Source organism: Hyla sarda, chromosome 5, assembly GCF_029499605.1.
Source record: "Hyla sarda isolate aHylSar1 chromosome 5, aHylSar1.hap1, whole genome shotgun sequence".
Lineage (NCBI taxonomy): Eukaryota > Metazoa > Chordata > Amphibia > Anura > Hylidae > Hyla > Hyla sarda.
Genome location: NC_079193.1, coordinates 211,018,236 through 211,090,324, shown reverse-complemented (window position 1 = coordinate 211,090,324; position 72,089 = coordinate 211,018,236). Strand labels below are relative to the sequence as shown.

General features: G+C 44.4%; 1 long non-coding RNA gene across 1 annotated transcript; it reads right to left on the bottom strand.

Annotated features, from left to right (window-relative positions):
* Positions 1 to 48,812: 48,812 nt before the first annotated feature.
* LOC130272638 (uncharacterized) lies at positions 48,813 to 52,392 on the bottom strand. Its single transcript, XR_008843657.1, has 3 exons — positions 52,307 to 52,392; positions 50,329 to 50,504; positions 48,813 to 49,075 (listed from the first exon to the last, which is right to left on the bottom strand). It is a non-coding gene; the product is annotated as an uncharacterized LOC130272638 (long non-coding RNA).
* Positions 52,393 to 72,089: the final 19,697 nt, after the last annotated feature.

Sequence of the window (72,089 nt, the reverse complement as noted above, 5' to 3'; positions counted from 1 at the left end):
TTTCCCATTGATTTGCATGGGACTTTAAACAAAAACCCTGACCCTCACAAATGGGGGTAGTTAAGGGTTAAATTAACTATCCTATATTTTAAGTGGACATGTAAGTAACATGTGACCAAGTATTATCGTAATATATCCAGCCATTTGGAAGTTATGCAGTAACATATATTTCCCATAGACTTGTATGGGACTTTAAAAAAAAACCCCGCCCCTGGCAAATGGGGGTGAGTAAGGGTTAAATCACCTATCCTATGTTTGTTGTTGACATATAAGTAACATGTGTGCCAAGTTTCATGTTCATATCTTTAGCCGTTTGGACGTGATGCTGGAACATACACACATACATACATACACACAATGAGTTTTATATATATACTAGCTGAGTGCCCGGCGTTGCCCGGTTTTTCCTTCCTAATCCTTGTTGGGGAGGAAAATAAACAAAGGAGGAAGCTTTTGACTTCATTTCCCGTCCTCATATATTGTTGCCATATCCCGTCCTCCTATCCCGTCATCATATCCCGACCTCCTATCCCGACCTCCTATCCCGTCCTCCTATCCCGTCCTCTTATCCTGTCCTCCTATCCCGTCCTCCTTTCCCGTCCTCATATCTCGACCTCCTTTCCCGTCCTCCTATCTCGATCTCCTTTCCTGTCCTCCTTGCTCAACCTCCTTTCCCGTCCTCCTTTCCCGTCCTCCTTTCCCATCCTCCTATCCCGTCCTCTTATCCCTTCCTCCTATCCCGTCCTCCTTTCCCGTCCTCCCATCCCATCCTCCTTTCCCGTCCTCCTTTCCCGTCCTCATATATCGACCTCCTTTCCCATCCTCCTTTCCCATCCTCATATCTCGTCCTCCTATCCTGTCCATCTATCCCGTCCTCCTATCCCATCCTCCTATCCTGACCTCCTATCCCGACCTCCTATCCCGACCTCCTATCCCGACCTCCTATCCTGTCCTCCTATCCCGTCCTCCTATCTGTCCTCCTATCCCGTCCTCCTATCACGACCTCCTATCCCGTCCTCCTATCTCGTCCTCCTATCACCACCTCCTATCCCGTCCTCCTATCTTGACCTCCTATCCCGACCTCCTATCCCGACCTCCTTTTCCGTCCTCCTATCCCATCCTCCTATCTCGACCTCCTATCCCGACCTCCTATCTTGTCCTCCTATCCCGTCCTCATATCCCGTCCTCCTATCCCGACCTCCTATCCCGTCCTCCTATCCCGACCTCCTATCCCATCCTCCTATCTCGACCTCCTATCCCGTCCTCCTATCACGACCTCCTATCCCGTCCTCCTATCTCGTCCTCCTATCACCCCCTCCTATCCCGTCCTCCTATCTCGACCTCCTATCCCGACCTCCTATCCCGACCTCCTATTCCGTCCTCCTATCCCGACCTCCTATCCCATCCTCCTATCTCGACCTCCTATCCCGACCTCCTATCTTGTCCTCCTATCCCGTCCTCATATCCCGTCCTCCTATCCCGACCTCCTATCCCGTCCTCCTATCCCGACCTCCTATCCCTTCCTCATATCCCGTCCTCCTATCTTGACCTCCTATCCCGACCTGCTATCCCTTCCAATCCTGTCCTCATATATCGACCTCCTATCTCGACCTCCTATCTCAACCTCTTATCTTGACCTCCTATCCCAACCTCCTATCCTGACCTCCTATCCCAACCCGTAATATGTGTGCCAGGTATTGAAATATCTCCAGCCGTATGGAAGTTATGTTGGAACATACATTTCCCATTGATTTGCATGGGACTTTAAACAAAAACCCTGACCCTCACAAATGGGGGTAGTTAAGGGTTAAATTAACTATCCTATATTTTAAGTGGACATGTAAGTAACATGTGACCAAGTATTATCGAAATATCTCCAGCCGTTTGGAAGTTATGCAGTAACATATATTTCCCATAGACTTGTATGGGACTTTAAACAAAAACCCAGCCCCTGGCAAATGGGGGTGAGTAAGGGTTAAATCACCTATCCTATGTTTGTTGTTGACATATAAGTAACATGTGTGCCAAGATTCATGTTCATATCTTTAGCCGTTTGGACGTGATGCTGGAACATACACACACACATACATACACACAATGAGTTTTATATATATACTAGCTGAGTACCCAGCGTTGTTCCTTCCTAATCCTTGCTGGGGAGGAAAATAAACAAAGGAGGAAGCTTTTGACTTCATTTCCCGTCCTCATATATTGTTGCCATATCCCGTCCTCCTATCCCGTCATCATATCCCGACCTCCTATCCCGACCTCCTATCCCGTCCTCCTATCCTGTCCTCCTATCCCGTCCTCCTTTCCCGTCCTCATATCTCGACCTCCTTTCCCGTCCTCCTTTCCCGTCCTCCTATCTCAACCTCCTTTCCCGTCCTCCTTCCCCGTCCTCCTTTCCCGTCCTCCTTTCCCATCCTCCTATCCCGTCCTCTTATCCCTTCCTCCTATCCCGTCCTCCTTTCCCGTCCTCCTTTCCCGTCCTCCCATCCCATCCTCCTTTCCCGTCCTCCTTTCCCGTCCTCATATATCGACCTCCTTTCCCGTCCTCCTTTCCCATCCTCATATCCCGTCCTCCTATCCCGTCCTCCTATCCAGTCCATCTATCCCGTCCTCCTATCCCATCCTCCTATCCTGACCTCCTATCCCGGCCTCCTATCCCGACCTCCTATCCTGTCCTCCTATCCCGTCCTCCTATCCGTCCTCCTATCCCGTCCTCCTATCATGACCTCCTATCCCGTCCTCCTATCTCGTCCTCCTATCACCACCTCCTATCCCGTCCTCCTATCTCGACCTCCTATCCCGACCTCCTATCCCGACCTCCTATCCCATCCTCCTATCCCGTCCTCCTATCATGACCGCCTATCCCGTCCTCCTATATCGACCTCCTATCCCGTCCACCTATCCTGACCTCCTATCCTGACCTCCTATCCAGACCTCCTTTCACGACCTTCTATCCCGACCTCTTATCCCGTCCTCATATCCCGACCTCCTATCCCGTCCTCCTACACCTACACCTGGAACCTACACACATACATACATACATACACACACACGTTGAGTTATATATATATATATATATATATATATATATATATATTAATTACATATATATTACATATGTTCAATTGCTTAATACACATAGCTAGTCAGCAAATCACATGGCAGCTGCTCAATGCATTAAGGCATGTAGATGTGGTCAAGTCAACTTACTGAAGTTTAAGCCGAGCATCAGAATGTGGAAGAAAGAGTTTTTAAAGGGGTACTCCGGCACTAAGACATCTTATCCCCTATCCACAGGATAGGGGATAAGATGCCTGATCGAGGGAGTCCTGCCACTGGGGACCCCCGTGATCTTGCATGCAGCACCCCGTTACAATCAGTCCCCTCAATGTCACACCCCCTCCCATAGGCTTGCATTGAGGGGGCAGAGCATGATGTCACATGTGGGCGGGGCCGTGATGTCACAATGCTCTGGCCCTGTGATCGCCCGTAATCAGACCCGGAGCGAACATCCCCAGCGGCGGGACCCCTGCGATCTTATCCCCTATCCTTTGGTACCCCTTTAAGTGACTTTGAATGTTTGGACATGTTGTCGGTGCCAGAAGGGCTGGTCTGAGCATTTTAAAGATTGTTGATCTACTGAGTTTTTCATGCCTAATCATCTCAAGGGTTTACAGAGAATGATCTGAAAAAGAGAAACTATCCAATGAGTGGAAGTGTGGACAAAAATGCCTTGTTGAGGCCAAAGGTCAGAGGAGAAGGGAAAGACTGGTTTGTGATGACAAAAACAATAACTCCAATATACACTCTTTACAACCAAGGTATCAAGAATACCATCTCTGAATGCACAGCCCGCTGCACCTTGAAGTAGATGGGCTACAGCAGCAGAAGAACACACCCAGTAATTCTCCTCTCAGCTAAAAATAGAAAACACAGGCTCATCAGAATTGCACAATTGAAGACTGGAAGAATGCAACATTCAGATGACAGGGTCAGAATTTAGCATAAACAACATAAAAGCATGGATCTTTCCTGCCTTGTATCAACAGTTCAGGCGGATGGTGTGATGGTGTTGGGATATTTTCTTGGCACACTTTGGGCTCCTTAGTACCAATTGAGCATAATTTAACCACATCAGCCTACCTAAGTATTGTTGCTGACCATGTCCATCCCTTTATGACCAAATCTCTGAAGCATGTTCTCAGCACTCAGCACTTTGTAGAATGCCTGTCGCAACCACCAATGTACCATGTGTCCTGGTTCTTACCAGCGACATTCTCTGTGCCATGTGTCTACTGTATTTCCTGGTCTTCCTGCTCTGGTGTGTCTCTTGCTGCAGTTTCTACTCTTCCCACTAGGGGCCGTGCACCAGCACTGGCTGAATTTTATAGAGCTAGCATGCACTCCCTAATGGATCCTTCTCCAATCCCAGCCAGGCACTGCATATATAACTTTGCCACATCTACTGTTACAGGCCTCAGCAAGGTTGCATTTTGGATTGTGGCAATCCTGTGAATGTCCTAGAATATTTCAGCCAGATCCCTGACTTGAGCCTAATCGAACATCACTGGAGAGACCTTAAAATGGCTTTCATGAAATCTTATGTTAATGTAATATTTTAGTTTTTCTTTTTGAATAAATTAACAAAGATTTATAGCATTCGTTCTGCTGAATAATGGGTGAAACCTTTTTTTTTTTTTTTAAGTGCAGGCTGCAACATAACAGAATGTGTATCTGAACGTATTGTATATATTGGGTGGATATAACATAAGAAAGCACATGTATTTCAGCTTATGATAAGATAATCAGTGCTAAGTCAATATAATTAGATTTTGTTACAAACCCTTCTACAGCATACATGTTTATATTTTTATTGTCTGGATATAAATTGTATTGTATTGAATGATATCCAATAGTACTAAGCTAACAACTTAGTCACAATGGTGTCTTGAACAAACAGATTCCTCTCTTTCATATGGCAAAACCAAACAGAAACTCCTGCAGATTTATATCTTGGTCAAGGATAATGGGCAGTTGGCTACACAGGTGCATAGTTTCAGCAAGTAACAATAGTAACTGAAAGACTAAATTGATCTAGCATAACATGCTCAATACAATAGATCATGGAAGTATTTTTGTAGAACCAGTGTCTTAATATACCAAGTGTATTTCCACGCCTTGGATTGTGTGTCTTGTTACATCGCAGGTGCAGCCATAGACTTCTGACCATGAACACAGTATATAAAGGCATAGCTAAACATTGTACCAAGCTAACTAATGTATCAGCATGAAAAAGATTACATAAGCCCATAGTAAATGATTTATATAATGTGATTAATGTAATTAAAAAAAATGTATGACATATATATGGATGAAGGTACCAATGGAAAATTTGTAGTTTATTGACTAAGCAAAGAAAAAATATTAATACATCAGTTGTACAATTGAAATATCCGTAGTGTGACGGGTATTTAATTTGATCTTAAAACCATACCTATGCTTTCCAGATGATTTGTATTGACAGCCATTCTTGATGGAACTTATCACTGATCTTCAATCTATAAATCATATTTATTTTAATGATCATTATTAACTCAATAGTCTGAAAATTAATGTTGTTTCAAACATGAATATTTTGTAGAATTATAAGTAAATTACTCTAAGCAGTAGCTCTGAAATGTAGACTTGGCTGTGCCACACTGCGACTAACCACCAATCTAATAAACCCTTCTGAGCAGATTAAATAAGAGGTAAAGGGGGACCACTTCCCTCTCTTCCCACAGCAACAGGGGAAATGCAACGGATCAGTGTCGGGGGGAGGGGGGGGTGTCGAGGGGCACCTCACATAAATAACATGGCAATTTTGTCATCATCGCCTTCTATAACCACCAACAACAACACATATTTGGAAATAGAGGGGCAGATTCACCAAAACTATATCAATAACAAAAAATGTCTTTATTTTCCATATCAACGAGTAACATCACAGTTTCATTTTACCTAAGCAGCTGAAGAAATAAAAGACAAGGTCAGATTAGTTGCTTTGACCAACAAAGATAGTTTTTGTTTTTGAGTATTTAAAGGGGTACTACGCCCCTAGAAATCTTATCCCCTATCCAAAGGATAGGGGATAAGATGTCAGATCGCCGCAGTCCCGCTGCTGGGGAGCCCCGCTATCATTACAGCACAGAGCGAGTTTGCTCTGTGTGTAATGACGGGCGATATAGGGGACGGAGCAGCGTGACGTCACGGCTCCGCCCCTCGTGACGTCATGGCCCGTCCCTTTCAATACAAGTCTATGGGCGGGGGCGTGGCGGTAGTCACGCCCCCTGCCATAGACTTGCATTAAGAGGACAGGCTGTGATGTCACGAGGGGCGGAGCCATGACGTCATGCTGCTCCGTCCCCTGTATCACCCGTCATTACGCACAGAGCAAACTCGCTCTGTGCTGTAATGATAGCGCAATGCTGCAGCGGGGATCCCGGGGATCCCCAGCAGCGGGACCGCGGCGATCTGACATCTTATCCCCTATCCTTTGGATAGGGGATAAAATGTCTAGGGGCAGAGTACCCCTTTAAAGGGTTAAAGCTATAGGTATTTATCACCTATCCAAAAGATAGGGAATAAATGTTTTACCACTAGGTATATGACTGCTGAGACCCCAGCGATCTCAAACATGGAGATCCCTAAATGCCTCTTGTAAATGGTAGCGAGCTTGCCTGGTCACAACCTCATTTACTGCTATGGGACTTACAGAGATAGCTGACCCTCAAATACAACAAAAAGAAGATTTCAAAACAAGTAAAGGCAAGATGGAGAAGGGGTAATTTCGAAGTGAAAATATCAAGCACAGAGGCAAGGATGATCTTCGATTTTGAAAGCATTGAGCCGAAAGGATTAAATGCAGGATGTGAACTTTTTGGGGTTTTCTGAAACTTTTTTTAATAAAATATTTTTTAATGGTTTCCAACGTTCTTTCATTACCTTCATCATTTGGAGGGATTCCAAGGGGCATGACTGGTTAGCGCCCATGCATGCTTAGGTCTGGCAGCCCCTATGAACATAACTCCCTTCACTATTTTATACACAAGGGCCGTATAACCCATACAGACCACATCTATTCTATACACAAAGGAGATACCATTGCCCTCATTACAAACAATCCATGTCTAGATATATTACCCAATAACACACCATGTTCCAATCCCTATTTCTAGGATCTTACTGTATCATCTTTTAGATTTACTTAGAACTTTATTTCATATCACCCTATTTACTACTAAAAATTTTAGTTGACCTGCATTTTTTATTCTTATCAACATCAGATCTTTGTTTCTTTTTTAACCCATTATTTTTTTAAATCTATTATGTTTTTACATACATCATATATATATATATATATATATATATATATATATATATATATATGTATATATTCATCATTTTTACAACCACATCTTATTGAGATTATGGGGAGATTTATCAAAACCTGTCTAGAGGAAAAGTTGCTGAGTTGCAGATAGCAACCAATCAGATTGCTTCTTTTATTTTGCAGAGACCTTTCATAAAATTCCTCCATCACCCCTACACACAAAATAAACAAAATTTTATATAAGAAACACTTCAAGGTAGGGGAAATAAGTTTCCATGACCAATGATACCAGTATACAAGAAGTAAATATATACCACCACACAATAACTGGATAATACTGCCATACTGTACTAAATTAAACCACTATACACAGACCAGTATACTATACAGGATCTATATAAGTGATTTTATACAGTGCCCATATAGCGGTAGATACCACCTGTACAGAGATCTGTATAAAATATAAGTGATTATATACAGGACCATATGGCGGTAGATATCAGCTGTACACAGAATGTGTATACCATATAAATGATTACAGTTACATCAATTGACTCACAATTACGTCTTTTCTGATCGGCGGTGTCCTTTTTCCTTTTCTTCTCTGTCCTGATCAGACAGCCATGTTGATCTCTTCACATCTGCAACAAACATGTTAGACTCTGCATTTTTCCAGTGCCCTCCCCTCCTCTACACAATCTTCCCATCTATAGGCCCACAACCTGTAATAATGCCCTCATTGGTGTCCTGCACAGTAAAAGGGCAGGTAGGTCGCCAGGTAAATAAGTAACTAGGTAGGTAGATCAGGAAGCCAGATATGTAAGTAGGTGACTAGCCAGGTAGGTAGGTTGCTAGCTAGGTAGTTAGGAAGCCATGTATGAAGGCCAGGTATGTACATAGTTAGGTAGCCAGGTATCAATATATGTAGGTATGTAGTTAGGCAGCCAGGTATAAAGTTAGGTAGCCAGGTAGTTAGTCAAGTAGGTAGCCAGCACCCCCCTCCACCTAGTGGTGGATCCAGAGTCTGTCCTCGGGAGGGGCCCTATCAGAGTGTTAGCGGACAGAAAATAAGGTGTTGCTTACGGAAGTTACAGGTTGGTAATGTCCCTAGGAGGTAGTGGCCCCTAGTAGATCATGCCCCCAGGTAGTTAATGTCCCCAAGGTAGGTAGTCAAGCCCCCTGTAGGTAAATCCCCCAGATAGTTGCCCCCTGTATGAAAACCCCCCTATGTAGTAGGCAGCCCTCCTATTAGTTTGGTAGTTTGTCTCCATATTTGCTAGGCAGTAACATAGTAGATAGTCCCTCACATTAGGTGAAGGCAGCAGAGTTCCCCTACAGTACGGGTAGGCAGCAGAGTTCCCCCACAGTAGATGTAGGCAGCAGAGTTTCCCCACAGTAGGTGTAGGCAGCAGAGTTTCCCCACAGTAGGTGTAGGCAGCAGGGTCCCCCCACAATAGGTGTAGGCAGCAGGGTCCCCCCACAGTAAGTGTAGGCAGCAGAGTTCCCCCACAGTAGGTTTAGGCAGCAGAGTTCCCACAAAGTAGGTGTAGGCAGCAGGGTCCCCCCACAGTAAGTGTAGGCAGCAGAGTTTTCCCCTCCCCTTTCCAGGTTGAAAAAAATTATGCTTACCTGATGTCCCACGGAGTGATCTTCTCCTCCGGAGTGCAGCAGGGCCCGCGTCTTCCTTCCTCCACAGTGCAGGTGCCGATGAATGATGTCATTGGCGTCTGCACTGCGTGGGGGCAGAGGTCACGCCTCCTCTCTGTGTAGGCCACAGATGCGGCTCACACAGAGGGAACACCTTCTGCTTTATGTGCGTGTACTGCACATACAGCTGAAGGCAGCACTGCCTGCCTGGGGATCCGGCACAAGTGTCCTGGATTCCTAGTAGCGGTGGCAGTAGTAGCCCCTTAACCCTGCCGGGCCCTCGGACCACGTCCGATCAGATCGGCCAGTCACTCCACCGCTGATCGCCATTATCTATTATTCCTCACATTTTGCAGGTACTGTCATATAGTGATAATCCTGAAATAATGGATATGGATTGAAATTTTCATCTATAATAGAATTACATATACTCATTCACTCAAACAACCAGACCCACTCTCAATTTCACAACCACCTTTTCTTCCCTCTTCCCATTCCCTTGATCCTGTTTTTTCCACCTTTTCCATGATCAGACCAATTTATGATGTGGGTATAAAAAGGACACCATCCCCACTATATTCCAGCTACTGAAGAGAGAAGGAGACCCCCTGAAATGCATATAGCCAGATTAGACTGCAATCCCCATCATCTACCTCAATCCACAACTCAAACTGACACAGTGTGACCCTATGCTGAGGATTTACACAGCCACTATATACTAATTACAGAGTGCGCCCTCCGAGACATGAGGAGGACAGCAGCAGCAATACCATCCACCACCTGCTCGGGAGCTCGCTACGGGGAACCTCTACAGCGGTACCCTGCAGCTTTTAGCTCCCAAGAAGAACTACTGATTGGTGAGTGGGACACAGTCCCCCAGGATGTTATCTGCATAGAAGAAACTTTAATTTTCATTCATAGGAAGTGCACGGCGCCCAGGAGCAACCATCTGCATAGCAGACATCGCTATTTTCACTTACAGGGAGCGCATAGCGCTCAGGAGATATTATCTGCATAGCAGACACTGTGACTTTTATCTACAGGGAGTGCACAGCGGTCAGGAGGAACAACCTGCATAGCAGAATCCGTGACTTTCATTTACAGGGAGTGCATAGTGCTCAGGAGGAATCATCTGCATAGCAGAAACTGTGACTTTTATTTTCAGGAAATGCACAGCACTCGAGTAAATGTAAAGACTGCTTTTTCAGGGAGCGCATACCACTCCATTCATATTTGAACAGTGTGATTACTCATCATTTTTGTATATGGTTTTATGCTCAATAGATCAATGCCACAACTTTTTTTTGGCATTGATTGCATAAATAACAGCATATGGGGATATTTGCATGTCTTTCACTAGTTTTATTGTGTTTTTACTGTAATTTAAGAGCAGGAAGGCGGTCGCTAGGGCCCAGCGAACCTCCCCACTATATTCTACCTAAATAAATTTTTTTAATTTAATTTAATTTGGTCTAATCACTCCTTCCTCCCCATTTCTACCTCCTTTCCCCCCTTGTTTTCTCTTATTTCTACCCCTTTCCCTACCTTCTCTTCTTCCCTACACCTTGATCTCACCTCATATCCCATAGATATCCCACAATAGCACACATGAGGACTGCCCTCCCTCCATTTTTCTACTAGTTTTCAATTATTGTTGGCACTTGGGGTATAAGTGCCCGGCAGTTAACCTCGGGGGAGCCTACTCCAAGGGTGAGTCGTTGAGCTGCACCATTGCCTATATTATATTTCAAAACAACCTGTTATTATGACAGTCCTATCCAAACAAGGACATTAATATTGTAGCCTAATAGAGGTACATCCACTAAACAGCCCCCTCACCAGGTTCTGTAAGGTCACATGGTGTATCACATGACTACAGTCTGTGACAACCTTGGAGTAAGGCACATGATCTTGTGATTTGCCAAAGAAAATAAAAGAAAGTTGTCAAAGTTAACTTTCAGCTATAAGTCAATATAGAAATATCTTGCATGAGAAATAACCAAAGTCAACCATGCCCATGCTCTGTGTCAGTGGTCACCCTCACTATTGGGACCCATCATTTTAAAAGTAAAACAGAATCCAAATAGAATTTTGCGGCCAGGTTCCTGTTTCTTTTTTCAAATATTTGTTCCTCTTATCCTGAATTGTTCACCCAATGGAAGACTAACCAATCACCACAAGGCAGAAGACAATTTTACTCATCCTTAGGGGAAAATTCCAACCATTCCCTAGTTCAGTATGACTGGATCACACCCTGGATCAATGACCAATCTCCATAAATCTAGAGGCAACAACTTGTAATACAATTTTCTTTTATGGAAGGCTGTGAAGACACTTGGAAACCCTTTCAACAAATTAACCCTACAAAAATGAATGAAAGAAAATTTAAAATACTCACTACTCTAATAGGAAGGATACACCAGTGCAAGAACCATGTGTGCTTCATTGCCAGCAATTGCTAGACCATGTTTATGTATACACTATATACCTTTCATATATATATATATATCTATATATATATATATATCTATATATATATATCTATATATGTATGTATATATATATATATATATATATATATATATGTATACCGTAACCCCCCCCCCCGACCTACGATGGCCCCGAGATACAATAATTTCAACATGCGATGGCCTCTCAGAGTTAAAGGCAGCATCAACATACGATGCTTTTGTATGTCAGGGCCATTGCATAAACGGCTATCCGGCAGCGCTGACTGCTTCAGCTGCACCGGATAGCCGTTTACGGTGCCCCGTGTGGTCCGCTGACGATCACTTACCTGTCCTCGGGGCTCCGGAGCGTCATCTTCGGGATCCCCTGCATCGTCGGCGCACTCCATCTTACCCACAGAGCTTAGCATGGTATAAGTATAACAAAAGGCCCAGGCACGACAAGTATGACAGGTGTCAAATAGATGAAATTCATATGTTTCTTTAGTATCAATAAAAGGCTAAAAGGCTCTTAAATTGTTAAAACTTCATCAAAGTTTCTTATTATTGAAATGCAAGCTTGTGGGTCTTTTGGGAGTTTAATGGAAATGTAAAAAGTACATGTTTATGAACAGGAAATATCAAAGCGTAACAAGCTCCTATTTCATAATTATTTTTTTATTGTTTAAATTTGTAAATATCATTTTAAAGTAGTTTGCTGCAGTGCCATTTTCACCACTTTCCGAATGCCATCCCGATGTTTCCAAGATCTGATTGGTATTTCCATTACCATTAATATACATATTAACCTACCAAAGTGAAGTATAATTGTGCCTTCCCTACTACCAGGAATATATATATATATATATATATATATATATATATATATATATATATATATATACACACACACACACACACACACACACATATAAGTGCTTGCTTTCTATTTTCACAACTGTTTTTATTTCTTTTTTTTGCAGAGGAATGTTATGATGGTTCTGGTTGCATACAATGTAGTTCTTCAGAAAGCTTTAGCACTATTACACAAACCATTTACCCCTTAAGGAAACGGTCTACTTTGGATCTCACAATGCAGTACAATTTTTTTTTATCTGTGTTGTAGATACACCAATAACATTTTCTGACATATCTTAGTAATGAGTGAAAAAGATGTATAGCGCATAACCTATCCTTTAAGGATGAGCAAATAATTCTAACAATTCATCTTCCCAGGTCTATTTATAACCCTAACTGTAAATTTCTAACATCATACAAACCACACTTCTACATTATTTTACCTCCAAACAGCAGTGATTTTCTTTGAAGTTATATTAATAGTGCTATTTCTATGCTTTTTTGATGTAAGTGTATTGTACTATTCTTTGACTTATCATTGTCTTAAGTTAGCTATTTGCAAACAGAGGTAAAACTACAAGACTTATTTTTAATGGAATTAAAGCAACAAAATCAAAGAAGACACCTTTAAAGTTGGTTCAAATTCAACGACCAACTACAAAAGGGCATAGAATGTTTTTATAAACATGTTCATGGAGCACTTTGATCATTGATACGTTCCTCGGAGATCATTTGCTTTGTGAGCAGTATATATAATCAACAGATGAATAAAGCTTCTTTATGTGCGTGTTTAAGGTTAGTTTATTCTATGTTGCTGTTAACATCTTACTCTTTCATGGTTGCTTAACCAGGATACAAATATTAACCCCTTAAGGACCGAGCCATTTTATACCTTAAGGACCGGAGCGTTTTTTGCAATTCTGACCACTGTCACTTTAAACATTAATAACTCTGGAATGCTTTTAGTTATCATTCTGATTCCGAGATTGTTTTTTCGTGACATATTCTACTTTAACTTAGTGGTAAAATTTTATGATAACTTGCATCCTTTCTTGGTGAAAAATCCCAAAATTTGATGAAAAAAATGAAAATTTTGCATTTTTCTAACTTTGAAGCTCTCTGCTTGTAAGGAAAATGGATATTCAAAATATATTTTTTTTGGGTTCACATATACAATATGTCTACTTTATGTTTGCATCATAAAATTCATGAGTTTTTACTTTTGGAAGACACCATAGGGCTTCAAAGTTCAGCAGCAATTTTGAAATTTTTCACAAAATTTTCAAACTCACTATTTTTCAGGGACCAGTTCAGTTTTGAAGTGGATTTGAAGGGTCTTCATATTAGAAATACCCCATAAATGACCCCATTATAAAAACTACACCCCCTAAAGTATTCAAAAAAACATTCAGTAAGTGTATTAACCCTTTAGGTGTTTCACAGGAATAGTAGCAAAGTGAAGGAGAAAATTCAAAATCTTCATTTTTTACACTCGCATGTTCTTGTAGACCCAATTTTTGAATTTTTGCAAGGGATAAAAAGGAGAAAATTTTTACTTGTATTTGAAACCCAATTTCTCTCGAGTAAGCACATACCTCATATGTCTATGTTAATTGTTCGGCGGGCGCAGTAGAGGGCTCAGAAGGGAAGGAGCGACAAATGGTTTTTGGGGGGCATGCCGCATTTAGGAAGCCCCTATGGTGCCAGGACAGCAAAAAAAACCACATGGCATACCATTTTGGAAACTAGACCCCTCAGGGAACGTAACAAGGGGTAAAGTGAACCTTAATACCCTACAGGTGATTCACGACTTTTGCATATGTAAAAAAAATATATATATTTTTTACCTAAAATGCTTGGTTTCCCAAAAATTTTACATTTTTAAAAAGGGTAATAGCAGAAAATACCCCCCAAAATTTTAAGCCCAATTTCTCCCGATACAGAAAACACCTTGCATGGGGGTGAAAAGTTCTCTGCTGGCGCACTACAGGTCTCAGAAGAGAAGGAGTCACATTTGGCTTTTTGAAAGCAAATTTTGCTCTGGGGGCATGCCGCATTTAGGAAGCCCCTATGGTGCCAGAACAGCAAAAAAAAAACCACATGGCATACCATTTTGGAAACTAGACCCCTCGGGGAACGTAACAAGGGGTAATATGAACCTTAATGCCCTACAGGTGTTTCACAACTTTTGCATATGTAAAAAAAAAAAATTTTTTTTACCTAAAATGCTTGTTTTCCCAAAATGTTTACATTTTTAAAAAGGGTAATAGCGGAAAATACCCCCCAAAATTTGAAGCCCAATTTCTCCCGATTCAGAAAACACCCCATATGGGGGTGAAAAGTGCTCTGCTGGCGCACTACAGGTCTCAGAAGAGAAGGAGTAACATTTGGCTTTTTGAAAGCAAATTTTGCTCTGGGGGCATGCCGCATTTAGGAAGCCCCTATGGTGCCAGGACAGCAAAAAAAAAACACATGGCGTACCATTTTGGAAACTAGACCCCTCGGGGAACGTAACAAGGGGTAATGTGAACCTTAATACCCTACAGGTGTTTCACGACTTTTGCATATGTAAAAAAATATATATTTTTTTTACCTAAAATGCTTGGTTTCCCAAAATTTTTACAATTTTAAAAAGGGTAATAGCAGAAAATACCCCCCAAAATTTGAAGCCCAATTTCTCCCGATTCAGAAAACACCCCATATGGGTGTGAAAAGTGCTCTGCTGGCGCACTACATGTCTCAGAAGAGAAGGAGTCACATTTGGCTTTTTGAAAGCGAATTTTGCTCTGGGGGCATGCCGCATTTAGGAAGCCCCTATGGTGCCAGGACAGCAAAAAAAAAACACATGGCATACCATTTTAGAAACTAGACCCCTCGGGGAACGTAACAAGGGGTAATTTGAACCTTAATACCCTACAGGTGTTTCACGACTTTTGCATATGTAAAAAAAATATTTTTTTTTTACCTAAAATGCTTGTTTTCCCAAAAATTTTACATTTTTTAAAAGGGTAATAGCAGAAAATACCCCCCAAAATTTGAAGCCCAATTTCTCCCGAGTACGGCGATACCCCATATGTGGCCCTAAACTGTTGCCTTGAAATACGACAGGGCTCCAAAGTGAGAGCGCCATGCGCATTTGAGGCCTAAATTAGGGACTTGCATAGGGGTGGACATAGGGGTATTCTACGCCAGTGATTCCCAAACAGGGTGCCTCCAGCTGTTGTAAAACTCCCAGCATGCCTGGACAGTCAACGGCTATCTGGCAATACTGGGAGTAGTTGTTTTGCAACAGCTGGAGGCTCCGTTTTGGAAACAGTGGCGTACCAGACGTTTTTCATTTTTATTGGGGAGGGGGGTTGTATAGGGGTATGTGTATATGTAGTGTTTTTTACTTTTTATTTTATTTTGTGGTAGTGTAGTGTAGTGTTTTTAGGGTACAGTCACACGGGCGGGGGTTCACAGTAGTTTCTCGCTGGCAGTTTGAGCTACGGCAGAAAATTTGACGCAGCTCAAACTTGCAGCCGGATACTTACTGTAATCCTCCGCCCATGTGAGTGTACCCTGTACGTTCACATTGGGGGGGGGGGGAACATCCAGCTGTTGCAAAACTACAACTCCCAGCATGTACGGTCTATCAGTGCATGCTGGGAGTTGTAGTTTTGCAACCGCTGGAGGCTCCGTTTTGGAAACAGTGGCGTACCAGACGTTTTTCATTTTTATTGGGGAGGGGGGCTGTGTAGGGGTATGTGTATATGTAGTGTTTTTTACTTTTTATTTTATTGTGTGTTAGTGTAGTGTAGTGTTTTTAGGGTACAGTCACACGGGCGGGGGGTTCACAGTAGTTTCTCGCTGGCAGTTTGAGCTGCGGCAGAAATTTTGCCGCACCTCAAACTTGCAGCCGGATACTTACTGTAATCCTCCGCCCATGTGAGTGTACCCTGTACATTCACATTGGGGGGGGGGGGGGGAACATCCAGCTGTTGCAAAACTACAACTCCCAGCATGTACGGTCTATCAGTGCATGCTGGGAGTTGTAGTTTTGCAACAGCTGGAGGCACACTGGTTGTGAAACACCGAGTTTGGTAACAAACTCAGTGTTTTGCAACCAGTGTGCCTTCAGCTGTTGCAAAAGCTACAACCCCCAGCATGTACGGACAGCGGAAGGGCATGCTGGGTGTTGTAGTTATGCAACAGCTGGAGGCATACTACTTTGGCTGGGGATTGTAGTTATGCAACAGCTGGAGACACACTGGTTTGCTACTTAACTCAGTGTGCCTTCAGCTGTTGCAAAACTACAACTCTCAGCAGTCACCGACAGCCAACGGGCATGCTGGGAGTTGTAGTTATGCAACCACCAGATGCACCACTACAACTCCCAGCATGCACTTTAGCTGATTGTGCAAGCTGGGAGTTGTAGTTACACAACAGCTGAAGGTACACTTTTCCATAGAAAGAATGTGCCTCCAGCTGTTGCAAAACTACAAGTCCCAGCATGCCCATAAGGGCATGCTGGGAGTTGTGGTGGTCTGCCTCCTGCTGTTGCATAACTACAGCTCCCAGCATGCCCTTTTTGCATGCTGGGAGCTGTTGCTAAGCAACAGCAGGAGGCTGTCACTCACCTCCAACGTTCCAGCCGCATCAGGTCAGTCCCTCGTCGTCTCCGCCGCCGCCGCTGCTCCTGGGGCCCCGATCCCAACAGGGGCGCCGGGGATCGGGGTCCCCAGCACCCGGGGTGCACGTCCCGCACCCGCTCACGTCCTCCGGAAGAGGGGCGGAGCGGGTTGCGGGAGTGACACCCGCAGCAGGCGCCCCGATTGGTCGGCCGGTAATCCGGCCGACGAATCAGGGCGATCGTGAGGTGGCACCAGTGCCACCTCACCCCTGCTGGCTCTGGCTGATCGGGGCCGTCTCTGACGGCCCCGATCAGCCAATAATTCCGGGTCACCGGGTCACTGGAGACCCGATTGACCCGGAATCCGCCGCAGATCGCTGGACTGAATTGTCCAGCGATCTGCGGCCATCGCCGACATGGGGGGTCATAATGACCCCCCTGAGCGATATGCCCCGATGCCTGCTGAACGATTTCAGCAGGCATCGGGGACCGGCTCCGCTCCAGATGGTTGCGGGGGGCCGGTAAAACACATGACGTTCTCATACGTCATGTGTCCTTAAGGACTCGGAAATGGAGACGTATGAGAACGTCATGTGTCCTTAAGGGGTTAAAGTCAATATTATCTTCCATGTTTTACTCGCTTAAACCCCTTAAGAACACAGACCATTTTGGCCATAAGGACAATTTGTGCAATTTTGTTTCCTCCTCGCCTTCTAAAAATATAACTCTTTAATATTTTCATCCACAGACGCAACCAAAAAAATACTATTTGTGTGGGGAAATTGAAAAGAAAATCACAATTTTACCAATTTTTTTAACGTTTACACCGTTCACCATACGGGATCAATAACATTGAATTTTGATAGTTCAGACATTTACACACGCGGCGATACCAAATATGTTTACATATTGGGGGAGGGGATTATTCAATTTTTTTTTACATTTTTTACACTTTTTTTTGTCCCTATAGGGGACTATATAGCAATCATTTGATTGTTAATACTGTTCAGTACTATGCATAGGCCATAGCACTGATTAGTATTATCAGCGATCTTCTGCTCTGGTCTGCTCGATCTAAGACCAGAGCAGAAGACCTGTGGAAATGGACGGAGGCATGTGAGGAGGCCTCCGTCCGCCATTATGAATGATCGGATCATCCATTTTACTGACCCCGCAGATGCCGTGATCTGTATTGATCATAGCAGCTGAGGGGTTAATGGCAGACATCAGCGCAAACTCTAATGTCCGGCATTACCGGTGGGTCCCTTGCTGCTGATAGCAGCCGGGACCTGTGGTGCTCGCGGTCATGTACAGAATGTAAATTTAAGTACCAGGGCACCAGGATGTACATTTAAATCCTATGTTGTTAAGGGGTTAAAAAATTCTGATTTAGTAATGTCATTACAAACTTACTTTTATACAAAATATACGTTTGATTTTAAATAAGAAATAGTCGAAGATATATATCAAATTAGTGAGCTTTAGGCTACATTAACATGTTGTATTTTGGTTAGTATTTGTAAACATAATGAGGAGGGGGTCAGCTATTTGACAAAAAAATTTCAAAGACTAGATATTACAGTCACCAAGAAAAGAATGACCATTCTGTTATCTAGGCCTTCAGTATTTACTTGTCTATCCAATAATTATAATGAGATGATGCTGCTAATGCTGTCCCAATCCATACAGCAAAGTTGAACAGATGAACTGCAAAATACTGCAAGTGTCAGCATATTGTTACAGCATTGGTGAATTATGTTACAATTTAAATATTTTAAGCATTCTATTTAATCGAATGATTAATTAAAATATATTCAATAGATTCAAATATATGATAGATTCATATATATGTTTACAATAAGAAATGTTATTTGAAATAGTAAGCTATGTCATTTTCTGATGATATATTTTCTTACAAACTCATGTTTGACTTTACACTTCTTACAGTATTCTACTCCTAGATTAAATGGATTTGCATGAAACAAAAGTCAGTATAGATCTAAAACTTTTATATTAAATTTATATTTTAACTGTAATTTTGTAAGGGTAAATTTAAGGATCTGGCAATTCAACTCTCAGGATAGAAAATGGCACAAATTTACTAAAGTAGGTATTTTCACTATTTGGATTCTATTTAACCTGTTTTTATAGTCTGCTGTAATCTGTAGGGTTTTGAGAAAATCTTTTGGACACACACTTTATCAGGTTAAAAATGCAATATATGTGTTTTTTCAGGCTTCCTCTTGTATAGTGTCGCAATTTACAACATTTTTGGTAAATGAACACCAAACTAAAACTGGACACTAAACTGTATGGATGGTAATAGTAAATCTGTGCCAAAAGATTACATAAAAAAAATATACAAAAATGGATTGCCGCTCACCACACCCGCAGCTGCTCCTGAGTTCGTGCTGCGGACACGCCGGTTCCGCCTCCGGCTCACACAATTAGCAGCAAAGAAGATAGTCCGGCACAGAACTGAAGTATGCAGGTAAAAACTCAGAACTTTATTTCAGCATAACGCAGTACACAGAAGCCTGACGCGTTTCGCACCGAAGTGCTTAGTCGTAGGTAACAAACAACCACAATGAACGTCTTAAAATACACAAAATAGCGGTCACATGACCATACACATCATAAAATCGTTCTCATACAAAACATGGCGCTGGAGCATCGGGTTGGGAAACACCAATTTTTTGGAACAAGTTCACACCTGGGTGTGCCCAAGACATCAATAGAATTATTCTAAAGAACAGTGTAAACATTTACATCATTGATTCCTGACTTGAATCGAGAAAAACCAGGTAAAAGCACTCATCTGCAAGAACAGTAGCTTGAGTATCATATTTTTTGTTTTGATTATTTATTATTATTTTGTATTTATTCATAATTAGATATTAGTTTATATATGTATCATTCTTAGTTATGTTGATAATACATTTAAACATGACTATCTATTTGGGGTCTAAGGGCAAGTGAGAGCTAAATCTAATCTCTTGTTTAGACCGAGGGGATGCCTCGTGCCAAGGAGGAATATCCAATATGCCTCCCTGTTAAAAAGTTTATTCCTAAGATCTCCCCCCCTCGGACCCAAAGTAACCCTTTCTACCCCCGATACCCGTAGGCCCGTCACGTACATGGAGGAGATGTGACGGGCCTACGGGTATCGGGGGTAGAAAGGGTTACTTTGGGTCCGAGGGGGGGAGATCTTAGGAATAAACTTTTTAACAGGGAGGCATATTGGATATTCCTCCTTGGCACGAGGCATCCCCTCGGTCTAAACAAGAGATTAGATTTAGCTCTCACTTGCCCTTAGACCCCAAATAGATAGTCATGTTTAAATGTATTATCAACATAACTAAGAATGATACATATATAAACTAATATCTAATTATGAATAAATACAAAATAATAATAAATAATCAAAACAAAAAATATGATACTCAAGCTACTGTTCTTGCAGATGAGTGCTTTTACCTGGTTTTTCTCGATTCAAGTCAGGAATCAATGATGTAAATGTTTACACTGTTCTTTAGAATAATTCTATTGATGTCTTGGGCGCACCCAGGTGTGAACTTGTTCCAAAAAATTGGTGTTTCCCAACCCGATGCTCCAGCGCCATGTTTTGTATGAGAACGATTTTATGATGTGTATGGTCATGTGACCGCTATTTTGTGTATTTTAAGACGTTCATTGTGGTTGTTTGTTACCTACGACTAAGCACTTCGGTGCGAAACGCGTCAGGCTTCTGTGTACTGCGTTATGCTGAAATAAAGTTCTGAGTTTTTACCTGCATACTTCAGTTCTGTGCCGGACTATCTTCTTTGCTGATAAAAAAAATATATATAAATAGCTACCTTATTTTATATGGTACAGCCGTAAACTTATCATGCTTTTGTTATTTGTAATTGCCTGCTATAGTTTTTATCTCAGATACAGTACTTAATATAATTCAGACACATACATACATAAATGCATATGTCTAAATTGTGCATTATGTGGGAGATGACTATAAATATATTTTGATAAATCAATTCTTCCCCTTACATCAGATACCTATGCCACGCCCAGTGCATTTAAAGGAAAACGGTCATCCTGTTCACCCACCTTAAACCCAATACACTGGGTGTGATTGAACAGGAGACCGATGAGGGGTCACTGACTTCTATTCGTACTATTACTCCGGGGATCTGTTCCTCTGAAGATCTGCTTCCATCTTCTGTGAATTGCACGCTGGAGGCAGGCCCGCCAGCTCAATTTGTCGCTGGTCACGTGAGGCTTGCACTAACTGAGGGCTCATGTGCCCAGTGACAATGAATATTCAAATAGAGCCTGCAGGCCCACTAGCTCAATTTGTCGCTGGTCACGTGAGCACTGCGCCAACTGAGGGCTCATGTGCCCAGCGAAAATGAATATTCAAATAGAGCCTGCAGGCCTGCCTTCTGTGCGCAATTCACAGAGGATGGAAGCAGATCTTTGGAGGGAAAGATCTCTGGAGTAAAGGTATGTATAGGAGTCAGTGACCTCTCATTGGTCTCCTGTTCACTCACACTATAACCCAGTGTATTGGGTTTACAGTGGGTGAAGAGGATGACTGTTTACTTTTAAGGCTGATATAGGTAAGGAGTCCTAACAAACACTGGTGTCAGTAAGACAACTTTTATGTGTATACGGTATCTGGTTTTAGTTACCTTGGACATTTCTATAAAGGCAAACACATTTAGCCTAGGTTAGACCTGGACTTAAAATAATGCCAGGTCAATAGTCCTGGACTTAAAAAAATTCTAGGTGAGCTACATAAATTTGGTAGTCAGCCCAACTCCATATTTTAGCCTTTTTTCATAAGAAATGGTATATAATTAAATATAATGATCAATCTTGATTTTGAAAGTTTTTGCTCTTATAGAGTATATGGAAAGTGCAAATTAGCTGAAACGAAAGCCTTCACATTCCCAGTGTGTGTTTGGCACAGAGCGATTGTCATAAAACCACTTGACAAGAATTATATTACTTTGGCACTGCTATATCCAATATTCTGTCATGTCTTTTTCAGTATTACATATATTGTAACCAGATGATGAAGATCATTTCAACATATAAATGTTGAATATACTTAGTAGATTTATACAGTTGAGCCGCACTTTCACTTATATCAAAGATATAAACATGTAATGAAAAACAGAAGTAAGACATAGAACATAATGCACGAAGGCTTGAACAAACCTTTTGCAATGATGGGAGATTTATCAAACCCTATGTAGAGGAAAAGTGCAGCAGTTTCCCATAACAACCAATCAAATAATTATTTGTTATTTTTTAGAGGCCTTTTAAAAAAAAAAATGAAAGAAACAATCTCATTGGTTACTATGGGCAACTGCTCCACTTTTCCTCTGCACAGGTTTTGATAAATCTCGCCCTAAGAGAATTGGTGTGTGAGATGATCCAAAAAAGAGGCTAAAAACAAAACCTACAAGTGGCTATTCACCCTCCATGCTGCTTGAAAAGCTTTCCAATATTTCTTCTGTGAATTTCCCACTTTTCCTGAAACATTGGAACTTGGAGAGATGTAGGGGGAGATTTATCAAACCTGTCCAGAGGAAAAGTTGCCGAGTTGCCCATAGCAACCAATCAGATTGCTTCTTTCATTTTTGAAACAGCCTCTGAAAAATGAAAGAAGCAATCTGATTGGTTGCTATGGGCAACTCGGCAACTTTTCCTCTGTAAAGGTTTTGATAAATCTCCCCCATAGTATATGCCTTGGTCTGCTGACCACATTAACATCTATGTCTGTCCATAGCAAGATATACTATTATAGCCACTCCTGACTAACATGGTGTTAGAAAAATGTGTGTTCACACTCTATAATATGCTATATATTATTTCTCTGCATACCCAAACCAGTTTTTCTTCATAAAAATCAGAAAGTTGACATTAAGTGACAAAATGAAACCTAAGGACTTCTGGAATGGCATTTACGTAATACAGTTATTTTGGTAAAAGTTGTTGACAGATGACCTTTTACCTTTATCAAGCTATTCATCAAAGTCAAGTGTTGCTTTAGTATCTGTATATGATTTTGTGAGGAAAGCATTGCATGAAAAATTATGTTTGAGGGATAGCACACCAGTGATATCAAATAAAATTTTGTTTGCATTATTACTTGTGATACAGGAAACCGAAACAGTTACTAGAATTTATAAGAGTCCCGATGCAATGAAGAAGAGTTAGGATCTTATTACAGGCTACAATTTTTGAACAATTTTCAAATAGCTGTAAAAATTGTGACTTGTAGTAAAATGTATGAATTAGGCTGGGTTCACATATGTCCGGCATCCGGCATAAGGAAACTCAGCCTAAATCTTGACACAACTGATGCCACAACTGATGATGTGCATCAGTTGTCATCATTTGTTTGGCATCCGGCATCCATTGTTTCTGGCACTGGGCAGGAGAACGCTGTCCGGTGATGTCCGGCGTGTCCAATCATCCGACGTCAAAATTAGGATGCTGGATGATTGTGAACTGTCCCATTCAAATAAATGGGACCATTTCTAGCATCAGTTTCCCTTCAGTGCACGCCAGAGAGAAACTATGCCTGACAACAGATATATGTGAACCCAGCCTTACTAAGTACCTGAAAAATTCAATTCACCCGAAACATAGACGCACATCCACAATTTGTAGTTTAATCTATTTGCTTCTCAGCATAATTTCAAAAACTAACAGGTTGTTAGTATACATTCAGATCAAAAAGCACAAGCCCACTCGCCATCTCAAGGCCACCTAGTCAGAGTGGGTCCATAACCTAACACTGCCATACTGCCAGGTGGCGACCCTTGCCTCTGCTACACCAGGACAACAGGGGGAATGACCCAGTGGCCAGACAGCCCCACTGCTGCCCGACCAAGCCCACGGCATTGGGCCATGCCACCCTACAGACAAAGCATCACAAGATTGACCACCACCGAGCACCATACTAGCATTGGAATCTATTGCTTCCCAATGTCAAAAGACTATTGAACACTTTTTTTCAGTATACGACAACAGTTTTTCGGTATATGACAAATTAAAATGGGTCCAAGAGGAGGAATCCTGGATAAGATCTTATTGAAGGAAGAGGCAAAGTGGATTTTCCGCCTAAAGAGTCTGAACCCCTCATGTTTAAAGGAAGGGTTCACCATTCAAAAATATTGAGATTTATAGAATAAAGAAACAAGAAAAGGAAACAAAATAGGGAGGATATAAGTGACTGCTCCATTTACATATGAGTTCATACATGACCAATTGATTTGAACTGACCCTAAGTGAGTGAATACCAGTGACACCGAAACTGCCACAAGTGACTGAACACCTGTGACACAACGAAACTGCCACATTTAGCCATATATCAAATATAGGTCATATGTATAATTATATATATAACCTGTGTAATTAATATCACAGGAAAAACTAAAACACCATATTGACTGTAGCAACAACAAGAACGTAACATTTATGAAATGAGTATATAGTGAATATAGAATTATAGAATTAACACCATAAGAGTACCACGGATGGGAGTAAATAAAATTGATAATATAATTACATAGTGAACCAAGGATTAATACCATAAGAACATCATGGATATGAGTGAATAAGATAAAAGATCACAACTAAAATAAAATAAAATCATAGATGTGAGTAACATTCTCTACAGTTTACCAAGGATAAAATAAATAATAAAATAAACAAAAAATAGATATTTGGTAATTTAGTACTGATACCACATCTGGAATTGAATAGTTCAATTCCGATTTAGGAACCCATGTGGTTGGAACTGACATATGATAGATTGTATATATGACAGACACCCTGGGGAAGAAACAAGAGAAAAAACTACTTACAGTTTTGTCATGCGCAATAGGAATCCTAGTGTGAAGAAAAGGTTAAGTTCGGTGTCATGCGCAACTCACCTGGGACGGGAAGGATGAGATGACTTGTGCTCCGCCCACCTGTGGATTGGCTGTTGACGCGTGAATGTGGCGCAATCTAGGCGCCGCGGGCACGCAATCACAGATGTGATCCGGGGGTGGAGCCTGGTCTGTCCCGAGGTGTGTATTCAAAAGGACCGATGAGATCGGGACTGGTATGACGCTTCTGTAGGTGTGTTTGTTTACAGGTAAAGAGCATGGTTTTTGGTGTGATAGTTATAGTGTGCGACGAGTGCGGACTAAGTGGCCATGACGTCAGACTCGGAGGGCATAAAAGCCGGAGCTAACATGCGAAGCATTCATCCTGCTACCTGCCATCCTTGATAAAGCCACATGCAGTGGCGAAACATGTTGGATGGTAGCAGAGACACGATTTTAATTGCACTAGTATCCACTGGCACATTAGGACAAGTGAGAGGCATTGCACCCTGCAGGGGCAATTGCCCTCCATACTGGCAATAAGCCTGTTCTAGCATTGAAACCTCGCTATATTAGTCAGCACTGGTTAGTGCTGAACATTCTTCCCTGAGCTAGTTCTGAATAAGAACAGTGACACATACATTGGGAAGGATAGTGAATCAATACAGTGGAACTAGGTGTGATTTTTATAATTCTCCTGGTTTAGTTATAATTTAAGTGAAATAAAAGTTATGTTTTATAAGAGTAGGGATTAGGAGGAATTCTGTGCCTTATGGGCACAATTGTTGTTTAGTAACTCCAATTTAAGAACACTTTTTTCATGTTATAGAGACATGTCAAAAGTTTTTAATGGTGGAGGTCTGTGTGCTGATCGCTAGAGGTGCCTTTCTCTCTGCTGACTATTTGATGCAGGAGACAACCCCATGTACCTTTTTTTTTCATCTTCAATAAATTGTTAAATTATCCATTTTTCTCATTTTACTAATTAAAACATGTAAAACTAATTAAGTAAAAAATAAATAAACATTTTTAATATCCCTGCATGTGTAAATGTCCAGTCCAAACTATTAAAATATAATGTTTATGATCTCGTGCGGCTAATTAGATAAACTATATATAAAAATATATCAAATTCCAGAATTAGCGATTTTTTTGTAACATCACATGTATGCAAAAATGGTACAGAAAAAAACTACATGATGTCAGTTTTACTGTTAAGAGCACTACGTAAAAACCAAACCCTCCAAAAGTTGCAAAAGTTGCAGTTTTGTTTTGAATTTCCTACCACTACTAAATATAAGTATGAAAAAAGACACCATAAAGGGGTAGACCAGGGAACTGAACATTTTTAGACAATTATTCCCTATCTGCGAGTTATTGCAGAAGAAAGCGCACTGAATAGCCTGACGTTATGCTGGGTGAGGATTTAAAGGTGTTATTCATCATAAGGGGACTTCAGTACTTACCTGCCAGGCAGTAATGGACCGCTTGGGAAGGATCTGTGCTTGTCTTGGGGCTAAATGGCTGTGTTGTGAGTCCACCATAATGCTGCTTTCTTCGTGTGAAATCGCTATTTCCTATTGGAGTTTCCTCCCTCCAACTACATGTCCAAGGATCCCTTGTTTGTAAGTGTATGGTCACTTTTCTTCCTCCCATAATCAGCCACCCCAACCATTGCAGCATACCTGAGCTGCCTTGCATGATGTAATGTGCTGCAAACTACAATTCCCATAATGATTTTCTGTGTTCTGTCTTGCTCTCTCTCTGCTGCTAGAGACAAAATTTCCCTAACAACAGGCAGTTGACTGCAGTTTGCAGGGCAGTGAGGCAGCTAGTGACTAAGCCTTTAGAGCTTTTTACTATATTAATAAATTATTTTTGGTAAATTACGTTTCATTTTTTTAAGGAATAGTATAGAATAAGTATTACCATACAACAATGATTATTACCAACATGTAAAAAAAGGAAAATTTTGTCTGAAATTTCTTCAGACTAATTTCGCAAAGAGATATGTGACATTTAAAATTTTACATAAATATGAGTTGTCAAGTTGATGTAAAAGATAGGGAATTTTTGTGAGATAGCTTTGGAGCTCACAATTTCTTATGTCACAAGTAGTCATGGCAGGTATGCAATGGATAGCATGTAAAAATCTTTGATAATTCTACATTTTACAATTTGGACTGTTACAATACTATGAACAATTTTAGGTAGAGGCAGATGTACGTATAGGAGGCAATAAATAAATAGTGATGAGTGGCATAGGCCATATTCAAATTCACAATATTTCGCATATATATATGGATGAATATTCGTTCAGTTTTCTTCCATACCTAATTCGTAATTAAATGTGTTTAATGCGCATGCGCGATTATATCTTTCAACTAACTATCTGTGGGCAACTTTCCTACTTGTTGCTAAGGATGTTGCTAACCTCTGACAACTCCATTCGCATCCTTCACATTGGCCCACAAGCTAAAAGAAGAGCGGGATCAGTGTCCTTTGGAAATGCCAAAATTCGTGAATATTTTGCATATTCGCATATATGAAATATTCGCGCTCCACACCGACACTAAATAATATTGTATCCTTCTTTGGACCACAAGCTGACAGCAGGGAGGGATGACCACTTTTATGAATATTCATCACTACGAATATCCAACGCTATATTCTAAATATTTGCAAAATCGAAAAGTGCCGATATTCGCGGTAAAAATTTGCTATTCGAATATTCGCACTCAACACTATAAATAAACTGGACCTAGTGATAACAACTCTAACAGGACCTCATTGCATTGTTTAAAGGGGTAGTCCAAAGCTTTGGAAAAATTCAAATGCTGCTGGGGCCCTGAAAAAAAAAAAAAAAGGAGACCATATAGTGGCTAACTGACACAGCGTGGAGGTGTTGGCAGCATGAGGGGACCATATAGTGGCTGAATGACACATCTTGGATGTGGTTGAAGCATGAGGAGACCATATAGTGGCTGAATGACACAGTGTGGATGTGTTGGCAGCATGAAGAGACCATATAGTGGCTGAATGACACAGCGTGGAGGTGTTGGCAGCATGAGGAGACCATCTAGTGCCTGAATGACACATAGTGGAGGTGTTGGCAGCATGAGGAGATCATATAGTGGCTGAATGACACAGCCTGGAGCTGGCAGCAGTAGAAACTAGGGCTTCACAATCCCCCATAAAAAATTTTAGGCCCAGGCCCAGCAGCGTCAGTAAGCCATATAGTGGCTGAATGACACAGCCTGAAGTTGACTGAAGCATGAGGACACCATCTAGTGTCTGAATGGCACATCCTGGAGTTGGCACAAGCATGAGGAGACCATTGAAATTTAAGATTTTTAAATTGAAATTTAAGATTTTTAAATTTAAATTGAGGATTTTGAAATAGAAATTATAACTTCCAAGTTTTATTGTCCTGGGCCCCGGCGTGTGGGTACAAAGGACGAAATCTAACAAAAAGTCACATGTCACATGACAGAGCATGGAGGTGTCATCAGTATGCGGAGACCATATAGTTGCTGAATGACACAGCCTGGAGCTTGCAGCAGCATTAGTAGACACTAGGGCTTCACAATCCCTAAGATTAAAAGATGAATTTAGAAATTTAAATTGAAGATTTATAGTAGGTAGTGCTACCATAAAAAACAAATTAGGCCCAGGCCCAGCAGCATCAGTAAACCATATATTGGCTGAATGACACAGCCTGGAGGTGGCTGAAGCATGAGGAGACCATATAGTGGTTGAATGGCACAGCCTGGAGTTGGCTGAAGCATGAGGAAACCATTTAGTGTCTGAAAGGCACAGCCTGGAGTTGGCGACAGATGAGGAGACAATAGGGACTCACAATCTCTAAGAATAAAAGATGCATTTAGAAATTTCCATTGAAGATGTATGGTACCTAGTGCTACCATAAACATATATAAGTAATGTCCTAGGCCCAGAAGCATCACTAAACCATGTAGTTGCTGAATGACACAGACTGGTGCTGGCTGAATCATCAGTAAAACATATATTGGATGAATGGCACAGCCTGGAGGTGGCTGAAGCATCAGTAAAACATATATTGGATGAATGACACAGCCTGGAGGTGTTGGCAGCATGAGGAGACCATATAGTGGCTAAATGACAAAGCGTGGAGGTGTTGGCAGCATGAGGAGACCATATAATTGCTGAAAGACACAGCCTGGAGTTGGCAGCAGCATGAATAGCCACTAGGGCTTCACAATCCCTAAGATGAAAAGATTAATTTTGAAATTTAAATTGAAGATTTATGGTAGCTAGTGCTACCATAATTTTTTTTAGGCCCAGGCCAAGGCCCAGCAGCATCCGTAAACCATATATTGGCTTTATGACACAGCCTGGAGCAGGCTGAAGCATGAGGAGACCATATAGTGGCAGAATGACACAGCCTGGAGTTGGCTGAAACATGAGAAGAGACCATATAGTGGCTGAAGGAGACAGCCTGGAGGTGGCAGCAGCATGAATAGCCACTAGGGCTTCACAATCCCTAAGATGAAAAGATTAATTTTGAAATTTAAATTGAAGATTTATGGTAGCTAGTGCTACCATAATTTTTTTTAGGCCCAGGCCAAGGCCCAGCAGCATCCGTAAACCATATATTGGCTTTATGACACAGCCTGGAGCGGGCTGAAGCATGAGGAGACCATATAGTGGCAGAATGACACAGCCTGGAGTTGGCTGAAACATGAGAAGAGACCATATAGTGGCTGAAGGAGACAGCCTGGAGGTGGCAGCAGCATCAGGAGCCATGAAAATGAACCGGTGACAGAGTGGTGCGGTGGGTGGCAATACCAATACTCGGTGATGAAGGTGAGTGAAAAAAGGTCTGATGCAGAGGATTGTTTGTAACTGGGGAGCAACGCCTTAAATCTGTTTGGCACTATCCATAAGTGTTGGTGTGGCACCATGGTCAATCTACTCTCATGCATCAGGCATTGGTGGTTGGCCACAAATCAAGTTTGGCTGCCCAGAAGTCCAGCAGATCTTCAAGGTGTGTTGACATGGGCATGCCAAGGTATGCCACCACCTGCTGGCTCAGGTCCTGCTACAGGTGTACCTGCTGTTGATGAGTTGCTTCACTATGCGGGTGAAGAAAGCTACTCATTAGCGACTGTAGACTCAGGCTGCTGCTGATGGAGATGGTACTGCTCCTGCCACCCACCTCTCCCCAGCAGCCATGGCAGTGGAAGGTGAGCGCAGGGGGCCCCCCGATTCAGACCTGCGAGAGGATGGACGATGGCGCCGATAGGCATTGGCCAACTGACTACATAGGATGCCTCTGTAAAAACGGCCCCTATTTTGTGGCGGTAGCAAGGGTCCAATAAGGAGGAGATCCAGAAGTCATCCCGCTGCTGAATGGTGACATTTCGGCTGTCACAACTCAAGCAAGTGAGCATGCTTCATGCCATTTGTGCAAGGGACTCGGAGGGACTACCTGCCTCTATTTCCACTGCATACTGCCACGGTGTGCCTGGGTCCTCTGTCTCACCTTCCTCATAACCCTCTAGCTCCTCTGGCTGCTCCTGCTCCTCTCCTGTAAGAATACTAGAAAAACCACCCATTTGGTGAAACCTAAACTGTGCTCCACTGTGCCCCTCCCCCTCCTCCTCCTCCAGTTCAGCCCTCACAGGGCTCATGTGGCCGTGAGATGTAGATGCCATGTCTCCAGTGCCCTGACAAGCCATTGTTTCCAACACGTGTTGTAAGAAATGAAGCAGTGGAATGACGTAGTTCATCCCATAATCCTGGCAACTTACTAATAATGTAGCTTCCTCAAAGGGCCTGAGCAAATGGCAGGTGTCACGTATGAGCTGCACTTGGATCATCAAGACTATGATGTAGGATACCGTTCTGATGCTGCAGCTCAAGGAGGGTGTACTTTGCGGTGTACGAGTGGCTGAAGTGCATGCAAAGTTTCCTTCCCATTTTTAGGATGTCTTGCTAATGGGGGAACACTTCAGAAACTGCTTCACAACCAGATTGAACATGTGAGCCATGCAGGGCACATGGCTCAGCCTTCCCAGTCCCAGCGCATACAAGATGTTCTTCCCGTTGTCAGTCACCATGGTTCCCATTTCCAGTTTTCGTGGAGTAAGCCATGCTCTGATTTCTTTACGAATGACTTTTAGCAGTTCCTCCCCTGTGTAACTCCATTCGCCAAGGCAGACCATATCAAGAACAGCGTGATACCACCGTGCCCTGCACAATTGGTATGCTGAAGGGCTACTGAGACTTGTCTGGGCAGTGGAGGCTGAGGACACGGTGGAGGATGAGGAGGAGGAGTCGCACACTATCACAGGACCAATGGCGGAGGAGGAAGCGACGTGACCTGTCCAAGTTGGCATTGTGGCTGTGCAGGAACCACATTCACCCAGTGAGCCGTAAAGGACATGCATTGACCCTGACCATAGTTACATCTCCAGATATCGGTGCTGACATGCACTCTGGTACACACCGACTGGCTCAAGGACTGGCCCACCCTCTCTTCCACAAAATTGTGCCGGGCTGGTACTGCCTTCTTCGCAATGAAATGACGGCTTGGCACTTTCCACTTCGGCTCAGCACAAGCCATCAGTTTTCTGAAAGGTGCAGAGTCCACCACTTGAAAAGGGAGAGACTCCAGCACCAGCAACTTGGACAGGAGCACATTGAGCTTCTGTGCCATTGGATGAGTGGGCGCATTCTGTTGTCTCTTGGACATGGCTTTGCGGATGGATTGTTGGCGGAATGGCTGACTAAAAGTAGGAGGAGCAGGAGCATCTGGAGCGACAGAAGGAGCGTATGACACATAGCTCCCTTCGGCTGAAGTGGTAGAGCCTTGGCTGGCTGAAATAGGGAGCGGCATGCCACTGGGTGATAAAGCAGGCTGGACCACCCCATCTGAGCCCCAGTTCTCCCAGGCCACTTTATGGTGGCGAGGCATATGTTGACGCAGGGCCGTGGTGCCAACATTTGGACCCTGGCCACGCTTCACCCACTGCTGATATATCTTGCATATGGCTATGTGAACCTCTTCCGGATGCTTGATGAAAAACTGCCACACCTCCGAGAAGCTGATTTTCTCACCAACAGTCCACACTAATTGACTGCTACTGCTGCCATCTCCAGGAACTTCTGTTCCACTACCTCCCGGGAAGGTAGGCTGCCGCGAAGCAGGTGGCTTCCCCCTGGCACGTTTGGCTTTAGAATTTCTACTTCTGCCACCATGATGACTGCCAACCATGCTACCACCTTGCTGGCTCAGCTGCTGCCTCATGGACAACTTGGAACTCTCTTCTGATGATGATGATGAAGCCCCTTCTGCACCCAGCTTCCAATTGCCATTGGCTTCATCATCATCAACAAGTGTCTGCACGTCACTGATGTCCTCCTCAGGTTCCTCAACAGTGTCTGCTTCAGGACACTGAACCCTGGCAACACTGCCTCGCACATCACTCTCCTCATCACTACTTGCCCGCCTAGCAGGGGAAGCAGCAGATGTCTCCTCCACTTCTTGGCTGGGCAGTAGCTGCTGACTGTCCTCTATTAGATTGTCCTCACTGAATAGTGGAGGCGAACTCACAGCATAAGATACTTCTTTATGGGGGGAAACAGCATAAGACAGAGGCAATGGGAGGACAGGGACTGCTCCCAGGCCATGCCAACTGAGAGTTGTGTCTAAGCAACCCACCGACTGTTGACTGGGGGTATCAGATGTCACTTGTGATGAAGTGGATGACCATGTTAACCAATCGATGATGGCAAATGGGTTGCTGGTCGAGACGATGGACTTTCACAGTATCTAGGCCCTTGACAGAATAACAGGTACAAAATAGTACACTACTTAGATTTAGGTATGTGGTATGCACTTATGAGGGCGGAAAAATGCACTACAGTACACTTAAAAAAGTATCTGAGTACAACACCAGCCGGTGAGTACATTTGCCTGGACTTTCACAGTATCTAGACTTTCACAGTATCGGTGGTTACTTTTGCTGTCCTTTCACAGTATGTAGGCCCTTGACAGATTAACAGGTACAAAATAGTACACTACTTAAATGTAGGTATGTGGTATGCACTTATGAGGGCAGAAAAATGCTCTACAGTACGCTTATTAAATGTATTGGAGTACCAGCCGGTGATTACTTTTGGCTCTCCTTTCACAGTATCTAGGCCCTTGACAGATTAACAGGTACAAAATAGTACACTACATTCATGTAGGTATTTGGTATGCACTTATGAGGGCAGAAAAACGCGCTACTGTATGCTTCAAAAATTATTTGAGTAAAACACTAGCCGGTGATTACTTTTGGCTGTCCTTTGACAGCATGTAGGCCCTTGACAAATTAGCAGGCACAAAATAGTACACCACTGAAATGTAGGTATGTAGTATGCACTTATGAGGGCAGAAAATGCGCTGCTTTACGCTTAAAAAAACTTATTTTAGTAAAACACCAGCCGGTGATTACTTTTGCCTGGTCTTTCACAATATCTAGGCCCTTGACAGATTAACAGGTACAAAATAGTACACTACTTAGATGTACGTATGTGGTATGCACTTATGAGGGCAGAAAAATGCGCTGCTTTACGCTTAAAAAAACTTATTTTAGAAAAACACCAGCCAGTGATTACTTTTGCCTGGACTTTCACAGTATGTAGGCCCTTGACAGATTAACTGGTAAAAAATAGTACACAACTTAGATGCATCTATGTGGTATGCAGTTATGCACTTATGAGGGCAGAAAAATGCGGTACAGTACGCTTAAAAAAAAGGTATTCCAGTAAAACACCAGCCGGTGATTACTTTTGCCTGGACTTTCACAGTATCTAGGCCCTTGACAGATTAACAGGTACAAAATAGTACACTACTTAGATGTAGATATGTGGTATGCACTTATGATGGTAGAAAAATGCACTACAGTATGCTTAAAAAAAACATATTTTTGCGCAACACCAGCAGTACACAACAGTGCTGCAGCACAAAAAAGCTGTGTACTAAACACAAAATTGCACTCTGTCAAAGAATACTTGGAATGGACTGCTGGGTATTATGCCGTCCACAGACTAGTATAACCAGCAGATGATTTGTTGTGGGACACAGAATTGCGCTGAAAAATTATTCCTGCCTCATCTGCTAAGGTTTATGAAGTTGAGGCAGATTGTTGAAATGTATGAGGCAAAACACACCTATCTGCCCCTCTCTGTAATACAATGCTGAAGAAAGTGACTGGGAGGTTAATGGCTGCAGTAAAAAATCCTTTTCAGTGAAAAAAACACTGCTCTCTATCCACTAGAACGCTCATGTGACTAGGATGTGAAAAGCTGCTGAAATGAGCTTTTCTGTGTAACACATACACAGCGATGTCCATCCTATCTCTATGCAGTGAAATGAATGATATGATGAGCTGCAAAATGTTAGTGATGAGCGGCATAGGCCATATTCGAATTCGCGATATTTTGCAAATATTTGGACGAATATTTGTCATATATTGGCGAAATTAGCTGCGCATATGCGCTAATATTGAGCCCTCCCGTCTTTATAGGGAACTCATGGGCTAGTGCATTAACTCTGATTTTTTTGCCCATTGAAACCAATCGGCCCATTGTGGTCTATGGGGACCTCACGGTATGTAAAACTGTAAAATAAGCTGTACAGTGTATGGTAGACCGTTCGGTGGTTTAAGTCCTGGGGTGGGACGGAGTATTACAGTGTTGTGGTTAAACTTTACTTTCCTGGAAAAGCTGCTGAGTTGCCCATAGCAACCAATCAGATCGCTTCTTTCATTTAGCAGAGGCCTTGTGAAAAATGAAAGAAGCGATCTGATTGGTTGCTATGGGCAATTGGACAACTTTTCCTTTGCACAGGTTTTGATAAATCTCCCCCTATGGGGGAGATTTGTTAAAACCTGTCCAGAGGAAAAGTTTCTGAGTTGCCCATAGCAACCAATCAGATCGCTTCTTTCATTTTTCACAAGGCCTCTGCTAAATGAAAGAAGCGATCTGATTGGTTGCTATGGGCAATTGGACAACTTTTCCTTTGCACAGGTTTTGATAAATCTCCCCCTATGGGGGAGATTTGTTAAAACCTGTCCAGAACAAAAGTTTCTGAGTTGCCCATAGCAACCAATCAGATTGCTTCTTTCATTTTTTAAAAGGCCTCGGAAAAATTAAGGAAGCGATCTGATTGGTTGCTATGGGCAACTCAGAAACCTTTCCTCTGGTCAGGTTTTGATGAATACCCAGCCTTACACATTACATCCTGTTTCAAGACCCTCCTGCTTATCTTACAGTTTTGGGAGTTATAGTTTTGCAACATCTGGAGGTCCGCAGGTTGGAGACCATTGCACTAGCCCATTAGTTCCCTATACCATTAAAGAAGGGAGGGCTCAATATTCACGAATATGCGAAGAACAGAGAGGGATGATAGGTGATCACTGTGATTTGTACTGTGAACAAAAAAAAAAGCGAATATTCGTTATATGCGATATTCGCAATTAAAATTTGAATTGCGAATATTCGCGAGCAACACTACAGAATGGCTGCCGAATATATAGGGCTGTGACATCACAGGGGTGACTGCCTGCTGATAGGCTGCATCCTGCATGTGATTCAGGGTCATCCCGCCTACTTTCCTTCCCGCCTTCCCAGCGTTCCTTGCCCAATGTACTGACATGTGGACCCGCCATTTTAGATGCCCTGGAGCCTAGACCGCAGTAAATGGAGTTTAATGAAGTGATTCACATGAAATAATCGCAGTGATATTTGCATTTGTTGCAAATCGAACATTTCATGAAATTCGTAATGAATTTGGATTCTTCAGCTTCGATTCGCTTATCTCTACTGACCTACCCACCCATCCTCAGCTGATCTCACCTAGCTTCTGTTCTGCTGCTTCTGGTCCCCTGCCACCCTTCTTTTCAGCCTGCTTCTAAGACCAGAGGTTGGAGCAGGTATTGCCGGCTCAGACAAATACTGGCCGCAGCAGCGTCTAATTCGGCAGGTCTTTAACTGAGCACATGTCTTTGAAGCAGGAAGAAGACAGATTGGGGAACCAACAGTGTTGAATGGGAGCTGAGAGGGACCAGCGAGGGATTTGCACTTTTTTTCTATTTTTTTTTTTTTTTTTGCACAGCTCCTGCAGCATAAACATTTTGGGAAGCACTGGAATGCCCCTTAAAGAATTAGACAGTAATTGTAAATTCCCCTCAATGTGACTGCTTTGTTATGTTCATTCTATTTATTTTTTTCTGAAATTTACCTAAGGATAGTTATGTTGGAGACAAACAGTTCCTTTCCTTTTGCCAATGCATACCAGTCCATAGAAGCATTCAGCATTATATAAGCCTACCTGGTGCCTGCACCAAATTCAGAACCAGGCCCAAAATGAAGTGTAAATTCTCAGTTGTCACACTACAGATCTCCAAAACGTGATAGTGGAAACCCGATGATCTGACATGACAGCCGAAGGGCCCTTACCTGCCTCCACACCATCCTCTTCTCAATCTGCTGGAGAAGAAGAGCACCAAAAACCCTGAACTCTATGGGGACTGATCTCGATGGGGACTGAAAAATACTTAAAAAAAAGAGTTAATAAATGTGAATAGCCTCCTCCCCCAAGAAAAGTTTAAATCATCCCCCTTTTTTACATTTTAAAATAAAATAATATAAACAAAAATAAAGATAAATATAATTAGTATCACCACGTGCATAAATGTCTAAACTATAAAAATATAACGTTAATGTAGCTATGTGGTGATTGGCTTAAACATAACAAAAAGTCCAGTATTGCACATTTTTGGTCACTTTATATACCATAAAAACTGAATTAAAAACAATGGAAAAGTCCCATCAAAACAAAAATGCTATAGATAAAAACTACGGATCACAACACAAAAAATCATTGTAATCATATTAACCTACAGAATAAACATAGCATGACATTTAACCATAAAGTGCACTACATATAAATAAAACCACCCAAGAGTTGCTAAATTGATTTTTTTTGTTTTTCAATTTCACCTTACAAATAATGTTTTTTTATTGGCTTTATGGTAGATTGTGTGGTAAAATTAAAGTGTCATTCATGACTATTCAGGGCAATTGGGGCACTTTACTTTAGTTTTCATTTCTTCAGACTGAATTAATTCTGATGGTTGAATTGATCAAATCAGATCCCCCAAAAATTCAGGAAGTTCTCTCATCTCTAGACAATTCGTATTACCCTTATATCTCAACACTTTGTATATCAATTACTTTGTTTAAATATTCTTTTTGCAGAAACTTTTTTTCCTTCACTTCAATGGATCTTCAAATGACTGAATAGCTTTTGGGCCTTCACAGACTTCAAAGATAGCTGGATGTGATTTGATTTTCTTTTCTCGCTAAGAAAAATTAGATTGTCGAAACAGATTTTGCCTGAATAGTCAATAAACTGTAACATTTTATATTCATTTGTTGTGCTTCGGTAAATTTCTGTAAACTCTACTTGCATGATCTTTTTATGAATGGTCTAGATATTTTTTCAATGATAAATTTGTTGTAAATGTAATGCCTTAGTTAGGTGGTTACTTATTATTTCAATTCTTGCTCATTCAGGTTGTTGCATCTAGAACTATGGTATTTGTTAAGTCACTTGTTTTAATGTGAAACATTCCTTAGATAAGATTATGAACCTCTATATGCAACTCTACTACTTTATCTTGTTTTGTGACCAATATTTTTGCCAACTCATCCATTTTACTATTCTGGATTTTACCTTAGTATTTATATTGATAAAATGGTCACTGTAATTTCAACTGCACAAATCAATTGGAAAAACAGCTTATTTCCATACTGACTTTGTAAAAAGAACTAGCAGCTCACCAATAGATCCGGCTACATGCTGCCTATATATGTTTATGGGGAAGGGAGTGGGGGGGGGGGGGATGGGAGGGAAAGTGAATGAAGAGAGCCAGAAGCAAGCAGGGTGTAAGGAACTGAAGGGTTAACTTGCACTGAGAACTTTTGTTTGGTCTTGTTGCTTTGGTTGCGCCTTGAACTGGTCTGCTGACCTTGATGTGAGCTCCTGGTCTGGACCTATTTGGACTGGCGGCCCTCTCCCAGTCTTTACCTGCTAGAGAGCTCAGTTTGTACTCCTAGCTAGCTTTATACTGTTTCTGTTATATCTGGCATTTTGACCCTTTGGCTCCTCTCTCTGACCCTTCTTCTGGTATTAGCGTTTTTGTACTCCTGTTTTTTGATGCGGATAGTGGACTTTGACTTATTGTGTGTGTGTTTGTTAGTTGTTCTTCTGTTAGTCTGTCTGCTCCCTACTGTACCTTGACCTGTGTCTGTATTATTGTATTTTATTGTTTTGACAGTTACGCCCCTCACTTGTCTAGGGAGGGACTGTCACCTAGGTTACGTACCCATCACCTAGGGCAGGTACGTAAGTAGGCAGGGATAGAGGAGTGGGCGAGAACAGTGTGCACTTCTTCCCTGCACATTCGTGACACAGAGAGTGCAAATAGATTATACTGTTAACTTACTGTTAACATTAGATCTCACCCCTGAGCTTGACTAACAGCTTAAATTGCTCAGTGCTGTTCAATAATGTCCTCTATGCTGCTGTTTCTTAGGGTATGCTAAAAGGTGATAGAAAAGCAGGATCCTTCTCTTCAGTGTGTGCAGTGCATAGGAGACATCATAGAGGTTGAACTTCACCCTCTAGCTTAAGGACGATTAAGAAAGCTTGCAGAGCAGAATTCTAATATAACTGCCATATCGAAATTATATAATTGCCATAAATCATGTTACTCCTCATGAAAAAACACATAACAACTCATCCTAGTCAGTAACCCGAAATAACATATACATTTTTCAGCTTGTTGAATAGCTGAATCAATAGCTTTAGTAACTAAGTCTTCTGCTAAAACTTTGTTCATTGATTTCAGGACTGCATTAAAGGAAAACTAACAGCCAATACACTGGGTTATAGTGTTAGTGATAACAGGGTACACACACACACACACACACACACACACACATATATATATTTAAATTAGGCTATATGCCAGCCCAGATATAAAATGTTCCCAGGCATTAATTAGAATTTAAGGGAAGTGCCATTAAAATATTCGCAGTCAGGGACCCGCCGGTAATGGCGGACATCCACGATCCCGCGGATGTCCGCCATTAACCCCTCAGATGCCTTGATCAATACAGATCATGGCATCTGCAGAATCTCGGTCACTCGGATGATCGGATTGCCCACAGTGCTGCCACGACGATCTGATCATCCAGCACAGCAGCCGGAGGTCCCCTCACCTGCCTCCGCTGCCTTCCCGGCGTCTTCTGCTCTGATCTGCCTTCCCGCAGACCAGAGCAGCAGATGACCGAGAACACTGATCAGTGCTATGTCCTATACATAGCACTGAACAGTATTAGCAATCAAATGATTGCTATAAATAGTCCCCTAAGTGTAAAAATAAAAAAGTAAAAAAATTAAGTAAAAAAAAATTTGAAAAACCCCCTCCCCCAATAAAAATCCCCAAAAAGTGTTAAAAAATATTTATATACATATTTGGTATCGCGTAAATGTCTGAACTATTAAAATAAAATGTTATTGATACCGTACGGTGAACAGCGTGAACATAAAAAAAATTGCTGCTTTTTTATAACATTTTATTTTAAAAAAATTAATAAAAAATGGATTAAAAGTTTTATATAAGCAAATATGGTATCAATGAAAAGTACAGATCACGGCGCAAAAAATTAGCCCTCATACCGCTGCTTATACGGCAAAATGAAAAAGTTTTAGGTCTTCAAAGTAGGGGGATTTTAAACGTACAAATTTGGTTAAAAAGTTTGCGATTTTTTTTAAGCGTAGCAGTAATAGAAAAGTATGTTATCATATTAATCATATTGACCCAAAGAATAAAGAACACATGTAATTTTTACTGTAAATTATACGGTGGGAAAACGAAACCTTCCAAAATTAGCAAAATTACGGTTTTCTTTTTAATTTCCCCACACAAATAGTATTTTTTTGGTTGCGCCATACATTTAATGGTAAAGTGAGTGATGGTATTGCAATGGACAACTGGTTGCTCAAAAAACAAGCCATAATACTTGTCTGTCGATTAAAATATAAAAGAGTTATGATTTTTTGAAGGCGAGCAGGAAAAAACGAAAACGTAAAAATAAAAGTCCTTAAGGCCCAAATGGTCTGAGTTCTTAAGGGGTTAAACATGCAGAGGCCCGCCGGCAGTTAGCGCATGCAGGGACGTGTACCCATAGGAACGGAGGAGCGGAGCATCGAGGAGGAGGATGACGTGCGCCCATGGTAAGTTACCTGCACATCGTCTCCAGTGCTCCAACCACCGCTCCTCCGGTCCTGGGACCTACTGCTATGGCCTATAGGATCACTGAGGTGAGGCAGTAAACAGACATACAGCCTCCAGCCATACACTCTACATGGCTGAAGGCTGTATGTCTGTGGGGGAACTATACTGCACCTAATGTGGGGGAACTATACTGCCAACCTAATGTGGGGGAACTATATTGCACCTAATGTGGGGAACTATAATGCCAACCTAATGTGGGGGGAACTATACTGCCAACCTAATGTGGGGAACTATACTGCACCTAATGTGGGGGCACTATACTGCCCCTAATGTGGGGGAACTATACTGCCAACCTAATGTGGGGGGACTTATACTGCACCTAATGTGGGGGAACTATGCTGCGTAAAACTGGAAGAGATAGTAGGCCCGCCACTGATAAATCTGTATATGTAGGATCTCTGTGTGCACTATGCTGGGTAGTGGTTGCAACTTGAGCAGCGGAGGTGCTCTGACTAAGCAAAATAATCGATAACAAAGTACAAAGAACAAAAGTAGTCGGCAACTCACTGCTTCCTCTCAATCTTGTTTATTGCAGAAAATACTCACATTAACACAGATAGTGGAGAGGTACATAAGTGGGGGTGTATGTGGAAGGCGACAGATGCCGTTGTTTCGCACGGGTTACATGCTTCGTCAGGCCAGACGAAGCACGTAACCCGTGCGAAACAATGGCTGCTGTCGCCTTCCACATCCCCCCCCCCACTTGAGTCCCTCTCCACTATCTGTGTTAATGTGAGTATTTTCTGCAATAAAGAAGATTGAGATGAAGCAGTGAGTTGCCGACTACTTTTGTTCTTTGTACTTTGGGAACTATACTGCACCTAATGTGAGGAACTATACTGCACCTAATGTGGGGAACTATACTGCACCTAATGTGGGGGAATTATACTGCACCTAATGTGGGGGGACTATACTGCACCTTATGTGGGGAACTATACTGCACCTAATGTGGGGGAACTATACTGCACCTAAGGTGGGGAACTATACTGCCAACCTAATGTGGGGGGACTTATACTTTACCTAATGTGGGGAACTATACTGCACCTAATGTGGGGAACTATACTGCACCTAATGTGGGGGAACTATACTGCACCTAATAAGAGGAACTATACTGCACCTAATATTGGGGAACTATGCTGCACTTAATGTGGGGGAACTATACTGCCAACCTAATGTGGGGGAACTATACTGACAACCTAATTTGGGGGGACTTCAACCTAATGTTGGGGAACTATCCTGTCAGTCTAATGTGGGGGAACTATACTGTCAATCTACCGTGGGGGAAATACAACCTAATGTGGGGGAACGATACTGCCTTTCTACTGTGGGGGAACTACAACCTAATGTGGGGGAACATACTGCCAACCTAATGTGGGGGAACTATACTGCCAACCTATTGCAGAGGAACCAACTTAATGTGGGGAAACTACAACCTAATGTGGGGGAACTACAACCTAATGCGGGGGAACTATACTGCACACCTAATGTGGGGGAACTATACTGCCAACCTAATGTGAGGGAACTATACTGCCAACCTATTGTGGGGGAACTATGGTGCCAACCTAATGTGGGGAAACTATACTGCCAACCTAATGTGGGGGAACTATTCTGCCAACCTAATTTGGGTGGACTTATACTGTCAGAATAATGTGGGGGAACTATACTGACAATCTAATGTGGGGGAACTATACTGCCAACCTAATTTGGGGGGACTTATACTGTCAGAATAATGTGGGGGAACTATACTGACAATCTAATGTGGGGGAACTATGCTGCCAACCTAATGTGGGGGACCTATACTGCCAACCTAATGTGGGGGAACTACAACCTAAGGTGGGGGAACCATACTGCCAGCCTAATGTGGGGGAACTACAACCTAATGTGGGGGAACTATACTGCCAACCTACTGTGGGGGAAATACAACCAAATGTGGGGGAACTTTACTGCCTTCCTACTGTGGGGAAACTACAACCTAATGTGGGGGAACATACTGCCAACCTAATGTGGGGGAACTATACTGCCAACCTAATGCAGGGGAACTATGTTACCAACCTAATGTGGGGGGACTTATACTGCCAGCCTATTGTTGGGGAACTGTGCTGCCAATCTAATGTGGGGGAACTACAACCTCATGTGGGGGAACTGCAACCTAATGTTGGGGAACTATACTGCCAACCTACTGTGGGGGAACTATACTGCCAACCTAATGTGGGGGAACTATGCTGCCAACCTAATGTGGGGAAACTATACTGCCAATCTAATGTGGGGGAACTATACTGCCAACCTAATTTGGGGGGGGGACTTATACTGTCAGAATAATGTGGGGGAACTATACTGACAATCTAATGTGGGGGAACTATGCTGCCAACCTAATGTGGGGGACCTATACTGCCAACCTAATGTGGGGGAACTACAACCTAAGGTGGGGGAACTATACTGCCAGCCTAATGTGGGGGAACTACAACCTAATGTGGGGGAACTATACTGCCAACCTACTGTGGGGGAAATACAACCAAATGTGGGGGAACTATACTGCCTTCCTACTATGGGGAAACTACAACCTAATGTGGGGGAACATACTGCCAACCTAATGCAGGGGAACTATGTTACCAACCTAATGTGGAGGAACTACAACCTAATGTGGGGGAACTATACTGCCAACCTAATGTGGGGGAACTATGCTGCCAACCTAATGTGGGGGGACTTATACTGCCAGCCTATTGTTGGGGAACTATACTGCCAACCTACTGTGGGGGAACTATGCTGCCAACCTAATGTGGGGGGACTTATACTGCCAGCCTATTGTTGGGGAACTATACTGCCAACCTACTGTGGGGGAACTATACTGCCAACCTAATGTGGGGGAACTATGCTGCCAACCTAATGTGGGGGAACTATACTGCCAACCTAATGTGGGGGGACCGATACTGCCAATCTAATGTGGGGGAACTGCAACCTAATGTAGGGGAACTATGCTGTCAACCTAATGTGGGGGACCTATACTGCCAACCTAATGTGGGGGAACTACAACCTAATGTGGGGGAACTATACTGCCAACCTAATGTGGGGGGACCTATACTGCCAACCTAATGTGGGGGAACTGCAACCTAATGTGGGGGAACTATACTGCCAACCTAATGTGGGGGAACTATACTGCCAGCCTAATGTGGGGGAACTACAACCTAATGTGGGGGAACTATACTGCTGACCTAATGTGGGGGAACTATGCTGTCAACCTAATGTGGGGGACCTATACTGCCAACCTAATGTGGGGGAACTATTCTGCCAACCTAATTTGGGTGGACTTATACTGTCAGAATAATGTGGGGGAACTATACTGACAATCTAATGTGGGGGAACTATACTGCCAACCTAATTTGGGGGGACTTATACTGTCAGAATAATGTGGGGGAACTATACTGACAATCTAATGTGGGGGAACTATGCTGCCAACCTAATGTGGGGGACCTATACTGCCAACCTAATGTGGGGGAACTACAACCTAAGGTGGGGGAACTATACTGCCAGCCTAATGTGGGGGAACTACAACCTAATGTGGGGGAACTATACTGCCAACCTACTGTGGGGGAAATACAACCAAATGTGGGGGAACTTTACTGCCTTCCTACTGTGGGGAAACTACAACCTAATGTGGGGGAACATACTGCCAACCTAATGTGGGGGAACTATACTGCCAACCTAATGCAGGGGAACTATGTTACCAACCTAATGTGGGGGGACTTATACTGCCAGCCTATTGTTGGGGAACTGTGCTGCCAATCTAATGTGGGGGAACTACAACCTCATGTGGGGGAACTGCAACCTAATGTTGGGGAACTATACTGCCAACCTACTGTGGGGGAACTATACTGCCAACCTAATGTGGGGGAACTATGCTGCCAACCTAATGTGGGGAAACTATACTGCCAATCTAATGTGGGGGAACTATACTGCCAACCTAATTTGGGGGGGGGACTTATACTGTCAGAATAATGTGGGGGAACTATACTGACAATCTAATGTGGGGGAACTATGCTGCCAACCTAATGTGGGGGACCTATACTGCCAACCTAATGTGGGGGAACTACAACCTAAGGTGGGGGAACTATACTGCCAGCCTAATGTGGGGGAACTACAACCTAATGTGGGGGAACTATACTGCCAACCTACTGTGGGGGAAATACAACCAAATGTGGGGGAACTATACTGCCTTCCTACTATGGGGAAACTACAACCTAATGTGGGGGAACATACTGCCAACCTAATGCAGGGGAACTATGTTACCAACCTAATGTGGAGGAACTACAACCTAATGTGGGGGAACTATACTGCCAACCTAATGTGGGGGAACTATGCTGCCAACCTAATGTGGGGGGACTTATACTGCCAGCCTATTGTTGGGGAACTATACTGCCAACCTACTGTGGGGGAACTATGCTGCCAACCTAATGTGGGGGGACTTATACTGCCAGCCTATTGTTGGGGAACTATACTGCCAACCTACTGTGGGGGAACTATACTGCCAACCTAATGTGGGGGAACTATGCTGCCAACCTAATGTGGGGGAACTATACTGCCAACCTAATGTGGGGGGACCGATACTGCCAATCTAATGTGGGGGAACTGCAACCTAATGTAGGGGAACTATGCTGTCAACCTAATGTGGGGGACCTATACTGCCAACCTAATGTGGGGGAACTACAACCTAATGTGGGGGAACTATACTGCCAACCTAATGTGGGGGGACCTATACTGCCAACCTAATGTGGGGGAACTGCAACCTAATGTGGGGGAACTATACTGCCAACCTAATGTGGGGGAACTATACTGCCAGCCTAATGTGGGGGAACTACAACCTAATGTGGGGGAACTATACTGCTGACCTAATGTGGGGGAACTATGCTGTCAACCTAATGTGGGGGACCTATACTGCCAACCCTAATGTGGGGGAACTAAACTGCCAACCTAATGTGGGGGAACTATGCTGCCATCCTAATGTGGGGAAACTATGCTGTCAACCTAATGTGGGGGAACTATACAAAAATATAAAATTGTATTATTCTGATCCCTATAACTCTTTTATTTTTCTGTGTACGGGGATGTATGAGGGTCATTTTTTGCGCTGTGATTTGTAGTTTTTATTGGCTCCATTTTTGTTTTGATGGGACTTTTCAATAGCTTTTTAGATACCGTATACACTTGAGTATAAGCCGACCCGGATATAAGCCGAGGCCCCTAATTTCACCACAAAAACCCAGGAAAAGTTATTGACCCGACTATAAGCCTAGAGTGGGAAATACATTATCCCCCCATGTCATCATCCCCACCTATCATCATCCAGACCCCTGTCATTAACCTCTTAAGGATGCCGGGCGTATGCATACGCCCTGCATCCCGAGTCCTTAAGGACGTGGGGCGTATGCATACGCCTGTGGAAATTGCCTGCCACTAGCCGGTTGGGGACCGGAACGGGATGCCTGCTGAAATCATTCAGCAGGCATCCCGGCACAACGCCGAGGGGGGTCCTGGGGGTAAATTCAGACATGCGATTTTCTGATATTCCGGGCTGATCGGGTCTCTGGTGACCCGATCACCATGAAAATAGGGATGACCGGAGCTGTCAGTGACAGCCCCAATCATCCTGAGGGATAGAAGCGAGGTCGCAGTGCTGCGATCTCCTCCTATCCCCTGCCATTGGTCAGAACTGATTCTGACCAATGACAGCGCAGGATACTGGGTTGCTAGGGCAACCCCCCGTTCTGCCCACCCCTGGATGTCGGGCAGAACGGGGGGAGAAGATGGAGGCCGGTACCTGCAAAGAAGATGTGTGGGGACCGAAGATCATCGCAGAGACAGCGGAGATCACGTCGCGGGGGGGGGGGGGGGGGGGAAGTATGGGGTCAGTAAGCGATATTTACTGCTGCCCTTCCTAGTGGGTGGCAAACTGCAATTCCCAGCAGCTGTTTTCTGTGTGGGCATGCTGGGAGTTGTAGTTTTGCAACATCTGGAGGGTCACAGTTTGGAGACCACTGTTACAGTGGTGCCCTAACGGTACCCCTCCAGATGTTGCCAAACTACAACTCTCAGCATGCCTAGACTGCCCAGTCATGCTGGGAGTTGTAGTTCTGTAACATCTGTCGCTTCAGATTTTGCAATTTTCATGAAATGTTTGAAAATTGCTGCTCTAATTTGAAGCCCTCTAATTTTTTCAAACATTAAAAATATGTAAATTTTATGATGCCAACATAAAGTGGACATATTGTATTTGTGAAGAAAAAGAAGATTTATTTGGAATATCCATTTTCCTTACAAGCAGAGAGCTTCAAAGTTAGAAAAATGCTAAATTTTCAAAATTTACGGATTTTCACCAAAAAAAGGATGCAAGTAACGATGAAAATTTACCACCAAAATAAAGTAGAATATGTCACAAAAAAAACAATCTCAGAATCAGAATATTCGGTAAAAGCGTTTTAGAGTTATTAATGCGTAAAGCGACGGTGGTCAGAATAGCGAAAAACTGCTCAGTCCTTAAGGTGAAAAAGGGCTGCGTCCTTAAGGGGTTAATACCTCCATCATTATCACCCTGTCATCATCACCCTGTCATCATCCCCCTCATCATCATCCCCCCCCCCCCCTTCATCATCACCACCTGTCAATCCCTTCATCAGTGGTCTTCAACCTGCGGATCTCCAGATGTTGCAAAACTACAACTCCCAGCATGCCCGGACAGCCATCGGCTGTCCGGGCCTGCTGGATGTTGTAGTTTTGAAACATCTGGAGGTCTGCAGGTTGAAGACCACTGCGGCCTTCGTCATCATCCAGACCCCCCTTTAGTTTTCTACTCCCCTCGGTGGGAGGGAAGGAAGGGCGAGCTGGTCTGGGCCATCTATGCTGCAGGGACGGTCCGGTGGAGAGGGTTAGTCGTTCCGGCCTGTCCATCTTCACCGGGAGGCCCTCCTCTCCGCTCCGGGCCGGCCGCGGACTAGTGACGTTGCCTTGACGACGATGCACAGGGACGTTCATGCGCAAGGACATCACGGACGTCTGCTGCGCATGGACGTCCCTGTGCGTCGTCATCAAGGCAACGTCACTAGTTCGGGGCCGGCCCGGAGCGGAGAAGAAGGCCTCCCGGTGAAGATGGACAGCCTGGAACGACTAACCCTCCCCACTGGATGGTCCCTGCAGCATAGATGGCCCGGACCAGCTCACCCTCCCTTCCCACCGAGGGGAGGTAAGTAGAAAACTAAAGGGGGGGGTCTGGATGATGCCGATGGCTGTCCGGGCATTCTGGGAGTTGTAGTTTTGCAACATCTGGAGGTCCACAGGTTGAAGACCACTGAGAAGGGATTGACAAGCGGAGAGTTCATTAGAGTCGAGGGGGGGCGTTTTTAGCACGAAAAATCGTGCTGAAAAACTCGGCTCATACTTGAGTATATACGGTATTTGTTTATGGTATTTGAAGTGACCAAAAATTTACAAATTTGGTTAGTGCACTATTATAACTTTTGGGGCGCCATTGTTGATTTTGCCTAGGGCCACGCTAAGCTTAAAACTGGCCCTGTCTCCCTCCATTTACCTTTACAATGCTATCCAGTGTGTACATACGTTTATATAATCCTAGGATTTTCTCATCAGTACATACGTTGTATACTTAACTGTATGCATATTACTTTAGCGTACGTACTGTACGTACACACTGGATATTTTACATAGTTTATCTTGTATACAATATACTGCACACATTCAGCATCATATTAACTGTATGTCATTTAACATACTACAGTTTCTATGAGAACTATATGTATGCTGAGCAATTTCCTTATATGTACATAATCAGTCGGTGGTTGTGTCCAAGGTCATCTATGCACCATATTCCAATTTTTGGTACATTCTTTACGACTTTTTTTCATTTACATAGGTATTGTTGGTGAATTATGGGAACATCTGAATTTCACATTCAGTCACTTTATTTGTAGGGTACTTAACACGGCTTTTGAACCAGCTACTATTATTACTGAGCACTCATCTATACCTACCCACCGGCCATTGATCTGTCACGAAGCGTCGGTCTGACGTGATCAGGGCTCTGCCCCCTTCATGCGTCATGGTGGGGACGGACCTGGGGATTCCAGGAAGTACTTAGTTAGAAAGGGACCATTGTCCAATTGTAGGCTGCTACTTAGGGTGGATCATTCAAATAGGTAGAGACAGTAGTTCAGTTTTTATTGTTTTTGAAATGTAATTGCTGATACATTCTCCTTAAAGAAGAAGCATCATGTAAAAAAGATTTAGTTTGCAGGAGGTCCGAGCATTGGGGTCCCCCAAGATCACCGGTTTGGAGCCCCAGCTCTCCTTCACGGCGTTATGACCACCGCCCGAAGCTGGAGCCATCACGCCCCCTCTATATAGCTCTATGGGAGAGCCGAAGATTGCCGAACAGCTCTCCCACAGAGCTATATAGAGGAGGCGTGGTGGCCCCCGCTTTGGTCAGGGGCCGTAACATGTCACTGTGAAGGAGAGACGGGGCTCCAAACAGGGATCGCGGGGGGCCCCAGCGCTCAGTCCTCCCGTGATCTAAAACGTATCTCCTATTTTTTGGATAGGGGATAGTTTTTTTTTTTACATGATACTTCTCCTTTAAGTGCTTGCCTGCTATTGGACAGCCACTGTTCCCACACATAATCATAGTATAACTGTTCTTGCAGTGAAGCCTCAAAGCTGCTGTGGCGTTATTGTGGATCCATGCCCAGGAGTGGATTCTAATGAGACTCTACTTTTTACCCTTAATCCTCATAAGGGGGTCTTGAATATTAGTGGCAAGAAACTTCCACGTCTCTTCTCAGCTGCTGGCAAAGAGAAAGCAAAGTATTAGAGAATGTAGCACAGGCGTTGACCAGGGCTGGAAGAGTTTATGCAGATATGATAGAAGGACAATGGATCAGGACAGGCAGCAAATAGAAGAGTGGTTCAATAGCAAGCAGAGTCAATACCAGAGAACAGAAAAAATGAACACCTTTGCAGTTCTTTAGACAATGAACCTTCTTGCTCAGGCACTGACCATTGGGGGATAAGTCCTTAAATAGGCAACTGCAGTAGATGGCTTGACTATTGCAACATACAGAAAAGCCACCCTGGCTATTAGCAGATCTCTCTATTATTCCATCCAGAAATTAAATGGAAATCCCAAAGGAAAACACACCTCTATCAGGTTATGCAGGTCTATGAATATATTTATCATATGCTTTGGGAAATTTCCTGATGCAAACAGCGCATATACACTACAACCATAATGTGAAATCAGCCTATTAATAATTCTTTTCCATGTTATTATACTGTTGTCTACTTCTGATTTCTTCAGTTTATTTGGAATCTATCCAGAAGTCTTTTCAATAAGCTACCATTCTCTTACATGAACAGCTGTGATGATACTACATTATATGACACTGTACCCATGAGTGCAGACATAAATTCATTATGCAAGACCAAATAACCATGTTTGGAAGAGTTGGGCTGAATGAGTCATTCACATTAATAGCTACCCACATTCAAAGGCTGCTAATGTGTATCTTAAAAATATATCTATTTTTTAAATGAAGTTTTTAGATTGTTAGTCTTTACTTTGAGGGATTATATTTAACCATAGGCATCGTATTAGCTCTCTTGACCATGTCATCTCTAAGAACATCTATACTGACAAAGAAGTTCTGAAGAAATGCATAGAATTTTTAGAAATTCATTGTACCTGCTGACATCTGAACAATATACAGCTATAAATACTTTGTACACCTAGCACAAGTACTTTACACAACTCGACACAGGATGAAAAGCTGCATGTTACAGAAGGTAAACATTTACATTCTTTCAATAAGAGAGCTGCATAGAGTCATCTACAATGATTGATGACAATAGTAAGTTGTCTTAAAAACACAATTTTTGGACAAATGTTAGCTATTGCGTAAAACAGTTTAATTTTAACTCCATCTGTATGTCTAAGTAAGTGTCCACTGTTACTCGAAGGTTATACAAGTTTATTAGTATTGATTAAAAAATGTGTTCAAGTTGGTGAGATAACATTTTTTCAAAATAAGCCAATCACCATAGGATTTCTCTGAAGGTGATCTGACGCCCGAGTTAGCAGCTGTAGGTAGCACTCTGGTCTGGGCATGCACTATACACCTGGTGTGGGCATCCTGGCATCAGACATATCAGTCGTTGTACCCGATAAGGCTAGGAGCCGGATTGAAAACTATTGACAGCAGTTTTTCTGGCTAGCTGAAAAGTTGATATATACAAGCACAAAACATATAAGCTTTAAAAATGCAAACAATCCAACATTTATATTTATCCATTTAATTAAAAAAATATTAAATGTAAGAAGAAAAAAAAGTCTGCAAAGGTGTCCATAGCCTTTTTACACCAAGGATACTTTTTAATGCTTGTGTTCCAAGAGTCATAGCTTTTTATTTATTTATTTTATTTTTCAAAGTAGCTGTATAATGGCTTTTTTGTGGGACAATCTGTGTCTTTGGAGTCCTGAAAAAAAGCAATAACAACAAAAAAAATAAAACAACTCTGCCATTGTTTTATTTTTTATTTTTAGTTCCTTTAGTACTTATGAAAAATCAATATATTTTTAATAAAGAGAAGTCATTTTTGTTTCACCGTATTCCAAAAGCCATACTTTTATATATATTGTATATATTTTTTATCAATGTAGCTGTATCAATGCTAGCCTTCTGTCAGATGGCTTGTAGTTTTTTTTTTTATGTCTTTTTGGGGTGCAAGTAATCTATTGCACACAACAAATTTTTCTACGTATTTGTCTATTTAGTCTATGCACCTTTTGTTCGTTTGGCACATTGGTGCCCCAAACTGAACAGCATATTCCAGATGAGGCCATACCAATGCTTCATAAAGTAGGTAGGTAGAATCATGTCCTTGTCCCAGGAGTCCATGCCACTTTTGGTAGACTTTTGTGGTTGGGGTTGTTCATTTGCTGTATGACCCACTTACCTTGAAACTCAGTTGCCCATAGAGCCTGTGTGATTTATTAAATCTGTATATATTTTTTGAGTAATATTATTTAATTGACTATCTGATTGGCAGTGTAGGCTGTAATATATTAGATCTTTAAATCACGTGGTACTTTGTTTGTACCTTATGAAAAAATACACATGTGCACTCTTTGTTCCTGATATTTGAGTTTGTTTGACTGCACTGTTATATACAAAATAAATTGTAGCTTTAATATATGCATTTAGGTTTTGTTATATATCTATCTTATAAATGACAAGTGTTCCCTTCTGCCATAAGAGTAGATGCACCTGCTACCACCGCATACTTGGTTTCTCTCTCACAAGCAGAGTAAAAGCAAATGCAAGTGATCAATAAGCTGTAGGATTTGGCTGAACGGTATAATGCAACGTGAACATATGTTTGGAGGAGCATCGTAAGCTGGATGGGCACAAAGGTCCCAACACAAGGTGGTACAGGAGTCAGAAAATGATGTCTTATTTTTAATAACATTGAAATGCATTGAAATACTTTAAATGGTAGCACAACTTCTTTAATGGGTTAACCACTAATTAACAGGGTAGCTACCTATATGTGGCACTAGAGATAGTAATCTTATTTCTGGAGAAGAGCTATTCTGCATACTTTTTTCCAGGAATCATTGCTTTTAAGACTCTACACCAGCTTAAAGGGGGTACTCCGGCCCTTATACATCTTATCCCCTATCCAAAGGACTGCGGAGAGCTCACAAAGGTGGTTGCGCAATGACAGATTGGGGGTCCCCAGCGGCGGGTCCCACGGGTCCCCCGATCATGCATCTTATCCCCTATCCTTTGGATAAGGGATAAGATGTATTGAGGCTGGAGTACCCCTTTAATCTCTGCAAGGGAACTACTACCTAACAAAAGCTCATTTATCCTTTGTTACTTTGATAACATCCCAACATGATATTCCTCTCCTGACAGCAAGCGACCAGAAGGAATAGTCTGAAATAAGTTAGAAACCTTTTATCTTAAGTCTACTATATGTACATATTACACACTGACACCAAGCATGCTTACATCCTGGCAGCAAGAAGTCTGCTGTTTCCATACTCCATACTGTTTATGCTTTGTGATAAATGTCCTGTGTATAGTCAGACCTTGTGCTGTTATTTTCTTCCTGTTGTTTCTGTTGGACATCCTGGCTATGACATCATAGTCTGGTCAAGTCTATGAGGAGGTTACCACAGATTAACTGCATTGCTTATTATGTTCTGTCTAAAAAGTAAGGACACTCTGTTTAAAGGAAAACTGTCACCAAGTTCACCCACACTAAACCCAATACACTGGGTTATAGTGTGGGTGTACAGGAGTCCATACATGGGTCTCTTTTTTTTTTTATGTTTTCTTGTAGCAGAGTTATCATTCGCTAAAGTTGCGCTGTTTGCCCTTCACTTGCGCTCTGAAAGCGGGTCCCCCGCTGGCAGCCTTGCTTTGGGTCCCGGAGGAAGGGGCCTTAGCCTGCCCCCGTTGTTCGCATATTCATGATCCCCCTGAGCACAGCGTGTCGGGAGAACCCTCTGTGCAGTGTAACTGCGTATGCGCCGGTCCCTCGCTACACCCGAAAGTACGTCTTTCTGAAGTGTCACTACTCCCAACTTCCGAGTGAAGCAAGGGACCAGTGCATGCGCAGCTACACACAGACCTCTCTCCCGATGCGCTGTGTTCAGGGGGAAAATTAATATTTAAACATGGGGGCGGGCTAAGGCCCCATCCTCGGGACCCAAAGCAAGGTTGCCAGCGGGGGACCCACATTCAGAGTGCAAGTGAAAGGCAAACAGCAGAACCTTAGCGGATGACAACTCGGTGACAAGAAAACATAAAAAAGTAAGTGACCCATGTATGGACTCCTGTTCACCCACACTGTAATCCAGTGTATTGGGTTTAGTGTGGGTGAACTTGGTGACAGTTTTCCTTTAAAGGTTTGTTTTTTTCAACATATGTGTATAAATCAGATTTAGATTTTTCATACAACAGTATGTACAGGTTAAGTCATAAGCTTCTATACACTAAGGTTAAAGTCATGAAAACTCATATTTACTCTGGGCACACAAAAAGTCGCACGTGCGCTTGAGCACTTTTTGTGCGACTTTTGTGGGCAAGCAAAAAGTTACAAACAGCCTTACCTAAGCAAATTTCAGTTTTCACTTTGCAGTGGTAACAAATTTTACGTAGGCAAAAAAAAAGCAAACCCCTTACAAGAAGTCGCAAGTCTGCTCCAATCTGACCTGGAGTACAAAGCTCCCGTACGTGAGCAAAATTAAAAGTCGCAAAAAAGTCTCACAAAAAGTCTCAGCTGTGACATTTTGTTTTGCTTATGTGGTCCAAAAAAATGCCTTCAGAGCTTGCTTACCAAAGCAAACAGTGATACATGTCCCCATATATGTTTAGCAGGCTGCTTTAGAGATCTACCGTATATACTCGAGTATAAGCCGACCCGAATATAAGCCGAGGCCCCTAATTTCACCCCAAAAACCCAGGAAAAGTTATTGACTCGACTATAAGCCTAGGGTGGGAAATACATCATCCCGCCTGTCATCATCCAGACCCCCGTCATTAACACCCTCATCATCATCCCCCCTTCATCATCACAGCCTGTCATCATCCCCCCCTTCATCATCACCGCCTGTCATCATCCCAGCCCCCTTCATCATCACCAACTGTCATCATCCCACCCCCCCTTCATCATCACTGCCTGTCACCATCCCACCCCCCTTCATCATCCCCGCCTGTTATCATCCCCTTGTCATCATCCCACGCCCCCTTCATCATCCCCTTGTCATCATCCCACCCCCTCTTCATCATTACCACATGTCATCAGCCCACCCCCCCTTCATCATCACCACATGTCAATGTATGATTTAACAGTGGTCTTCACCCTGCGGACCTCCAGATGTTTCAAAACTACAATTCCCAGCAAGCCCGAGCAGCCATTGGCTGTCCGGGCTTGCTGGGAGATGTAGTTGTGAAACATCTGGAGGTCCGCAGGTTGAAGACCACTGCGGCCTCCGACATCATCCAGCCCCCCCCCCCCTCACCCCCTTTAGTTTTGTACTCACCTCCACTCGGCGGGAGGTTAGGGTGCGCTGGTCCGGGCCATCTGTGCTGCAGGGACCGTCCGGATAGTCGTTCCGGGCTGTCCATCTTCACCGGGGGGCCTCTTCTCTGCGCTTTGGGCCCGGAATAGAGACGTTGCCTTGACGACGACGCACAGGGACGTTGCTCATGAACGTCCCTGTGTGTCGTTGTCAAGTCAACGTGACTATTCCGGGGCCGGGCCCGAAGCACGGAGAAGAGCCCCCCCCCGGTGAAGATGGACAGCCCTGAATGACTATCCCTCCCCATCGGACGGTCCCTGCAACACAGATGGCCCGGACCAGCTCACCCTAACGTCCCGCAGAGCGGAGGTGAGTACAAAACTAAAGGGGGTGAGAGGGTGGGGGGCTGGATGATGTCCAAGGCCGCAGTTGTCTTCAACCTGCTGACCTCCAGATGTTTCAAAACTACAACTCCCAGCAAGCCCGGACAGCCGATGGCTGCCCGGGCTTCCTGGGAGTTGTAGTTTTGAAACATCTGGAGGTCGGCAGGTTGAAGACCACTGAGGGTGGAGAGTTCACTCAAGTATAAGCCGAGGGGGGGTGTTTTCAGCACGAAAAATCGTGCTGAAAAACTCGGCTTATACTCGAGTATATACGGTACTTTGTCTATGACACAATTTTCCAAACAAATGTTCACGAACAGATCATTTCATTTGTGACACACAATATCGAAATTCCAGTGGGTCAAAGTTTACATACATCAAGCTGACTGTGCCTCTAAATAGCTTGGAAAATTCCAGAATACAATGGCTTTAGATGCTTCTGGTGGGCCAAGTGATATCAGGTAAGGTAATTTAACAGCCTTTAGCAGAATTTTAAGGACTGCTTTCCTTTTTGCTTGACATCTTTGGAAAATCTAAAGAAAGCATTGTGGACCTCTATAAATCTGGTACATTCTTGGAAGCAATTTGCAAATGCCTGAATGTACTATGTTCCTATGTTTAACTCATACTATGCAAGTTTGGAGGTGTTATCCTATCCCATTACTTCTGGGTTTTTGTCTTCTCTGGCCTGTTTGCAGTGGCCAGAGTTGGTCGAGAAAGTTGAAAGCAGCCAAACCAGGGAGGTTACACAATTTGAGTAATTCTCAAAGACTTAAATGGGAAATGCCCAAATGGTGTAACCCCAGGGGCTACTTTGTTTACATAACTCCTCACTTTACATAACTCCTGAATTTAAACAGCTTGGCTTGTTAGGCCATGCTGTGTACGTAACTCCTATTAAAGTCAAAAAGAGTTATTTAAATTGAGTAACTTTCCTGATTCGGCTGCTTTTGGCTTTTCAGGCCAACTCTGCCCACTGCAAAGAAGTAATGAGGTGAGACAAACCGATTAAACACCATAACATGTTCCGTTTACTAGACATGAACATACTTAGGTGTGAAAAATACATATCAATCCAAAAACAACAAAAAAGTATATATATATATATATATATATATATATATATATATATATATATAGTAAAATATCTGCAAGGCCACTCAGCAAGGAAGAAGCCACTGCTGCAAAACTGCCATAAAAAAAAAGTTATCTTTGACCTATGGGTAGCTGCAAACTGTCTTTCTTTTTGGAGGAATTTTTTCTTGTCTGATGAAACAAGGAACGACACAATGGTTAGATAAGGATGAAAAAAATGGAGGCTTGAAAGCCAAAGAATACCATCCCAATGTTGAAGAACAGTAGCATCATGTTATGGGATACTCTTTACAAAACAGATGGCATTATAGGGAAGAATATCTGGAGATAGTGAAACAACATGAATGAAATAGCAGCTTGGGGGTAACTGGGTCTTCCAAATTGTCAATGTTCCAAAGTTGTGGAAAATGGTTTAAGAACAATAAAAATGAAAGTAATGGAGTGACCTCAATCCGAGCTTTAGACAGAACAGAAAAATCACATTTGAGCAAGGTGACAAGGAATGAGCGAGTTGAATCTGACGAATCTGAATTTGTTACAAATTTCAGGAAAAATTCAATTTGCAACGAATGCAAATATCAATGCGATTCAATCATGCAAATCGCTTAATTAAACTCCATTTAGTGCGGTCCAGGCATCTAAAATGGCAGATCCACATGTGAGGACATGGGGCAAGGGATCCTAGGAAGGCAGGAACAAGGGTCGGCGGGATGACCCTGAATCACATGCAGCATGCAGCCTACCAGCAGCCAACCACCCCTGTGACGTCACAGCCCTAAAAAATTGGCAGCCATCTTACGGCCAGTAGCATCAGCATTCTATTACAGAGAGAGAGAGACAGATAGCAGTGTGTTGCACAGAAAAGCATTTTTACAGTAGCGATTCTCCTTCCAGTCACATCAGCGTTCTATTGCAGAGAGAGAGGGACAGAGAGCAGTGTGTTCCACAGAAAAGCTTTTTTACAGCAGCGATTCACCTCAAGCCCAAATCCAGCCTAGAAGCACTGATAGGGAAGGGAGTAAGATTAAGACAAAAAGTGCAGTTTTGGGTGTAGTACACAGCGACTGTGTGCTGCAGCATTGGTGTGTACAACAACTGAAAAGCTAACAGTAGCCAGCCAGTTAGGGTGAGCAGAGCACTAAAAGCGTATTGTCCTCTATTAAGTGTAACCTATCTATTTTTTTTTCCTTCTCCGTCTCGGGGCTTAATATTAATTTGGATACTGGTTGAATTTAAACCTATGTTTGAGTACACCTTAAGATATATGTTTTATTCTATGTTCTATTCTATGTACATATATTGTATGGGAACTTGTAAGAAAATGAGTTAAATTGTATGAAATAGATGAACAAATAAAGTTTTAAAATAAAAAAATAACATAAAAAAATAAGTGGTACACCATTTTGTTCCTGTCAAAGTATTAAGGGCCTAGATACTGTGAAAGGCCAGGCAAAAGTACACACCTGCTGGTGTTGTAGACAAATACTGTTTTAAGCGTACTGGAGCTCATTGTCCTCCCCTCGTAAGTGCATACCACATATGTACATCTAAGTGGTGTACCATTTTGTTCCTGTTAAAGTCTTAAGGGCATAGATACTGTGAAAGGCCAGCCAAAAGTACACACCTGCTGGTGTTGTAGACAAATACTATTTTAAGCCTACTGGAGCGCATTGTCCTCCCCTCATAAGTGCATACTACATATGTTCATCTAAGTGGTGTACCATTTTGTTCCTGTTAAAGTTTTTATGGCCTAGATACTGTGACAGGCCAGACAAAAGTACACACCTGCTGGTGTTGTAGACAAATAATGTTTTAAGCATACTGGAGCACATTTTCCATCCCTCATAAGTGCACACCACATAGGTACATCTAAGTGGTGTACCACAACCCAGGGGCAGTCCCTGTCCTCCCATTGCCTCTGTCCTATGCTGTTCCCTGCCCCACAGAAGTATCTTATGCTGTGGGTTCAGCTCCACTATTTAGTGAGGATGATCTACTGTAATCTACTAGTGAGGACAGTCAGCAACTTCTGCCCAGCCAAGAAGTGGAGGAGACATCCTCTGCTTCCTCTGCTAGGCGGGCAAGTAGTGATGAGGAGAGTGGCGTGGGAGGTGGTGTTGCGAGCATTCAGGCTCCTGAAGCAGACACTGTTGAGGAAACTGAGGAGGACATCAGTGACGTGCAGACACAACTTGATGATGATGAAGCCGATCACACTTGGGAGCCGGGTGCAGAAGGGGCTTCAGCATCATCAGCATGATCATCATCAGGAGAAGAGGCTTGCAGGTTGCCTGTGAGGCAGTAGCTGAGCCAGCAAGGTGGTAGCATGGTTGGCAATCAGCATGGTGGAAAGTTTGGAGCCAAACATGCCCGGGGTAGACCACCTGCTTCGCGGCAGCCTACCTTCCCGGGAGGTAGTAGAACAGGGGTTCCTGGAGTTGGCGACAGTAGCAGTCAATCAGTGTGGACTGTTGGGGGGGAAATCAGCAACTCGGCAGTGGGGCAGTTTTTCATCAAGCATCTGGAGGAGGGTAACATAGCCACATGTAAGATGTGTTGGCAGAAGGTGAAGCATGGCCAGGGTCCCAATGTTGGCACCTCGGCCCTTCGTCAACATATACAGCGTCACACAAAGCGGCCTGGGAGAACCGTGGCTCGGTTCCGATGTGGTGGTCCAGCCTGCTGCATCACTCAGTGTCACGCTGCTCCCTGTTTCAGCAAGCCAAGGCTCCACCACCTCAGCCGAAGGGAGCTGTCTGTTATACCCATCTTCTGTCGCTCCAGATGCTCCTGCTCCTCCTACTTCGAGTCAGTCATTTCGCTAACAATCCATCGGCAAAGCCATGTCCAAGAGACAAGTATGCCCACTCATCCAATGGCGCAGAAGCTGAATGTGCTCCTTTCCAAGTTGATGGTGCTGCAGTCCCACCCTTTTCAAGAGGTGGACTCTGCATCTTTCAGAAAACTGATGGCTTGTGCCGAGCTGAGGTGGTGTGTCCCAAGTCGTCATTTCTTTGCGAAAAAGGCAGTACCAGCCCTGCACAATTTTTCGGAATAGAAAGTGGGCCAGTCCTTGAGCCTGATAGTGTGTACCAAAGTGCATGGCAGCGCCGACTTGTGGAGCTGTAACTACAGTCAGGGACAATACATGTCCTTTTATGGCCCACTTGGTAAATGTGGTTCCTGCACAGCCACAACATCAACTTGGACAGGTCACGCCGCTTCCGCCGCTGTCCTGTGACAGTGTGCGACTCCTCATACTCCACTGTGTCCTCAGACTCCACTGCATGAACAAAGTGCCCCTCCAGCATACCATGTGTGCAGGGCACAGCGGTGTCACACTGTTCTTCACATGGTTTGCCTTGGCGAATGGTGTCACACAGGGGAGGAAGTCATTCGTCAAGAAATCGAATCATGGCTTACTTCACAAAACTGGAAATGGGCAATTAAGTGACACGTGGTGAGCCCTACCCCCAGACCATAGAGACTACACATTTTTCTCTCACCCTCGTCACTCCTATTCACGCATAGATTACATATTATGCCCTCATCACCTCTTGCCCTCGGTTAGACGAGTAGATGTTGGGGTCATTACTCACTCGGATCACGCACCGGTGAAGATGATTTTTATGCTCCCATCTTTTGTCAAGCCTCACTCTACCTGGAAGTTGAATGATTCCCTCCTCCTGGATGAGCTCTGCCTTCAGGAGGTTAGATCAGCGATCTCGGCCTTCCAGGAAACACATTTAGATGACCCATCCCTTCCTATGATTAAATGGGACTCTTTAATGTGTTGTCAGAGGTGTCTTGATCAAACATGGGGCTCGATTGAAGAGGAAAGCGGCAAAGTATACTACGTTGATAAACCGCTTACACTCCCTACAAGTATCCGTATTACGAGAATTCATTCAGGTCCGACACAAGCTCCTGGCGCATCTAAACGCTAGACACCGCCACTTCAAGCAGGTCACGGGTAAAGTCTTCTATGAGTGGGGTAATAGAACCGGTAAGCTACTAGCTAAAGCACTCCACGAAAAAAGATCTTCCCTCTTCGTCCCCTCTATTAAGACTGCATCGGGCTCCTTAACGCACATCACTCCCGATATACTAGAGGCCTTCCGATCTTATTACACATCTCTTTACAACCTCCCACCTCCCCACGTCCCCTCGACCTTGCCTTCCTCCGCCCCTTCCCTATATCAATACCTGGCCTCCACGGCCCTTCCTACATTGTCCCCGGAGGCGATACAGTCCTTGGAAGCACCCTTAACTGGGGCAGAACTTGATGCAGTGATCTCTTCTCTACCTGGAGGTAAAAGCCCAGGTCCTGATGGATATACGGCCAAATTCTTTAAAACGTTCCGCTCCGACCTTGCTGACCCTCTTCTATCCGCTCTCAACTCTATCTCGCCCTCCTCTCCTCCTCCGCTGTCCTTTATGCGAGCCTTCATAGTGGTTATTCCCAAGGAAGGGAAGGACCCCTCATTATGTTCCAGTTACCGTCCAATATCGCTCCTCAATTTTGACACTAAAATGTTTGCCAAACTAATCGCACTTAGACTCTCTGGCTTCATGGAGGACCTGGCCCACCCTGATCAGGCCGGATTCGTACGAGGGAGGGAGGCGAGGGACAACACGTTGAGGACTTTCTCCGTGATCCATTGTGCACGCAAACTCCAGGCCCCGCTCTTCCTCCTCTCCCTCGATGCGGAAAAGGCCTTTGATAGGGTGGACTGGGGCTTCTTGGAGGCAACTCTTGCCCAGGTTGGCATAGAGCCCGCTATGAGGGATCGCATAATGACGCTATACTCCACTCCCCACGCCCAAATTCGTGTCAATGGTCAACTTTCCCAGCCTTTTGACATTCGTAATGGTACGAGACAGGGATATCCCCTTTCGCCTCTGCTATATGTTCTGTGCATGGAGCATCTTCTTATAGACATCCGCCGCAATCCGGACATCAAGGGCTTGGAGGTCCCCCCGTACCATTACAAATGTGCAGCATTTGCTGATGACCTGCTACTCTATCTCTCTTCCCCCTGACCTCCCTTCCCTCTCTGATGACGACACTGCAGCGCTTTTCGCACTACAGTAATTACAAACTAAATCCTTCCAAGTGTGAGGCACTTAATATTACAATCCCCTCATCCCTGGCCCATCACCTTCAAAAAACCTTCCCTTTCAAATGGCAACCCAAATCCTTAAAATACCTAGGGGTTCAGGTTCCTGCCCACCTACCCGATACCTAGGTCCTTAATTACCCCTCCTTACTCCAGACCAGTCTTTCCCAACCTTTTTCGGGTCGGGGCACACCTCGGAAATTTTTTTTACCACGGGGCACCGCTACCGAGGTTGACGAGCAAGAAAAAAAAAAAAAAGGAAAAAACGGTAAAAAACGCAATGCACTATATCTATTTATGTAGTTTAAAGTGCTGCTTTATACAGCAACTCACCAATGACGTCTTCTCTAATTTGCATCGTTGCCTTCTCTTCTCCATCTGGTCTGGGCCATCATCACGATTTCTTCCACACACAATTCTTCACCGTTAAACCTGCAAAACAAACCTAACTTTTTTTTCTTTTTTTTTACATGGGTGACAGTACATGGGTGACAGAGGGGTGCAGAAGAGTGTACATGGGTGACAGAGGGGTGCAGAAGAGTGTACATGGGTGACAGAGGGGTGCAGAAGAGTATACATGGGTTACAGGGGTGTAGAGGAGTGTACATGGGTGAAAGGGGTGTAGAGGAATGTACAAAGGGGTGTATAGGAGCGTACATGGGTGACAGGGGTGTAGAGGAGTGTACATGGGTGACAAAGGGGTGTAGAGAAGTGTACATGGGTGACAGAGGGGTGTAGAGGAGTGTACATGGGTGATAGATGGGTGTACATGGGTGACAGAGGGGTAGAGAGGAGTGTACATTGGTGACAGAGGGGTAGAGAGGAGTGTACATGGGTGACAGAGGGGTAGAGAGGAGTGTACATGGGTGACAGAGGGGTAGAGAGGAGTGTACATGGGTGACAGAGGGGTAGAGAGGAGTGTACATGGGTGACAGAGGGGTGTAGAGGAGTGTACATGGGTGACCGAGGGGTATAGAGGAGTGTACATGGGTGACAGAGGGGTGTAGAGGAGTGTACATGAGTGACCGAGGGGTATAGAGGAGTGTACATGGGTGACAGAGGGGTGCAGAAGAGTGTACATGGGTGACAGAGGGGTGAAGAAGAGTGTACATGGGTGACAGAGTGGTGCAGAAGAGTGTACATGGGTGACAGAGGGGTGCAGAGGAGTGTACATGGGTGACAGAGGGGTGCAGAAGAGTGTACATGGGTGACAGGGGTGTAGAGGAGTGTACATGGGTGACGGGTGTAGAGGAGCATACATGGGTGAAAGGGGTGTAGAGGAATGTACAAAGGGGTGTATAGGAGCGTACATGGGTGACAGGGGTGTAGAGGAGTGTACATGGGTGACAGAGGGGTGTAGAGAAGTGTACATGGGTGATAGATGGGTAGAGAGGAGTGTACATGGGTGACAGAGGGGTAGAGAGGAGTGTACATGGGTGACAGAGGGGTGTTGAGTGTACATGGGTGACAGAGGGGTGTAGAGGAGTGTACATGGGTGACAGATGGGTGTACATGGGTGACAGAGGGGTGTAGAGGAGTGTAAATGGGTGACAGAGGGGTGTAGATGAGTGTACATGGGTGACAGAGGTGTGTAGGAGTGTACATGGGTGACAGAGGGTGTAGAGGAGTGTACATGGGTGACAGAGGGTGTAGAGGAGTGTACATGGGTGACAGGGGTGTGTAGAGGAGTGTACATGGGTGACATGGGTTTAGAGGAGTGTACATGGGTGGCAGAGGGGTACAGAGGAGTGTACATGGTTGGCAGATGGGTACAGAGGAGTGTACATGGGTGGCAGAGGGGTACAGAGGAGTGTACATGGGTGACAGAGGGTTGTAGAGAAGTGTACATGGGTGACAAAGGGGTGTAGAGGAGTGTACAGAGGGGTGTAGAGAGGTGTACAAGGGTGATAGATGGGTGTAGAAGAGTAAACATGGGTGACGGGGGCATAGGGGTGACAGAGGGGTAGACAGGGGGTGGACAGGGGGTGGACATGGGTGACAGGAGGGTGGACAGGGGAGACAGGGGGTCAGAGGGGTGGAAGGGGTAAAAGAGGGACAGGAGTGACAGAGAGGGGTGGACTGGGGTAACAAAGGGACAGATGGGTGAACAGGAGGGTGGACATGGGTAACAGAGTAGACTACGGGGGTAGACAGGGGGGTGAACATGAGTGACAGGGATGGACAGGGGGGTGGACAAGGCAGACATGGATGACAGGAGGGTGGACATGGGTGACTGGGATGATAGGTGGGGGGACATGTGTGAGTGCGGGTGGACATGAGTGATGGGGGGTGGACATGGGTGACAGGAAGGTGAATATGGGTGGACATGGGTGACAGGAAGGTGAACATGGGTGAACATGAGTGACAGGGAAGGGTGGTGAGTGACAGGGAAGGGTGGACATGGGTGACAGGGAAGGGTGGACATGGGCGACAGGGTGGGTGGACATGGGCGACAGGGTGGGTGGACATGGGCGACAGGGAGGGTGGACATGGGCGACAGGCAAGGGTGGACATGGGCGACAGGCAAGGGTGGACATGGGCGACAGGCAAGGGTGGACATGGGCGACAGGCAAGGGTGGACATGGGCGACAGGCAAGAGTGGACATGGGCGTCAGGCAAAGGTGGACATGGGCGACAGGCAAGGGTGGACATGGGCGACAGGCAAGGGTGGACATGGGCGACAGGCAAGGGTGGACATGGGCGACAGGCAAGGGTGGACATGGGCGACAGGCAAGGGTGGACATGGGCGACAGGCACGGGTGGACAGGGGCGACAGGCACGGGTGGACATGGGCGACAGGCAAGGGTGGACATGGGCGACAGGCAAGGGTGGACATGGGCGACAGGCACGGGTGGACAGGGGCGACAGGCACGGGTGGACAGGGAGGGTGGACACGGGCGACAGGGAGGGTGGACACGGGCGACAGGGAGGGTGGACACGGGCGACTGGGGGGGTGGACATGGGCGACAGGGGGGGTAGACATGGGCGACAGGGGGGGTGGACATGGGCAACAGGGGGGGGGGTGGACATGGGTGACGGGGGGTGGTGGACATGGGTGACAGGGAGGGATTACATGGGTGACAGGGAGGGATTACATGGGTGACAGGGAGGGATTACATGGGTGACAAGGGGGGTGGACATGGGTGATAGAGATAGACAGGGAGGTGGACAAGGCGGACATGGCTGACAGGGGGGGTGGACATGGGTGACTGAGGGGGTGGACATGGGTGACGGGGGGGGTGGACATGGGTGATAGAGATGGACAGGGAGGTGGACAAGGCGGACATGGCTGACAGGGGGGGTGGACATGGGTGACGGGGGGGGTGGACATGGGTGACAGGGGGGGGTGGACATGGGTGACAGGGGGGGTGGACATGGGTGACAGGGGGGGGGTGGACATGGGTGACAGGAGGGGGTGGACATGGGTGACAGGGGGGGGTGGACATGGGTGACAGGGGGGGTGACGGGTGGGTGGACATGGGTGACGGGGGGGTGGACATGGGTGACGGGGGGGGTGGGCATGGGTGACGGGGGGGGTGGACATGGGTGACGGGGGGGGGGTGGACATGGGTGACGGGGGGGTGGACATGGGTAACGGGGGGGGTGGACATGGGTGACGGGGGGGTGGACGGACATGGGTGACGGGGGGGGTGGACATGGGTGACGGGGGGGTGGACATGGGTGACGGCGGGGGGGGTAGACACGGGGGGGAGGGGGTAGAGGGTGTACCTGGGTGACGGTGGGGGGATTTAGACAGGGTTGAGAAGGTGAACAGAGGGGTGGAAAGCCGGCCCGCGCAGCTTGCAGTTCCACAGGAGGCACTGGAGTCCGGCGCAGGTGCAGCTCGTTCCGCCCCAGGGCACCATTTCCGGCTCACTGCGCCGCAAAGGGAGAGGGGGACGGAGGGGGACGCAGGAGACGGAGAGTGAAGGAGGGGGACACAGGGAACAGAGGGGGAAGGAGGGGGAACACGGGTCACGCGGCAGACGCAGGGGACGGAGGGGGAACACAGGAGACGCAGGAGATGCAGGGGGACGCTGTGCGCGCACTGCGCACGCAGACTTCCCTTCCCCCCTGCGCCGTCAGGCCGGGGCGGGACATTTAAAATAAAATAATAGTAAAAAATAAAAAAATCACGGCAAAATCCCGCGGCACCACGGGCAATGCTGAACGGCACACACGTGTGCCGCGGCACCGCGGTTGAGAATCACTGCTCCAGACTATTAAAATGGACCTATCTAGGTGGGAAAGAACAGATTTTTCCTGGCTGGGTCGTATTAACATTCTTAAAATGAACGTCCTGCCCCGTCTCCTTTACCTATTTTCTGCGCTCCCCACACACCTGCCTCGACCGTTTTTCAGAGACCTGGATAGACTTCTGTCCACCTTCGTTTGGGCACACAAGCCTCCTAGGTTGGCGCGACATGTCTTTATCCGTAGGAAGGCGGGGGGGGGGGGGTCTGGCACTGCCAGACTGCCACTCTTATCACCTATCCTCTGTGTTTACTCGAGTGTTAGATAGCTTCCATCATTCTGACAAGAAACACTGGGTACACCTGGAAACACATTCAGCGGGTATCCATCCGAAATCTCTCCTCTGGCTCCCACCCCAGGACCTCCCCAGGTCCGTCCTGTCTTCCTTACCACCGATTCTACACTCCATCGCCTGTGCTCACAAAACATATCTCCTTCCTGGCGGGCCGTTGACCACGATCTTCGGTGTCAAGGCGTTTACTTGTCTGCGCTGTGACAAGGAAGCCTGAGACACGCGAAGCAGAGGGGAGGGGTTATCTTTTTTTCCCCTTCTCCCCTATTCCCCTTCTCTCATCGAGCGCCCTGAAACCTGCCACTGAAATTCTGCTTAACATACCACCTTCCCCAGCCCTCTGTCTCCAACTCGCGCAGCTGCGACACTTTTACATCCCCTCCAGACACACTCTTCAATTCCACTGCCAGTTGACGCCCTTTGAACATTTATGTGCCTCGGAGGAGGTGACACACCGCCCGGTGAGTGTACTGTATAGTCTCTTGTTGGATAGATATAGCTCGCTGCCCCTACCCTCCCGTGTGAGTTGGGAGCGGGAACTGAATTGCACCCTCTCTGATCATGAATAGGAAATGGCTGTGGCCTTGTGCCACAAAACTTCTATCTCGTGTAAGGCCCAGGAGACCAACTACAAGTTACTCACCAGGTGGTACAGAGTCCCTTCCCTCCTAGCCCGCATATACCCTTCCGTCCCTGATGTCTGTTGGCGATATGGCTCGCTGGGGGGCTCGATAACTCATATCTGGGTACATTGTCCATCACTGGATCTGTTTGGAGTCAGGTCCTTGATGTAATCCAGCGGCTGACCTCGATATCCCTACCCCGTGACCCACGACCTCTCCTCCTCAGTGTTCTACCAGGCTCCCTATCAAACTGGTCGAAATCTCTATTAAGTTTTCTCCTCCTGGCAGCTAGGACAGTCGTTCCTAGACTTTGGAGGTCCCCGTCCTCCCCCACCCTTTCGTCTTGGCTTCAGGAAATATCCCACCTTCACAGAATGGAGGAACTCATGGCGGACTCGCACGGCCGTTCGTCTAAACATTTCGCATTATGGAGGCCGTGGACTGAATTTATATCCACTGCGGAGTTCCGAGACCTTCATACTACTCACATATACTGACGTCACCCTCACCACCACTCCCCGCCGCTCCATGACCACCTCATACATAGTACCCCTCTCCTGCTGCGGTCGTGCCGACTGGAGGGTCGGTCGTGTCTTACAAGGTAACTACCTACACTTCCTTCTTTTTGCCCATCCCCGCTCTCCTGACCCTTTCTGTCCCTCCCTCTGTTTCCCTTTTCTTTTTATCCCTTGACTTCCCTCTCCCCTATGCCTGATAATGTAGAGGTCACACGTCTGTTTTCTATGTTTGACTCCCTTTGGGATGCTGAATTTTTATTTTGATTGTATTTGCGGCTGGAGCCCAGAGTGGACTCTCCCCAACCTCATTGTTGATTGTTTGCCATGTGACCGCTCTGCCAGTTGCTACCTGACATTACTCTGACGGTTGTATGACTGTGTTAATACAAATTTAATACGGAAAAAAAAACTGGAAATGGGAACCATGGTGACCGACAATGGGAAGAACATCTTGTCTGCGCTGTGACAAGGAAGCCTGAGACGCGCGTCCTGCATGGCACAAGTGTTCAATCTTGTTGTCAAGCGGTTCCTGAAGTCTTCCCCAATCTGCAATCCTAAAATGGAAAGGAAACTTTGCATACACTTCAGCCACTTGTATACCGCAAAGCACACCCTCCTTAAGCTGCAGCTTCAGAATGGAATCCCCCAACATAGTCCACACTTTGGAATTCCACCCTCCATATGTTGGACCAACTATACGAACAGAGAAAAGCCATTACCGATTTCTTGATCATCCAAGTGGATAGGGGACTCCCCTGTGTAACTTCAATGTGAACCAGTGGCAGCTCATACGGGACACCTGCTGTTTGCTCAGGCCCTTTGAGGAAGCCACCTCATTAATCAGTCGCCAGGATTATGGGATGAACCACATAATTCCACTGCTTCATTTACTACATGTGTTGGAAACAAAGGCTGGTCAAGGCACTGGAGATGTGGTGCCTACATCTCATGGCCGCATGAGCCCTGTGAGGCTAAACTGGAGGATGAGGGGGAGGGGCACAGTGGAGCACAGTTTAGGTTTTGCGAGATGGGCGGTTTTTCTAGTCATCTTACAGGAGAGGAGGAGCAGGAGCAGTCAGAGGAGCTAGAGGGTTATGAGAAAGAAGAGACAGAGGACCCAGACACACTGTGGCAGTATGCAGTGGAGATGGAGACAGGGAGTTCCACCGAGTCACTTGCACAAATGGCGCGATACATGCTCAGTTGCTTGGCTAGTGACCGCCAAATTGTGACCATTCGGCAGCAGGATGACTTCTGGCTCTCCACCTTATTGGGCCCTCGCTACCGGCACAAAATGGGTGCCTTTTTTATACCCACTAAGAGGGAGGACAAACTGACATACTACAGAGACATCCTACCTAGTCAGTAGGCCGATGCCTATCTGCGCCATCGTCCATGCTCTTGCAGGTCTGACTCAGGGGAACCTCTGCACTAACCTTGCACTTCCATGGCTGCTGGGTAGGGGTGGGGTGGCAGGAGCAGTACCAGCACCATCATCAGCAGCCTGAGTCTACAGTCGCTGATGAGTAGCTTTCTTCACCCACATAGTGAAGCAACTCATCAGCAGCAGGTAGACCTGGAGCAGGACCTGAACCAGCAGGTGGTGGCATACCTTGACGTGACCATGCCAACACACCTTGAAGATCCGCTGGACTTCTGGGTAGCCAAACTTGATTTGTGGCCACAACTAGCAAAGTTTGCCCTGGAAAAGCTGTCCTGCCCAGCCAGTAGTGTGCCCTCAGAGCGGGTGTTTAGTGCTGCGGGGGCCATAGTAACCCCAAGAAGAACTCATCTGTCCATGAAAAATGTAGAGAAACTGACCTTTGTGAAGATGAATCAGGCATGGATCAGCCAGGATTTCCACCCACCAATGCCTGATGCATAAGAGTAGATTGGCCATGGTGCCACACCAACACTTCACAAATATGGATAGTGCTAAACATATTTAAGGTGCTGCTCCCCAGTTACAGACTTTCCTCCGCATCAGACCACAAGTAAGTATTGAGAATATGCATTAGCTAAAACGTAACTTTTCTTAGGATAAAATATATGTACCCAAATTATTTTTTAAATCAAACAAAAGGAAGGTATGCAAAAATCCCCATGTGCCCCTACACCACCAAATATTGATGTGATGCAAAGACCTCTAAAAGGTGGAAGGGAACAATGTATGGTCCATTGTCTCTCACATTATTAATTCCCTTCTTGGCAAGTGTTACTGGCCCTAAAAAGGATGGCCCCACACAGGAACCTCTCCCTATTTCCACCTACAAACACTGCCATTTCCCAGGGTTTTGAGGTGGAAATAGGGAGAGTTTCCTGTGTGGGGCCGCCCTTTTTAGGGCAAGAAACACTTGCCAAGAAGAAAAGAAGAAAATTAATACAATGAACCATATGTTGTTCCCTTCCACCTTTTAGAGGTCTTTGCATTACATCAATACTTGGTGGTGTAGGTGGCAGATCATGTTTTTTGCACACCTTTCCTTTTTTTTTATTTAAAACAAAAATTGGGGTACACATTTTATCCTAAGAATATGTGTCATACTGTGTAATTCAGCCACTATTTGGTCTCCTCATGCTTCCGCCACCTCCAGGCTGTGTAACTGTACCGCCATGTGGTCTCCTCATGCTGCTGGTACATTAAATAAAACTTTTTAGGTTTATCGATTTGAAATCTTCAATTTAAATGTAAAAAAATATCTTTAACACATCTTTTCAATTGTGTGGCCCTATGGTCTCATCAGGCTGTTGCCACCTCCACGCTGTGTCATTCAGCCACTATATGGTCTCCTCATGCTTCCGCTACCTCCACGCTGTGTCACTGTACCGCTATATGGTCTCCTCATGCTGCTGGCACATTAAATAAAACTTTTTAGGTTCATCTATTTGAAATCTTCAAATTAAATGTTAAAAAATATCTTTCATCTTTTCAATTGTGAGGCTCTATGGTCTCGTCAGGCTGATGCCACCTCCAGGCTGTGTCATTCAGCCACTAAATGGTCTCCTCAAGCTGCCGCTAACTCTAGGCTGTGACATTCAGCCACTATATGGTCTCCTCATGCTGTCGTCAACTCCAGGCTGTGTCATACATCCACTATTTGGTCTGCGCTTGCTGTCGCCAATCCAGGCTGTGTCATTCAGAATCTATATGGTCTCCTCATGCTGCCATCAACTACAGGCTGTGTCATTAAGCCACTATATGGTCTCCTCATGCTGCTGCCACCTCCACGCTGTGTCATTCAGTCACTAAATGATCTTCTCATGCTGCCACCAACTCCAGGCTGTGTCATTCTGCCACTATATGGTCTCCTCATGCTGCTGCCAACTCCAGGCTGTGTCATTCAGCCACTATATGGTCTCCTCATGCTGCCATTAACTCCAGGCTATGTCATTCAGCCACTATATGGTCTCCTCATGCTGCTGCCAACTCCAGGCTGTGTCATTCAGCAACTATATGGTCTCCTCATGCTGCCACCAACTTCCGGCTGTGTCATTCAGCCACTTTATGGTCTCCACATGCTGCCACCAACTTAGGGCTGTGTCATTCAGCCACTATATGGTCTCCTCCTGCTGCTGTCAACTACAGGCTGTGTCATTCAGCCACTATATGGCCTCCACCTGCTTCCGCCACTGCCAGGCTGTGTCACTGTACCGCCATTTGTTCTCCTCATGCTTCTGGAACATTAAGTAAAACCTTTTAGGTTCCTCTATTTAAACTCTTGAATTTAAATGTTAAAAAATATATTTAATCTTTGAAATTGTGAGGCCCTATGGTCTCGTCAGGCTGTTGCCACTTCCAGGCTGTGTCATTCAGCCACTATAGGGTCTCCTCATGCTGCCACCACCTCCACTCTGTGTCATTTAGCCACTAAATGGTCTTTTCATGCTGCCGCCAACTCCAGGCTGTGTCATTCAGCCACCATATGGTCTCCTCATACTGCCGCCAACTCCAGGCTGTGTCATTCAGCCACTATATTGTCTCCTCATGCTGCTGCCACCTCCACGCTGTGTCATTCAGACACTATATGGTTTCCGCATACTGGCTCAGTCATTGTGCCGCTCTGTGGCAGAGAATCTAATAGTGATGCCTCTGATCTGCATGTCATACTGAATAACAGTATTATTTCACTAAACCAGCACACACCCTATGCATGTTACAGCATGGCAAAGTGTTCTACATCCTTATTGAGGCTCTCCGTAGGCCATAAATTGTCATTTTTTAATACAGATTCACCGCAAATAAATTCGGACTGAACCAAATTTTTTCTGAAAATTCGAATCGAATTTTACAAAAATGTGCTCATCTCTAAAGGTTACCTTTAAACCTGACTTAGTTATACAGGAGGAATTGGTCAAATTCCAGCAATTTATTATGAGAAGCTTGTTGTGGAAGGCGACTCAAAATGTTTGACCAAAGTTAGGCAATTTGAAGGCAATGCTATCAAATACTAACCATATGTGTGCAAACTTCTGAGCCACTGGGAATGTGATAAAAGAAATAAAAGCTGAAATAAATCATCGTCTCCAGTATTTTCATGACATTTCACATTCTTAAACTATAGATGTGAGTGACTTAAGAAAGGGAATGTGTACTTGGATTAAATGGCAGGGATTGGGAAAACTGAGTTTTATTTAATGTGGCTAAAGTGTATGGAAACTTATGACTTCAGCTGTAAATATAAAGGTGATGTAAGTGAAACAAAACATATTAAAATTGATCTGCCATTTCAGTTTTCGGAAAAAGTAATGGTGAGGACACATGAAGCGTCTGCTGGTCAGAGGCAAAAAACAAGACATGCAACATTACATCAAATCTATGGGGTTGTCAAATATTTATTAATATTTTTTTCCAGATAAATCCACTGTTATATGCCATGTAATTCTAATTATATTCACTGCTCTCAGAATAATACCAGATAGTGTGCATTCATGACCAGAAGTGCTGCATGTTTTGCCTATTGTAGTGCAAAATATGATGACCCAGTGAGAATTTCATCTTCAAACATGAATTTGTTTTCACAGCAGTTCTCTTACAAGAAATTCTTTAGCTTTGTGCCTTTTGACTTGAATGGAGCTTTTCTATCATCATGCAACCACAAGTAAATATGATCAATGCATAACATTTACTAAAGAATTATTTGGTGAACTGAACCCTCACCTATGACGATGGTCCATACTTTAGCATTATCTACAACATTTTTTAGTGACTAGTATATGGATATATATTAGTCACTAAAAATATATGTTCATATATGTTCAAAATATATGTTCATTCTTTTTTTTTCCCATGCGAAAATTCGTAATGAAATTTGCATAATGTGCATGCGCAATTATATCTTTCACCTAAACGAAGGGAGGGACCAGTGTCCTCTGACTGGAAGTGCCGATATTTGTGAATATTTGCATATTCACATTTTCGTCATTACAAATATATATCACTATATTCTAAATGTTCTCAAAATTGCGAAGTGCCGATATTC